Here is a 70,613-nt window from a genome sequence, read left to right as displayed (position 1 = left end):
GAACACAGGACAAATGAGACAACTGAAGAAAATGGACAATCATCTATCCCAGGAAACAGAGTGAAATGGCATATGGGTATATATTATCTAAAAATTTTTATGTCTTCCTAAATGTTTGTTTCTACTTTTCTCTAAAGATTTAACACTATTGGTCTTCTAATAGTCCTAGTTCAATTAAAATTTAAAGCTGACTTTGGAATTGGAGAATGGCTCTCTCCTTCTTTAAACTCAAGCATGTTGTTAAAAGGAAAATGCAAAATCCCTGTATCATGCCAGAAGAAAAGAGCCATCTTCTGCTATGGGACAGGACAAAAGCCAAATTAATTAAGGGACTATTCTATTACTAATCTCAACTCTTTGATTCTATTCTGATTCTTTAAACTTTTCTTAAAGTATGAATTTTATATCAAAATTTACAAGATTAACATATATAGATATATACATTTTAAACTTTGTTAAGATATGAATGGTCATATAGAGTAATAACAATTCTAGAAAAAAAAGGCTTCAATTAGCTGCATATATATGTCTTTGTGTTCGAGTCTCTTATCAGTTTTCTTCAGGAAATCACGGCCAGGTCTAACATCAACTGAAGTCTCCAGAAAGAAGATGGGGCCCCACAACAACAACAATTCCACGTGGACAATAATAATATCACTAAGCTGACAAACATCAACTACAGATCAGCTTTGAACTACAAGGTGCTCAGAGCAATTTTGAGATGACTAGCTGAGATGATCCAGTTTCAAAGACTACTTGAATAAGGACTTGAGATAAACCCTGAACTTTGGCATTATACACAGACTGGATAATAATGAATGATATAGTTACCTTTCCTAGAATTTGACAATTAACCTAAAATTTTTCTTTCAGGATAAAGATAACTTCGCCCATACCCAGCAGGAAGCAATTTTAAGAATACGACCGATGCCCACATTCCCAAAGAGGTGGTGTGGGGCAGGTGTTTTTTTGGCCTTTTTAATAGGTTTTGGGTCTGGGATAATTTTCATTGTTTAGGGGATTGGTTACAAGTTGTTGTCAAGGGTTAGGAAAAAGGCTAAGCAAAGGAGATTAGATTTAAGGTTCTTGTTTAAAAGAAAGAAAGAGAGAGAAAGGGAGAGAGAGAGAGGAGGGGGGAGGGAGGGAGGGAGGGAGAAAGGAAGGAAGGAAGGAAGGAAGGAAGGAAGGAAGGAAGGAAGGAAGGAAGAAAGAAAAAGACAATTACTAGTTTTAAATACTTTACATTGGATTGGATTGTTTTATATTGTATACAAATTTGAAATTGATATTGTTAGAAAATGCTATATGTATGTTTCTACTTGTATTTATACCATTCATTTAACAATGTAATGCAATTTTCTGATCCTTGAATGTTACTGTTACCAACTATTAGGATATAAGGAAATGAAAGTTAGTAGTTAGACATTACAATAGAACTTGTAGTCATATCAGATATGTTTTAAAAATTGAGCAGATATATTTTAGACAGGTCATCTTCAAACCCTTCAGAAATCTACAGAATATGGCATTTAAAATGTTTTAATAACTTAGAAATTTTTCTTTTTTGAGACATGTCGGCTCCTGGCAGTACCAATCTACTTCAGAGAAAAAATGGGCGTTGAAGAAACTGCATATGGAGTTAACTTTCATTGTGGCAAAAGTTAGCCACTGGACAACAAAGTATCCTCAAATCAACAGGACAAAATGGACAGACAGAACACGAAACAAAGGACTACTGATTCTTGCCAAAACAAGTGTGGTTATAGCTTTATCAAAAGGCATCTTCTGAGGCCAGGACAATATGGCCCCATCCCTGAAGTGGCCTTCATAATCCAGAAAAGTACAGTGCCCTTTTCTTCAAAGGCAGCTTAACAGGCAGAGGGCCGATGGCTTCTGATGTGCAATGGAACAGCAGTTGAAAGCTCACGCCTCTCAATAGTAGACTGGCATTTAATAGAGGGATGTGGAGAAGAATGGGATGCTGAGATGAAGCCATATATACACAGCCAAGAAGAATGGACAGCTGAATTAAAAAACCATCAACAGTTTCCAGAATTTAAAATCCTAAATCATGACAGGACACTAGTGGAATTCAGGTGTTTCTGGTACATGGACTGCTCTCACCCAATGTGTGGTCGAACTGTTGGCCTTGTGTACATCCTACTTCACAAATGAGTCGGTTAGATACGCTAAGCCTGTAGGCTGAAGATGATGTCCCAACACTTCGGAGAAACCTCAGGTGACTGTCCAGGTAGCTGGCTGTTTCTGTCAACTCACAAATTTTTTGGAAGTTGCATGCACTTCCTGTTTTTATTTTTGTTAGCTAATATTATTTCCTTCTTGGGTCTCTGAGGGAGTTGAAGATTAGTTAGTTATAGTTGAAGATTAGTTAGTTATACTGAAGAATAATTAGGATAGAAAGTGAATTAGATACATTTTGGATTTACCAAAATAGGATAGATAATGGAATTATTTCCCTGATTTGTCAAATACAAATGGACTAGATATTGTTTAGGTATTTATTACTTGTATATATTGTATATAGTTATTGTACTTTTGTATATAGTTTTTCTTTTGTTAGCTATAACCTTTTGCTTTTTTTCTTTTTATTAAAATAGAAAAGAGGAAATTTGGTGGTATTTTATTTGTACTGAAATGTGATTTTAATTGTATGTTAATAAATAAAGTTGCCTGGGGGTCAGAGCTATTAGAGCCATAGCAAGAGTGTGGTGGTGTTGGTGGTGGCGGTGGTGGCACACGCCTTTAATCCCAGCACTTGGTAGAAGAGCTAGGTAGATCTCTCTGTGTTCAGGGATACAGCCAGCATTGGAGACATATGCCTTTAAGACCTGGAGGGCGGTACTTACAGGCAGTGACGAGGCAGTCACGTGTTTGGGTTTACAACCAATGAGAAGGCAGAACAAAAAGACTATGAAAAGACATACACACAGGAAGTAGCTCTCTTTCGGGAAGCTAGGAGCACGCAGGAGGAAGGGTAAGATTTTAGCTCTGAGCTCTGACCTCTCGGCTTTCTCTTTCACATTGGTTCTGTGTTTCTTATTTAATAAGATGATTGGTTACATCTATAGTACCCTAATAAAGTTTGCCTGAGAATCAGAGGGCAGAGCCAGTCACTAGATTAGACATAGATGCCAGGCAGTGGTGGCACACTCACACCTTTAATCCTAGCACTCAGGAGGCAGAGATCCACCTGGATCTCTGTGAGTTCAAGGCCACCCTGGACTACATGAGATTGACTTAGTCTAGGAGAGAAACAGAGTCAGGCAGTGGTGGCACACACCTTTAATCCCAGTGCTTAAGATCTCATGCCTTTGCTTGGGAAGCACACACGCCTTTAATCCTGGGAAGTAATATGGCAGGACAGAGAAAGGTATATATGGCACGAGGAGACAGAAACTAGAGGCTCTTTTTGGGTGAGGACTCAGAGGCTTTCAGAATCAGCTTAGGAGTTGGTGAGGTGAGGTTGGCTGTGGCTTGCTCTGCTTCTCTGATCTTTCAGCTTTTACCCCAATATCTGGCTCAGGGTTTTCTATTAATAAGACCGTTTAAGATTCAAACAGCATTCTTTTTTTTTTTTTTTTGGTTCTTTGAGTCAGGGTTCCTCTGTGTAACTTTTGGAGCCTGTCCTGGAACTCGCTCTGTAGACCACGAACTCACAGAGATCCACCTGCCTCTGCCTCCCAAGTGTTAGGATTAAAGGAGTGCACCATCATTGCCTGTCGTAAGCCTAGCCTTTAATGGCTAAATCATCTCTCCAGCCCCTCTCTACTATTCTTAAATGTTAGTTTAAAATGTTATAATTTGTATTTTCATTGTAATTTATAAATAGCTATAGTTTTAAAGATTTATTTTATTTTTATTTGTGTGTGTGTGTGTTCTCCTGGAGCTGTAGTTACAGGCAGTTTTAGAGTCATGAGCCACAGAAAGTGTGTGCTGGCAACTGAACCCTGGCTGTCTGCAAGAATAGCAGCCACTGTTAACCACTGAGCCACCTCTCCAGCCCCATAAATGCCTGTACTCATGTGTAATGTATGATTTATGTATGATACTTTTCTTAGTCAGTGTTCTATTCCTGTGAAGAGACACCATGATAATGGCAATTCTTATAAAGGAAAGCATTTAATTGGGGCTTGTTTACGGTTCCAGAGGTTTAGTCCACTATAACCATGGCAAGAAGAACGGTGGCGTGCGGGCAGACACGGTAGTTGAGGGTTCTACATCTGGATCCTAAGACAGTAGAAGAGGGACACTGGGCCTCTCAAGCTCAAGCTTTTGAAAACTCAAAGCTCCCTCCCACCCACCTCCCAGTGACACACTTCCTCCAACAAGGCCACACCTCCTAATCCTTTCAAATAGTACCACTCCCTAGTGACCAAGCATTCAAATCTACGAAGCCATGGGGCCCAACCCTATTGAAACCACCACACTACTTAATGTAGGATTTATGTATTTGAAACAACTGATAGTTACTGGTTTTGAGGCAGGCACCTTCCTCGGAACTGAGAAAACAGTGCATAAGGATCACAAAGTCTCAGACTGCTGGTCATATGCAGGCAGCAGGCAGGAGCCAGAGTGCCTGGCCAGGAGGTGGGCTACTCTCTGTCCCTCCTCCACCAGCTAGACCCACAACCTCCTGTAACACCATCCGGGGACCAAGTCTTCATGCACTTGAGCCTGGGGAAGACATTTCACACCAACACATACAGTGGGTTGTCTTGGTGGAACAGGAAGACAGTGTGGACAGGAGAGGCATGCTGGCTGGCCTTCTGTGTGACTGGTGCTGACATTTGGTCTGTATGGGTCTGTGGATGTTGGGACTACAATAAGAAACTTGTGTATTAATTTCTTCTGTTCACATGTTCTATTTCACTATACAGTGTTAAAACTTTAAAAATTTCATTTTCTGGTCACTTCTCAGTAATTTAGTATTTAGTAAGTTTTCTTGGGGGTTCGGCTGTCTTAGTGTGCTCAGGTTGCTGTGGTCTGTGGGAAACTGTGTGATGGCTCCACCTTCTACTGGGCTGCAGTAAGATTAGCAGGTGTCCGGCTCCCTAACTCAGACTTTGGTAGGAAGCAGATGGTTCATTACGTGAGACCCCTGAGTGTGAGCATAAGCCTGTGGCGGCCAGAGCTGAGGCATCAGGTCTTTCATGGACCCAGCTGTGCTGCTTAGGAACAGCAGCAAGATTCCAGCATGGTCGCTGTTGATTTACATCAATGGCCGGCTCCTGCAGCCTCATCCCACACTTTGCATTATTCAGCAAACACTCTCTCCTCACATACCTCACAGTCCTGTCCTAATTCTTCCCTTGAAGGAAATTCTCAGCCTTAAAAAATAGATCAGCGTGTGGCCTGGGAGCAGGGCTCCCAGGGGTAGAGCGTGTGAGGATCTAAGTTCAATCCCCAACACGGAAATACAGGAAATCAACATCTGCACAATGTTATCACCAACTGTCTTACCCCAGTTTCTCCCAAGATTTACAACAGACCTTCTGGCCACATGCATCTGCTGGAGACAGCTGATGCTGCCCCACCCTTCATCCCCATTGGTGGAGGGAGTTATCTGAGAAAGGAGGGCACTTCCAGTAAGATCTCACTCCAGTGTCTCACCCGAAAGGAGGAACCTAACTTGGACTCTTAAAAGAAGGGTTGCTTTCTTTGGGTGCTGCCTCCAAAAGGAAGAGCATCATGCTCCCACTTTTCTATATTTGCTATTTTGGTATTCACCAGCACAAGTTTGAAAAACACCCTTGGGGACCAAAAAGGCATATGGACATCCTCCTGTGTGTTCCTGTTGACACCACTAATCTCCACGCCCAGCCCTTCCTGCAGACAGTTTCACTGGTTAACATTATTTCTACCACTCCTCCATTTCTGGGAGACATAATTTCTTCTCCAAATGTCCACCACCTCTCATCGTGGACTGAGTGCCCATGCAGTTCAAGGACTTTGGAGTCCCGTCAGTCAGTATTCCTCCCTGCTCACCCCTCCTTGTCCTGCGCCCCCCCCCCCACGCTTTTCTCTGTTGCTCTAGTTTCCCAGCTTAACTCTCATCTCTAACCTGAAGCCTGACCCTTCCACCAATCCCGAATCATTTCCTCTGGCACACACCTGTATAAATCCTCCTTTGCGGAGGTTTGAGACAAGGTCTCACTCTGTACCCCAGGATGGCCTGGAACTATGCAGCCCTGGCCGGCCTCAGACTCCCAGCAATCATCCTGTCTCAGCCTCCCGAGTACTGGGATTGCATACATGAATGATGTCCAGCTCAATTCTTCTTTCTTGGTGTAAATATTGGATTTGGTTTGATTTTAACCATTCTGTTTTGTTTGAAAACATAACTCAACCATGGGATTGGAGAGATAGCTCAGTGGTTAAGAGTAGGTACTGCTCCTTCAGAGGACCCGAGTTCAGTCCCCAGAACCCACGTTAGGTGACCTGTAACTCCAGCTCCAGGAGATTTGATGCCTCTTCTTTCCCCATGGGCACTGCATGCATGTGGGGCACACAACTCAGATTGCGAGGGCACACAAGTACATGCATGCGGAAATACACTCATGTACACACACACACACACACACACACACACACACACACCAAATAAATAAGAAAATAAGTACAATCTTTTTTAAAGTAACAGAACCAGGCTGGGAATCGGCCAGGGTTAGAGGACACGCACAGTGTGCACAAGGCCATAGGTTCAGTTCTGAGAACAGAAAAAACTGATGGGAACCTGTATAAAGGGAGGACGTGACTGCTCCAAGGTGTGGTTGAGGGGAAGGTTTTTATTGTGGATATGAGGGAGGGAACAGCCAGGGGCATCTGGAAGGGTCCAGAGCAGAGAGAGAAAGAAGTAGACTGGGCCTGGCCATGAGAGGAGAGAGAGGTGGGGGGGGGGGAGAGAGAGAGAGAGAGAGAGAGAGAGAGAGAGAGGGAACCGAGAGAGGAGGCCAAGAGCACACATGACTGGAATGGCGAATGGCGGGGTTACATAGGAATGAGAAGCTGGGGGAAGGGAAGCCATGAGCTGGAGGCGTCTGGGGTAGGGGTGGGGTGAGAAGAGCTGAGAGGAGCCACAGCTGAGTGAGCCTGGGGTCAGCATGGGCTGTGGCATGCCAACAGACACCGGGGACAGCCGTTTGTCCCGCGTTTATTTTGGACCCGACAGAACCCACTTGTGTTGTCTGTTACGCATCTCATCACACCGTTTTTACTAATTCCATTAGCCTGTCTTTGCCGTGGGCTCCAGCTTCAAATCTTTTCCACCCAGCACTAGAAGATGTTCTGAACTCGCTGGAAACACTGACACTTGTGAACTGAGCATCTGCACGTGCTGGTGAGTGAGGCCAGCAACATCAGACCCAGCAGTAGATGTTAGTATGTCCTGGCAGTGAATGTGTAGACATGGAGTGTGTGGGAGAGAGGCAGAGAATATTTCTCCCTCTGTAAGACTCAGTTTTCATCAAATTACTGCTTAAATTGCCTCTGTTCAGGTTCCCTGAAGACCAGTGCCTTCCTCTCTCCCCTCAGTCCCCACCCTGGGAAAAGCCTGACCTGACTCCTGCTTGTTCCAGGATCCTGACAAGAGCTCTCCTCCATCAGCCCGTGAGAACCACAAATGCCCCAACACCCCTGTCCCTGTCCCTGTCCTAGCTGATGCCGCTGCTGAGGTGTGGCTTCCTTGACTGAACAGACTTTGGTGACCTTGGCGCAGGAAGCCATCTTGGCCCATCCTCCCACCTTGTGATCCTCTGTGACCCATGTGCAGAGTATAACACTCGCTCCCCCGGGAGACCACAGTGTGATGCTTGTCTATAGAGAACATTTTGGAGGGCTTTAAAAAAATACTGAATTTTTCTATTTTTACCCAAGACAAAATTTAACTTACTTTATGTACTGTGATAAACAACATTTTACTGTATTTAGCTTCCTATTTATTTAGTGTGTGTGTGTGTGTGTGTGTGTGTGTGTGTGTGTGTGTGTAGATATATGAATATTTGTGTGTTGGCATGTGGAGGTCAGAGGTCAGAGTTCGGTGTCATTTCTCAGTTGCTCCTAACCTCATTCTCTTGAGACAAGGTCTGTCACAGAGACCTAGAGCTTTTGGACTGGCAGGCCACTGACCCTGGGGACCCGCCTGTCTCAGCCACTCCAGTGCTGGGACTGGAAGAGCACACTCTGTCTCTGTTGTTTATGTGGGTGTTGGGTCCCCCACTCAGGTCGTCATGCTGGTATGGCACATGTCTTACAAACTTAGCCATTTCCCAGGTCCAGGTTGGTCAGTTTCTACAGTGTCCTCCACACTGGCTAGTGAGGCAAGCTATGACATGTGACCCCAAAACACACACACACACACACACACACACACACACACACACACACACACACACGACAGATGAATATATGTAAAAATATTTAAAACATTAACATTCCTCCTACTTGGACCTTTTAGCACAAGTCTGAGATCTCAGTTATTCCCAGGATTAAGGCAGGAGGGTCACAAGTTCAAGGCTAACCTGGGCAACTTAGTGAACCCTGCCCCAAAGTAAAGAGGGGTCTGGGGCTGTAGCTTCATGGCAGATACTTGCCCAGCATGCATGAGGTCATAAGTCCAACCCAAGTGCTTTAATCTGCCCAGTGTGAACTCTGAATTCTTAGTATCAAGTCAAAGCTACCGGCCAAGCATTTATAATTAATAATTTGTCTCTGTGTTGGTTACTGGGGAGCCAGTGGTCCCACAAAAAACCTCCATCTACACCCAGCCTCTGCTTTGAGCTTCTCCCTTGAGGACTGGGCTGTGGGTAACCACAGGGACCCTCGCCTGAACTTCTGGAGGCTCCACTGAATCAGAAATGGTTCAGGGACTGAGCTGGAAATGCCCCTTGCATCAGGACTAGACCATGACTAACCTTCAGTTCCCTTTAGCTTGTCAGAGATTTTCCTAGGTGAAGAAGTGCAGATTCCACTGTCCAATCAAGAGCTGGCGTTCTGCCACATCATCAGTTACCAGGGAAGGCTGTTCCTGGAGATGGTCCTAACACCACAGCCTTCTCCAGCTACAGGAAATGTGAGAGACAGAGTCCACATGAAGCAGACTCAGTTAAATCACTTTTGACATCTACACCACAGAGCTGTGGGGCAGTAAGTGCCAGGTTAAAGGTCATCTTCCTTCATCTCCTTTGATCTCACAAGCTTCAAACACACAGTTGTCCCATCAGCCCTGTGTAGGAGAGGCGAACGCTCCCCAGGTGCTCAGACTGGTGAGTGAATGACAGAGCATCGCAGAGCTGACTCAGCACTGTGGCCGGATGAAAGTGATTCAGCTGCGACTGGATCAAGATTTAAAATACTAAAGAAAATGGGCCTTTTAAAAATAATATTTATTCTTTGAAAAAGTTACACGTGTCTACAATGTATTTTGATCCTAATTCACCACCCACTACCTCCTTCCAGCTTCCCTGGGACCCTCCAACATGCCTCCCTCCCAACTTCATTTTCTTTTTAAAAAAATGAACAGTCCACTGAGTCCAGTTAGCACTGTCCACATGCATGTGGGTGTGGGACCATGCACGAGGGGACATGAACTACCAACCAACAGCCACCCTGCCCTCACAAAACAGCTATCTCTTCATTTGTTTGGTTCTTGGTTTGAGACAGGCTCTTACCATGTAGACCAGGCTAGCCTCTAACTCACAGAGACCCAGCTGCCTCTGCCTCCCAAGTGCTGGGGTTGGAGGCTTGGACCACCAAACCAGGCTGAGTGTCCTCTTAATGAAGAGAATAGCAAGTTTCAGAAGGGGACCTTCTTACTGGATCTCTAACCAGCAACTGATGATGCTGGTTTCCTCTGCTGCTGATTGGCTACTCACACTGACTTTACCCAATCAGCACCAGAGAAGTGAATGCCCTGGTTCTTACTATCCTGGCAATGGGTAAAGAGAGGACATAGTTTCTACTATGTGAATTTGTCTTCTCCTCCTGTTCTGGTCTCTCATCTCTTCCAGTATGGTGTGTCTGTGGCTCCCCAGAGGCCCCTGTGTGGCAGCTGTGGTCCTGACGCTGATGGTGCTGAGTCCTCCCGTGGCGTTGGTCAGGGACCCTCGACGTAAGTGCACACCTCAGGGGCTGAGCTGCTGGGGTGGGGGAGGAGGGGGTCGAATTCTCACTGTCCAGGTCAAGTCACTTGAATCTGCTGATATTTTCTGTGACCACCCACAGTCCTCACATGAAATCCAAACTGTTTTCCCAAATAGGAGGCTGGCTGGCTGTGCTCTGAGATCTGTGTGAGGGGCCCCGATGTCAGCCATTGCTTTTCAGTTTCTTCCAGTAACATCTCCAGCCTTGTGACATATTCCCTCAGGGCCTCCAGAGGATTGATAATCATGATGTTAAATTAACCTCTTGCACAGGGCTTGTGCTGAGCTATGCCAGACAACAAGGTTTCTCTTTAAAAACAGAACTGCATGTGTGTATTTTATTCTATTTTGTATGTGTGTTTCTGTTGTTTTAACTACAAAAACAGTCAAACATTGAAGTAATCAAAAGGTTTCTCTGAAAACATCATGAAGTCATGGGAACAGGGTGGGCATCCCAGGGAGAATCCATGTGCGTCCGTCCTCTGCAGGCTGTGAGGCCGCTGCCTGGGCACCTGGGCGGCTGAGCCCAGGGCTCTGACTTTTTCTCTCCCTGTGTCTGTGCAGCCTGTTCCGGTGTGGGAGCTCTGTGGGGTGGTGGGTGAGCTCCCTTTCTCCTTGGGAGCACACAGCAGCTGAGGCAGCCTTAGAGCAGATGGGCTGTGTGAGCCGTTCCCAAGTGTGTGAGGCCTCTTCTAAGAGCCTGGGGTGGGTTAGAACCAATTTTGGTTTTGTTTCACACACCTGTACTTAATTTTTCTCCCACATTCTCTGTCTGGGACCATGGAAGAGGATTGAATCTCATCACCCCTCCCCTCAGGTCAGATCTGACAAATGAATTTGGCATTGAATTTAAAAAGATCTGGTTTGTGAATTCTGTGGATCTGTAACTCAGATAAGAGACTGTGGGTCAGTGTTAGGATCATGGTTTTAATTTCTGGAAACCAAAAGCCTATAGGAAAAATCCAAAATCTACATCATGCACAGAATAATTGAAGTCTGGGGTCTGTATGTGGGATATAAAAGACAGGGTTATTAGCTCTGCTGAAAGTGTGACCCTGGAATTCCAGAGCCATCTAACCCCTCTGCGCTTTAACTGATGTAAAATGGGAAGAGATGGTCTTTTTCATAGAGCTGTTTAGGGATTGGGAGGGATGTCCTGTAGAGCACTGGGGCCTGCTGCCACACTGTGTGCTTCTTCTCTGTGTTATCATCTCACTCATCAAAGGACACACAGAAGCTTCCAGACTGCCTCTCACCTCATTGTCACACTCCACAGACCAGGCTCCTGCCCTTGCATCATCATCCTTCTTACAAACTATTCTGATGGCTTCCAAAACTGTTGTTTTTCCTCCATTTTGTCTTTTTATATAAATCAGATTCATTCTCCTATCGTCAATAAAGTCTCAAAACACAGAGATCAGTGATTCCATCTCTGAAACTCTCAGCAGTATCTCTCTTAAAGTCATGAGTAGTGATGGCTGACACAAATGTTTTCCCACAAAGTAGACTGAACTTCTTCATCTTTCTGTGCATTCGGTGAGGTGATAAAGCCTGGTGCTCGCATGCACTTGAGTTACTTTTAACAGATCTCCCGTTCATTGTCTGAGTTAGATTAAATATGAAAATGAGAAAGTATACAACTATACATCTCTATAGAAACTACAGAAGCTCACATGACTGACTGACACCCTCTCCTGTCCCTGGGGTCACACTGGGCATCTGATTTTAAAAAGATCTGGTTTGTGAATTCTCTGGTTCTGTCATTCAGATAAGAGACTGTGGGTCAGATTTATGACAGTGGTTTTCATTTCTGGACACTTCTCCAGCAGTTTCCTATTAGTAACAATCTAAAACCTCCCGCCAACCCCAAGGCTCCTGAGTGCGGCTCCTCTTGATCCCACAGTCTCGTCTCTCAGCTGCCGCCCTCACCCCTGTGCCCTGTGGCTCATGAACTCAGTGTTGGCACGAGGTGTCACCTCAGCTGAGATGCCCCCTCCCCTGACACTGGCAGTCACACCCTCCTCCTCTGGCTCTCATCTGTGACATCTTCATTGTCACTCCCCAGAGTGCCTCTCTGTCCCCTGTCACTCAAGTCTCCCGTCAGTGCAGCTCCACCCCTCGCCTGCTTGTTCCTCAGTCTCACAGTTTTAAGCTCCAAAGGAGGGGGAGGGGGAGCAGGGGGGCATCTGTTTTCCCTCTCTGGATTCCCTGGGTGTGCAGGGTCCAGGCTGAGGGAGACTTCCTGTGTTCTGTGTGAACAGGATGGTAGTAGGAGTGGTGTCTTTTGAACTGGTGAGTGCTGCACCATGTGGGCAGGCATGGGATCAGAGGGGGCAGGTGTGGGATCAGAGGGGGCAGGTGTGGGATCAGAGGGGGGCAGGTGTGGGATCAGAGGGGGCAGGTGTGGGATCAGAGGGGGCAGGTGTGGGATCAGAGGGGGCAGGTGTGGGATCAGGGGGGCAAACCCCCTGCTCCCTCTGCCTCTGGAAAACAAGAGATACAGCTGTTGGGTGCTGATCTTCGGGGAGGTGACCTGAATATGGACACCACGCCTGTTCCTCTGGTTCATGACAGGATTGTTGTGTTCTCAAGTTTATACCCAAATGGGACATTTTTCCCTTGGAGCCCTGGGACCAGCAGTAGCATCCAGCCCTAACTGAGCAGGGGACACTTGCCTTGACCAAGAGTGTGTGACAGGGAAGCCCACAGGCTGTAACCTACACAGGAACCACAGGCAACTGGGGAATGCTAGGGTGTGAGAAATAATCTTCCCCAGGAGGAGCACACCACTCGGTTATCCAATGCTGAAGGGTCAGCCCTGAAAACATACATGCAAGTAACATTCAGAGACTGAGAAAGGTTTGTTGTGTATCTAGGAATGTATATGTGTATACATATATGTACATAGTAACAGTTAATGACAAAAGAGGCCTGGAATTTGAAAGAGAGCAAGGGGGGCATGTAGGAAGTCCGGGGAAAGGAAAGGGGCAAATGATGTAATTATACAACAATCTCAAAAAATAAAAGAGTCCCACTGGCTGTGTAAATCACACTTAAGGGCAGGCCCTGGGCCCAGCAGGAGAAGTTCCAACAGACAGTGAACTCAATGGTATTCTTGGAGGTCCTTCCTTCCTTCCTTCCTTCCTTCCTTCCTTCCTTCCTTCCTTCCTTCCTTCCTTCTTTCCTTCCTTCCTTCCTTCCTTTCTTTTTTTCACCGTAAAGATATTTTGCTTACATATTATGGTTTCATATTTTGTGGTTTTTATGTTCTTTCTGTGTGTCTGAATTTGTGTGTTTATGTTTCTTATGTTTTTTTGTTTGGCTTGTGTGTGTGTGTGTGTGTGTGTGTGTGTTGTTCTATTCTAATTTTTTTCCTTTGTCTTAGTTGCCTATTTGTTTTCTAGGGGAAAGAAAGAACGTGGATTTGGGTTGGTAGAGAGGTGGGGAAGACCCGTGGGGAGTTGAGGGAGGGGAAACTGTGATCAGAATATATTGTATGAAAAAGTCTATTTTCAATAATAATAATAATAATAATAATAATAATAATAATAATAATACCCTGGGAGATAAAATGTCCAATCAACCTCTGCATCCACTCAGGATCTGGAGGTCATAGGTCAGGGCTAAGGACAAGTGTGGGCACCTCCTCTCCTGTTAAGGCTGGGTGAGGTAAACTAGATAAGCCATGTTTGGTTGGTGTCCATGGGATTTCACCCTCTTCTGAAGAGAAACTGGATGAAGAGTGAGTGGGGGGGGTGGGGGGAGGGACTGGGAGGAGAGGAGGGAAGGGAAAGGAGGTGGTGATGTAAATGAAGAAAGGAAGGAGAAGAGTGGTGCCAGGCGGTGATGACACACGCCTGAGGCAGAGCCAGGCAGATCTCTGAGTTCAAGGCCAGCCTGGTCTACAGAGTGAGTTCCAGGACAGCCAGGGATGCATAGAGAAACCCTGTCTCAAAAACAAAAACAAAACCTCTCAAATAAAAAACAGAAAGGAAGGAAGGAAAAAAAGAAGGAAAGAAGGAAAGAGTGAGCGGGAGGGGAGGGTATGGAGGAAGGACTGTCCTGCCTCTCCTAGGAATGGGGCGATTTTCCCAGAATTCCTCCGTCTCTCCTTGTTTACACCCTTGTCAACCTGTCCTGCCTGGGCCCACTCAGTGGGATGTGGTGACATTGAGGAAGGAAGAGAGAGTTTGGGTCTGATCATTTAGGGCAGCTGAAGAGGGTCTGGGACTCAGGCATCCTGTCTCTAGAGAAGAAAGTAATTCCTGTCTCCACAGCTCGGTACTTGCAACAAGGTAAATGTGAGTGTCATTTCTACAATGGGACGCAGAGCGTGCGGTATCTGGAGAGACACATCTACAACCGGGAGGAGTTCATGCGCTTCGACAGCGACGTGGGCGAGTACCGCGAGGTGACCGAGCTGGGGCAGGGCATCGCCGAGTACTACAACAGCCAGAAGGATTACCTGGAGCAGACACGGGCCTCGGTGGACAATTACTGCAGACACAACTACGGGGTTTTCGATAGCTTCATTGTGCAGCGGAGAGGTGAGGGGCAGGGTAGGACCAGGGTGAGGGAGGGGACTGTGAGGGAGCAGCAGGAGGGCGTGCATGCGTGCATGCATGTTCAGGAATCTGTGTGCGGGAGCCGGCAGAGGCTGCTGGGTTCCCCGGAGCCAGAGCCTCAGGTGGTTTTAAGCAGCCTGACTCCGGCCTGGGAACAGAGCTGAGTCCTCAGCGGGAGCTGCAGAACTGTTAGCTCAGATCACCTCTCCAGCCCTGAGGAGAAAGTCAGGACCAGCTCAGATCACCTCTCCAGGTCTGAGGAGAAAGTCAGGACCGCCCAGGACAAGAGAAGGGGGTGGACACTGTGTTCATGATACATTAATCTAGCTTAAGTAGGAGAGTTAGGAGAAGGGGGTGGACACAGGGAGGTAACAATGCACCCCAGAGTGCCGGCTTCTCAAAGACAGAGTCACACAGAGGAGACCTTGGCTATGGGCTCCCACAGGAAGCACAGGCAAGTGTGTGTGGTGTGTGTGTGTGTGTGTGTGTGTGTGTGTGTGTGTGTGTGTGTGTGTGCGCGCGCGCGCACCTGTGCAGGGTTACCTTGGCATCAGCCTTATACAGTGTTTGACTCTCAGGTGACATCTCGAATTTTCTCTGAGAAACTTACTTTTCTCTCCCCTCTAATTTGATGAGAGACACAGGAGGAGGCCCTGCAGGTGCCTTGGATGGAGTGAACTCAGGAGCGACTACTGTTTCATGAAGGACTGACCCTGTGTTCCTTCCCTGTAGTGGGTGTGGAGTGAGATTCCCAGGAAACTGCAGGTCACAGCTGGGGACAGAGAGGCCATGAGCAATTGCTCCTTTGTTAGCTGGAGGCTTCAGACAGACCCCAGAGTGAGGGACCCCTCTCCTCTCATGTCCCTGGTTTCCTGGACTTCCCCTCCTGCCTCAGGTGAAAGAAAGTGTGCTGTGCTCACAAAAGCAGCTCACTGAGAATGAAGTGTCAGACCAAACTGTGTGAGGAGAGTCAGGGGCGGGGGGGGGGGGGGGGGGGGGGAGCATGACCTGTGAAAGGAAGATTCCAGAAAGAACTGGACCTCTGCAGGGCTGGGGACTCATGAGGGCTTCATGTGGGGAGGTTAAAATGTTGCAGATCCAGGGCCTAATTATGATTAATCTTGTCTCTGCCATGACATCCTTGACTACTGAGTGAAACCTTATAGGATGTGTGGAATTTTCAGACACATAGTTTCCCTGCTCAAAAGCCAAACTGTCATCACTGAGTACCTGAGGCTCATGGCCACGGGTCCCCACGTTGCTGTGACCCACCCACCTGATACTTTATTCATCAACTCCTTTGTTCTGTTACTATGGAAACATCACAGAGCAATCATCATGTGGGAGCATGGAATTTGGGGTCATCCTACTCTGTATTCTTGGGCCATGATCACACATACTTGGCTCTAGAATCAACTGTCCCTTGTCCCCTCTGAGGTGACACTGTGTCCCACACTGACCGATTACAAGGCACCTCTGGCTTTTCTGAGGCTTCTTAGGTCTAAATCCCCTGATGTTGTTTGTCTGTTTCCTTATTTACATCTTTTACTTCATGGGATGATCCACCTTTAATTCATCATTTCCTCGTTTAATATGCTAACATTACTGTCTTGATGAAGCTGATGTGTTTTCAGGTCCCATGTTCTTTCTCTGTGTCACGTGACGGTGTTTGCCTCATGTCCCCTTGTTAGATCTGCTCTCCTGTCTGGTGTGGAGAGGCTGTGGTTCCAGGACCCCAGGACACCTGACATCCAGACACTCAAGTCCCTTCTATAAAATGAGCCAGTGTTGCCATGTGACCTGTGTAGGCGGAAGTTTCTGTCCCATTAGCAACTCCCAAATACCCAGCAGCTGCTTCCCAAATAATTGACTCGGAGGCTTAATATTAATTACACACTGTTTGGCCTATGGCTCAGGCTCATTACTGACTAGCTCTTACACTTAAATTAACCCATAATTCTCATCTATGTTTAGTCACAGGGCTTGGTGCCTTTTTCTCAGTTCTGCCTTGTCATCTTGCTTGCTCTGCCTCTGGATGGCGACTCCTGACTTCGTCATTCCTCTTCCCAGAATTCTCCTAGTCTGGTCTCCCTGCCTATACTTCCTGTCTGGCTACTGGCCAATCTGCATTTTATTAAACCAACTTTAATAACAAATTTTTATAGTGTACAAGAGCATTATCCCACAGCAGACCTGTGTACCTGCTCCTGGATACTTAACCATGTCTGGGTTACTCAGGATGTCACTGGCTGCCCAGACAAAGTTCTAAATTTGACAAACTGAGGTTCTGTCCCCTTAGATGACTTCAGCTTGTGTCAAGTTGACATAAAACTATCCAGAACCGTGTGTGGTGTTGAAAACCCCATTTACAAAGCTCGAAGTGGGGAGAGTTTCTTCACACAGCTTGAGAAGATTGTGGAGAAATGAACTGAAAATAAGAAAAGAAAAGGAAGGCTTCTTTAAACCAGTTTTAGAGGAGGGGGAGATTCACAACAACAGCCATGAGAATGGCTGGTACACTGTGCTGTCCAGACAAACACAATAAGAAAACCGCCCGGCTTCTTCAGGTCAGCTAGGATTCTCCCCAGTTGCCTTCTGCAGCTCGTCCACTGCTCTGCATGGGTCAGGGTGCAGACTGCAGCACAGCCCACAACCCTGCAGCTCACAACTGACCGACCGACCCCTGCTGAGGTGACTGTGCATCCCCGGTAACACATTAAGAGAACATTGACCCAAGATATGGCAAAGCTGATTTATCTAGAGTATGGCAAAAACAGACGAGAAAAGACTTCTCAGTAAGTCTCTCCCCCAACACACACACAGAACTGTCGCCATCTATAGACAAAAAGAGACAGAATCCAGGGACAGGCGGGTATAATTTCCCTGTTGGGGAATTTACCACAGCTGGGAGATGAGCCTTCCTCTCCCTGCCAGGACGTTCACCTCCCCCTGGTGATTCCTCCAGGGAGGGGGCTGACAGCTGAAGTGTGAAAACAGACCCTAAGTCCTGGGACAACTGTGTTAGAATCTTAGTCCTGCCTGGACTTCACCTGGGTGGATGGAGCAGACAGACAGATAACCTGGGAGGACACTCCGCCCTCGTGACTTATTCTCACCTCCCTTTCTCCTCTAGCTGAGCCCAAGGTGACTGTGTACCCGACAAAGACGCGGCCCCTGGACCACCACAACCTCCTGGTCTGCTCTGTGAGCGGCTTCTACCCCGGACACATTGAAGTCAGATGGTTCCGGAACGGCCAGGAGGAGAAGACTGGGGTCGTGTCCACCGGCCTGATCCGGAATGGAGACTGGACCTTCCAGATCCTGGTGATGCTGGAGACGGTTCCTCAGAGTGGAGAGGTTTACACCTGCCAGGTGGAGCATCCCAGCCTGACCAGCCCTGTCACAGTGGAGTGGAGTGAGTGGGAAGCTCCTGACTTGTGAATCCCCGCCCACCAGGGAGGGGGCGTGGCTTACCCCTGCCTGTCAGCTCTCTGACCCTGAGAATCCCCGCCCACCAGGGAGGGGGCGTGGCTTACCCCTGCCTGTCAGCTTTCTCTGCCCACACTGTTTCCACTGGTCTGTGCTGTCCTCTCCTTCAGCGCGGCTCACAGGGGCAGGTGTGTGATGCTTCAACAAGCACCGTTGCCCCCTGGGAAGCACTTGTGCCACCACACACTCTTCTGAGCCTTCCAGTGACTTCACAGGTCCAAGACCTGGTTGGCCTGGGCTGCAGCCTCTGCCTCTGGCTGGGTTGTTTCGACTGCTGCTCCTGGTGACAAGCAGCAGCCCAGGGTCATGGCTGACCTCAGGGACGTCCAGTCCCAGCTCTGCCTTTGCTTAGGTCTGCCACCCTCAGGACTGTGGGGTCTCAGAGCTCAGAGGCTTCCTGTCAGCTCAGGCGGCCATATTAAGTCTCTTCATGCCGTGAACCTCTGATGTTGGATTGCTGTCAGACATCACCAAGAGTGTTCAATTCCAGCTCTTCTAGAACAAGCTTCTTCCTTGATCTCAAAGATCTCAGAATCCTAGAAGGAAACGGGATTTGGCCTGAAAACCTCTAAACATGGCCTCCGTTCTCAGGGGCACAGTCCACATCTGCACAGAACAAGATGCTGAGTGGAGTCGGGGGCTTTGTGCTGGGTCTGCTCTTCCTCGGGCTGGGGCTGTTCATCTACTTCAGGAACCAGAAAGGTAAGGAGCCTGGTGAGGGTCAAGACTTCACAGCATTTCAGGGAAGAGCCATGGCTCTGTTCTCGGGATGTCACTGGCCCTGTGACCCCAGGTTTCAGTGGACTCTGAACCCAACAGTCTGGAGTTGAGCCCTCTCCCTGTCCACACTCCCCTCTGCCCTGGCTGCTGTGGGCTGTGATGCCAGAAGAATCTCGGGTAGCAGCTCGTAGTCTGGGGACATGTGTTTGGGGACAGATCTGCCTCCATGCACTTATGTGTCTATTTTGTTCTCTTTTCTAGGACAGTCTGGACTTCAGCCGACAGGTAACACCCTTCAGTCTTCCCTCAGACAGATCTGCTTTCCCTACAGTGTGGGCTGGGGTGTGATGGACCCCAGACAGAAACACTGGGGAAGGTGTAGATCCCAGGGTCCGGCCAGCGGTGCGCACTGAGCCTCGTTCCCGCACTTACTGAAGGCCTGTGCTCTGAAGCAGCGCTGACTTGGGGCTTGAGAAGTTCCTCTGCTCACGTCACGCTGTCAGGAGAGGCCTGGGGTGGGGAGAGAAGCCACTGCAGGGTTAGGTCTGGAAAGGCCACTGTCCCCTGTGCTCTGCAGGACTCCTGAGCTGAGGAGAGGTGACAAGGCTGAAGGAAGAAGTCCCCTGTCTCCATGGCATGAAAACGTGTCCTGTCTGGTTTGCATTCCTCCATTGACACTGCTTTCCCAGGACCCGGCTCCTCCTGACTCTCGACCCTGCAGACCTGTGCTCCCTGATGGTCTGCTCAGCCCCGGCCTGGGCCTGCAGCCCCAGGACAGAAGTTCTCTCACCTCCCTTGTCCCACTCTCTTTTGTCCCCCACCCTTTGTCTGGAGCTTCTGAGCCAGATGATGTCATGATGCTTTCTCACATTTTTCTCAAATAAACAAAGAATGGAAATCACCTGCCTCATTGACTTTCAAGAAGAAATAGCAACGAGAAAGGAATGACCTCTGTAAGACACTGTTTGTGCAGGATGAACATGGTAGATTGTATATAAGAAATAAAAATTCAGTGTTATACACTACTTGTTAATTAGAATATATTTCCGAATTGGATTGAATTTGAAAAGACAATATATGATCAGATCACACACAGCTGTTCAAGCACACAAGGAGGGAATCTGTGAGACTATGTCAGAGGAGGGAGATGCTGCTGTGGTCCTTGTCACCGTGTGGGTGAGAACACAGTCAGGGCGATGCTCTGAATCCCCCGAGCTCCGTCCTTGCTCTATGGAGCAGCTGGGTGGGAAGAGAAATGTGCTTGCATTGATTGAGAATCTGGGCGGTTCTGCTGTGGGGTTCCACCTGATGAGGCAGTCTCCAGACTCAGATTTTCCTCTGTTCTCCACACACAGAGACACACATTAAAAAAAAAAAAGTGAACCATTAAGTGTAACAATGAATTCAACTACAATGAAACTAAGAAACCAAGCAAAATGATGGCTTTCAAAAGTGTATATGCTGGTCAGTTATTTACTGAGGAAAACATGTTTCCTAGAGAAAACAAACCTGTGAGGATCCGGGACATGGCTTAGTGGATGAAAGCACAGGCTGTGTGATCCAAGTGACCTGATTTCACTCCTAGAGCCCACACAAAGGTTAGAGGAACAATTTTTCAAAGTTCTCCTCCTAGAGTGATGGACACACATTTTTAAAAGGAAATTTTTAAATTAAATGGAAAAAGGAAAAAAAGTGGTTCAAAGACTGATTTTATAGGATGCTAAAACATACATATCTATTTTCTTTCCTCATGTTTTTGCTCATGTGTGAACATGCATGTGAAAGCTGGAGACTCACACTTGTGTCTTCCTGAGTTACTCTCCACCTTCTTTTTGAGACACAGTCTCTCAGTGGACCGAGAGATCTCTGGTTAATCCCTCTGTCTCTGCCTCCCAGACAATGGGATTCCAGGTCACATCACCCAAGGCCTGGCTCTTTATGTGGGTGTTGGGACCCTGAGGTCAGGTCCTCACACTTGTACTTACAGATGGAGTCGTGACTCCTGCTGTACGCATCCATTTCAATAAATACATTTGATATCCATTTTCTGTTGATTAATGTGCAGTCAGAATCAGAACCCCGACTCCTGAGACTGATGTAAGAACAAGAAGAGGTTGAAGTGAATAGAAGAATCTATCTCCAGCTCAGTCCTGTCAGTAAAATAAATCTCTGATGAATAAAATTAAAACAAAAATGAACACACAACAACATGTTATTGGGTCCATCACCATCACCCATTACTACCATCACTGTAAACACATGCGAGGATAAAAATCCCCTCTGAACCTCGAAGCTTTGGTGGGCAGGGGTATAATATGTTCAGAAAATGCTTTGACAATGTCTTAAAAAGTTGTGCATCTTAGCCTAGTGATGATGGCACACACCCTTAATCCCGGCACTTGGGAGGCAGAGGCAGGCAGATCTCTGTAGTTTGAGGCCGGACTGGTCTACAGAGTAAGTTCCAGGACAGTCAGGGCAACACAGGGAAACCCTGTCTTCAAAAACAAAACAAAAACAACAACAAAAGTCCCTCCATTTCCATATAACTCAGCAATACCACCTCTTAGAACTTGTCACCCTTAGAACTTGTCTAAGAAAAAGCAAAACAATGCCCCCCCCCCGCCCCCAGGAAGGTAGTGGCAAAGATATTTGGAAAAATATTAGCTTCTGTAGCCACACCACAGAGACAACCTAGATTCCCACCATCTGGTAACCGGGAACCACAGCCACCTTCAGGATGCTGCCAACAGTCCTGTGAGTCAAACATAGGAAGAGGAATAAACTTGAGAAAGGTGTGAAGTGAAGGAAACCAGACACATAGACCGCAGGTCACGTGTGACCCGCTGAGGCACAACAGAGCTGTGCTCCTGGTCTCAGGCCCTCACTGTGAGACTCCCAGGTAACAGGACAGTGAACTGTACTGGGGTGGGTTTCCACAGCTCCCACCCAACCTACCACCTGACCCTGGCTCTGTCAACTTCTGCGCATGCTCAGAGATTGAGCCTCTCTCTTTTGGAGCCCAGTAGCCAATCTTAAAAAGAAGGCGGGTTCCAGCCTCCAGTGCCCCCTTCAATCCCCCACACAGCACCAGGTCAGGCTCAGCACTGCTCTGGGACCACACTGAGCCTGAAGAGAGATGTTCAGGAAGACCTGTGGCCATTTTTGCTGTGAGTCCCAGAGAAGGAAAACAGAGGCATGTTTTTCCCAGAGTAGCAAGAGAGACACGACCTTGTGCCTTGTGGCAGCACTGAGATCACATGCTGAAAACACAGAGATCTTCCCCGTGCTGGCTCAGCAGACCCCAGAGAGCCACATCCAGACTCCTCACCGTCGGCTGACTGTCCTCGCCCAGTGTCTCCCTCCTCCCTGCTGTTATCCTGACCCTGGCAAGGCTGCCTGCAGCCACACACTTGCCTGACACAGTCTCTCCTGCCCTGTATTCCAGCATCCAGTCCCAGGGTGGCTCTGGTCTCTCTGTCCCGTGCTGTGTGTCCCACAGTCACCCACCCGCAGTAGCTGATCTGCAGGTTATTGATTCCAAGGCAGCCAGAGAAAGCTTCTTGCTTGGAATCCTCTATGGAGCGCTACAGGAATGCTGACATTTAATTCATGTGAGAACAGTCCTATGGGTTCAGAGTCTGTAGCAAAGGTCTGTGCAGACCGATCCAGGTTCCCAGAAACCACCTCAACTGCCCCTTCCTCGGGAAATCAGCCTCTGCTCTGCCTCCTCACATCAGCAGAAGTGGAGACTGTCTCTGCTTTGCCCTCAGTGGAGTGGAGCCCAGACCACCCACGGTTTGGGGGAATTTGTAGCACTGTTTTACCTGAACGATCAGTATTTTAAATTAATACTGAAGGAAATAAAGAGATGTACAATTTTAAACAGCTTGCTTTTGACATTCTTAATTTATAGAAACAATGTACAGGTTTCAGGTACAGTGTGGGTCAGTCCAGTCCTCCTATAAAGAGATGTGGGGGCTGACTCAGTGGTTAAGCACACTGACTGCTGTTCCAGAGTGTCCTAGTTCAATTCACAGCTCCCACAAAATGGCTCACTACTGACTGAAACTCCAAATCCATGACTCTGGTGTCGTCTTCTGGCTTCTCTGGGCACTGCATGCATATGGTGTAGACATCACAGACATACATGCAGGCGGAATGTTCATATACATAAAATACTCAAATCCTAAAATAAAGGTATATCATTTATAAATTATCAGAATAATATGAATGAGTTTTGACAGCATCCCTTTTAGCTGTAATCTACTGTGTGCCTGTCATATGATTTTTTTTCTGCCATTGTTATTATATAATTATTAGGAAAACTCACCTTAGCTTCCCTTGATCAGTACCTGTCACAGTGGCCTTGTTTCTAGGTCGTGGTTTCTTTGTTGGCCACAGTAGTCTCACCTTCTTCTTGGTGCAATTAAGAACTTCCCCATAATACTGGATGTGGGGGTCTCTGCAAACACCTCACCAGCAGAGTAATGACCCCTGTGAGACAAGAAGGAAATCCTGTTCAACATGACTCGGGAGCTCCTGTTGTCAAACTTCTAGAGTTTGACACTGAGCAGTTTATTTTAGGCATGTTTACGTACAGTACAATTAGGAAAAATGTCTCCTGGTGTAACACAATTCCTAGTTAACAATAAAGCTTAAGGCAAAATTGCATTGAAACCCTTTCCAAAGTGCATGTTACTTCCTCCATGAAGATGGGTTCCACAGACAGACTACATGTGTCATCTTCAGGACCAGCGGAAGTCATGGTGTGGACTCAGTCATACAGAGAGAGTGGGGGGTCACCAGGCTAGCAGCCACCCATTCCCAGCCTTCTGGGTGGTAACAGATAACACAGCACTCCCCTAGAAGAGACAATTGTTTGTCTTTAACATTCCTGGGTTCTCTAGCGCTTATCTGTGAGTGTTTATATGATTTTTTAAAGAAAACAGAGTGACTTTAATAGAGGTCAGGGTTGAATGCATTACCTCTACAGCTATTCTAATTAATATAGGCAAGCATAAGAGAATTATAAAAATAGCTAACAGAGGACCAAGAAAGGGAGACGCCATCTTAATCATGATGGCTATTCAAAGGTCACTTGAGAAATTTCGTTTATCTCTTTATGCAAATCATTAATTTGATCATCAATAGTATGAGAAAAATATGACACATTAAAGAAATACATGCAGGGAATTGTTGACAGCCAAGATAATATGTGAACAACAAATAATCTACAGTAGCTGTATTTTTTATAAAACTGTGGTCCTCCATTCACGCATCTCTTGATTAATCTATGCTAATACTTTTGCTGTACCATTAGTAGTTTTACTAATCATGTAGACCATCTTTGAGACCTCCCTCTGTAGTCCAGAAACCATTCCTGGGATGAGCAGTAAAGAGCAGCTGTGGTTGCAAACATGTAGATGCAAAGAATTGTTACAGTTTCAGGAGAGCTCTTGATTCCATTGATCAATTGCAAAGGTTTACTGAGCAAGATGGTGTAACACTGTCTATTCCATATAGCTCTTTGTAACCCACAGGAAGCGGGGTATAAGTAGCATTTTCACACACACACACACACACACACACACACACACACACACAATTCCATCTAAATGCAGTTGATTACCAAAGGGAAAGGTGTGATTAGAGGTGGAATTCCAGTAAGGAGAGATGTAAGTACATTCACAGCATAAACAATGTAATTAAAAACAACGCACCACTGACAGGAATATGGAGAGAAGCCTAGTGAATATGGGTGTAGGTGGATACCATACTGTCCCCGTTATTTGTGTATAGTGCTTATGAGTGACTCCATGCCACACAAATTTCTTTTTTAAGAGGCCAGGGATAGAAGTCTCTTCTGATACATTAAAGATCGTTCCTGTTCACTGCCATGCTCCAAATGAAGCCAGGTGTTATTTTCCAAACCACTGGCAAAAGATAGCTGTAATCTAGGTACAATAATATCAATTTTTGTAGAAATGAGTTATGGGGTCTTCCTTTTCCTCGTGGTCCATTGGCCACCAGACCACGAGGACAAAGGGAGAAGAAGTAAGTGTCAAACAGAGTTCAGACACTTGAGAATACAATGGAAAGAGCCTTCTGGGAGACAGCTTCAGTCTTTATCAAACAGCTCAACTTTATTCCAGAGTGAGGGGACTGTATAAAATGGGGACAGCAGCCACAGCATCACCTAATTTGCGTTTGGCAGCATGGTCCTATCATACAGCTGGAGCACAATACCTAATTATCATATGGTTGGGCAGCAGGCGGAGAGCATCTGCAGGGATCTGTGCCAAAGGTCACACCTAAGATGAGTCAGGCATCCAGGCTTAGGAACAGTGTAGCTAGAGTTTTCCTGCCTTGCCCACAGTCAGGACAAATCTTTGTCACCCGCCAGTCCCACAGCCGCTCAGACCCAACCAAGTAAACACAGAGACTTATATTGCTTACAAACTGTATGGCCGTGGCAGGCTTCTTGCTAACTGTTGTTATAACTTAAATTAATCCATTTCCATAAATCTATACCTTGCCACGTGCTGCTTGTCCTGGCAGCGGCTGGCAGTGACTCCTTCTGCCTTCCTGTTCTTTCTTTTTTCCTCTCTGTTAATCCTGCCTATACTTCCTGCCTAGCCATGGGCCAATCAGTGTTTTATTTATTGACCAATCAGAGCAACACATTTGCCATACAGAGCATCCCACAGCTTCCAAATGAGGTCAGGCGTCCAGACCTAGAGCCACTACCCAGAGAGGGTAGAGAGGGAGCCCTGCTGCAAAGGGAGTCTTCCATAGGACACCAAGCTCAGAGATCTGTCTGGACACAGTGAACTGCAACCTTAATCAGTGGGGTCTTCCAACAATGCATCAGATATTCCTTTTGTCATCTTTATACAACTATAATTTCCACTATCAGAGCTTTCTAAAGAGTTTAGTTATGATAAAAAAAAATCTGTAATATTGTATCATACTGATCAATTAGATTAGTCCAACCAACATAACCCCCATTCATGTGGTTAAATATTTGTACACCATCTTTTGTTCACACAACTTGTGCTAAAGGATAAAAACAACCCTTAGCCTGGCAAAACAGCACCACACTGTCTCCTGTTACAGGTGTTCCATTTATCCCGCAGACAAGGCACTTGGTAGTCTCTGGGATGCTGTCCTTGTGGGATGCATCAAAGTGGAAGCCGTCTGGGACTGTGCTCATTTTCAGGAAAGACACAGACAGTCCTAACCTCATCCTGGTGTTAAAAGAACATCAAGCCCTTTCTACTGGTTAGTTTCTAGAGTTTTACATCTGACCTGTCACGTTTCAACAGGAATGGATTTATTTTTATTTACTTTTTACATGGTGTCCCCTCAATTCTAGGATAGCAGAGGATTCTTTCCAACTGCTTCAAGAAAAATAGAATTTATTTTCCCCAAATGGTGAGATCCCATTTCTGTCCTGATCTGATGTAGTTGAGCTTAATCTGCAGTATACCAAGACACAGAACCAGAGCAACAGATCACAGTTAGGAACTCTGTGAACACCACTGGGTCACATCAGGATGTCTGTGTGAAGCTTCAGGTGTCATTACACATGATAAATGCAATTGTGTTCTTCCCAGAATTGGATACTGGAGGAGATGTGGGAAGGAAGGAAAATTCCAATCATTAAAGCAAGGTGTCCAATTGTTATAGGTACCCATGAATTCAAGTGACTAAAGCCATTCTGATACAAAAAAATCTTCAGAAGGTGACTGTGAAGCAGTGTGATGTCATAGCTGAATTGGTGAGATCTGGAATCATGGGAAACTCTTGAATCTAGAGTATATTGTTTGCGAGCTTTGTGTCCTTGCATGAGGTTAGTCAGGATCACTTGATCTCTCCATCAGTGTTGGTGACAATAGTACTTTCCCTACCGTGACAACAGAATTAACTAAAAATAAGGTGGAGAAAAGGCCCTGGGGACCCAGCTTATCTCTGTCCCCTTGATGCTCTCGGTCTGTCCTCATAGCTCATCTCTTTCCTTTATCTCACTCCCGACCCACAGAAGGGTATGGGGTTGGGAAATTTTCTTCTATGATTTTTTTGAAAATATCTTCTGTGCCTCTGGCCTGGGCTTCTTCTCCTTTCTCTTTCAATAATATTCATAGATTTGGACTTTTTCTGGAGTCCCAGATTCCCTTGAGGTTCCATGCCTGGATTTTCATTGTTGTTTGGTTGGTTGTTTAAGATTTAACATTTTGCTTCACTGGGGTATTCTTTTCTTCTACCTTGTCTTCAGTGCCTGAGAATCTCTCTTCCATGCCCTGTACTCTGTTGGTGAGGCCTTCCTCTAAGGTTTTTGTTTGACATCCTAAATTTTTAATTTCCAGTTTTATTTCATTTTGGGTTTTCTTTAGTGACTCTAATTCTTTATTAAATTCTGCTCTTATATCTTGAATTGTTTTCATTATTACACTCAACTGTTTGTGTTCTCACAGACTTTGTTAAGCGGTTGATTCATATCTCTTCAAGATCCTTGAATATATTCTCAGTTGCTATTTTGAGGTCCTTGTCTTGTACCTCAGCTACATTGCATTTCTCAGGTCTACTGCAAAAAGGTTATTGGCTTCTGGAGGAGGCATATTGGTTTGGCTGTTCATGTGACAGTAGGTGACTTCAATACCCCACTCTTGCCAATAGACAGGTCATCCAGACAAAAGCAAACAGAGAAATCTGGAGTTAAAGAACATCATAAACCAAATGGACATAGCAGAGATCTACAGAACATTCTATCCAAACACAAAAGAATATGCCTCTTCTTAGCAGCTCATGGAACTCTCTCCAAAACTGACCAGATACAAAAAGCAATCACAACAGATATAAGAAAATGGAAACAATACCCTGCAACCTATCTGATCAACAGCAGAAAGTGTACAAACGCATGGAAACTGAACAACTCACTACTAAGTGAGAAGTGGGGCAAGACAGGAATCAAGAATAAACAAAAACTTCTTAGAACTGGATAGAAATGGAAACTCAACACATCCCAGACCACTGGGCACAGGACGGCAGTTCTGAGGCAAGTTCAGAGCCCTTAGTGCCTACATCAGAAAATAGCAGAGAGCTCACATTAGTAACCTAGTGAGTTGCCTGAGAGCTCCAGAGCAACAAGAAAAAAATAACAGAAAGAATAGACAGCAAGAAAAAACAAACAAGCCTAGGGTACCGGTTGACTAAAGTGACCCTGAGGCCCTGGGCTGGTGGGCGTCACCACAAGGAACAAATATGTGATGGAGAGGTGGGAAAGATATAAAAACAGAGCGGTGTGCACTAGGGAGAGAGGTGGAACTGGGGGCTTGACGGCGGTGACAGGAGAGGGGGGCTGAGGTCGACATGCTGTCAGTGCCCAGTAGGGTTGGCGGAATGGTGCGCAGCAGCCTGGAGCTAATGCAGACACAGACTCAGCCCCTGAACCTGCTGCCTAGCCTTGGAAACCCCGGAGCTCTGGGCAGTGATGGAGGCCCGAGACGAGGAAAGGTTCACTTTCTGGATCAGACCCCCTGAGGGACCATCATGGTCCTCGATACCACAGGAGGCCACGTTGGTGTCAGAATCCATGCCGCTGCCCCAGACCTCGATGAAGCCTGAGATCCATGTGGACATACGCAGTCTGTGCCACTGCCCGGTGCTGATGAAGGATATGGGATCTCACTGTGATCCCTGAGATTGCGTTATTCACCGGAAAAATCTGTTTCTAGTTGTGGTGTGGCTCATCCTCAGCACACATCTTAAATCCAAGAGCTTCCTGCCTGAATATTGTAAACAGCATTCAATAAAGTCAACCATTAGTCAGGAGGCAGAGCAAGCAACCAGTTCACAGGAAGTGGACATAAGATTATTAAGAAAAACCATAGAGAGTAAGAGGGAGTCAGGAGAATGGATAGAGAAATGCACAGGAAGTAGAAGGGAGGGACATTGAGTTGGGAGAGAGTTGTTGAGACTGAGGAGAGAGAGATGTCTGGGACATTGGCTGGAAGAGGAATGTCAGCTGGGTGCTTTCTCTGCCTCTCTGGGCTAGCAGGCTTTCACCCCAGCATCTGGGTCCAGAGTCTTTATTGGTAAAAATCAAATGATTGAGATTTAGTTAAAAACAGCATTTGGTGCTCTAACGTGTAGCATGACCTCACCCACAGAGAAATCATGCCAGCTGGGGACAAAGAGAGAAGTTAACATATGCGGCATTACACCAGAGAAGTCCTCAAAGAAAGAGTTAAGTAGTATTAAAAGGAAAATCTTTCCCATGTTAAGGATGGGGACTATCATAATTAGAGTGTTACAACCCTGTGTAGTGCTACATTAGATGGCTTGAAAATAGAATCAGAATGAAAAGATAAATGACTTAACTGAGATTGACACAATTCTGACTATAATCACTATCAGTCTGGTAATTCGTATTTTATCCTTATTAGTCATAGTGGGGTTTTGTGCGAAATATGAAAAGTGGATTGATAAAATACAAGCCTTAGAAAGACATAAATGAAAACAAAAATACTCAGACACAGACAGAGGAATTTAGATAAGAATCTACCATGCCTCCTCATGAAGAAACTGAAGAGGAGTGGCCCAAGGTGTTTCTCAATGGCAAAGGTTTACCTTCTCTGTTCCTTGATGATCTGTATTCTTTATTATACTGCCAGCCTTTGCCATGTCTTCTGCATGCTCCAGAAAGCCAGGGTCTTCTGTTTGGATTATCTCTAAAACAAGACATTGTCTCTAGGGAACACCTTGCCTCCAATCTCTTTTCAAATGACCTTGTTTACCACAATTAAAACATCTGATATTTTGATTTTTCTTGAAACTTTTACAAATTACTTCTATCAGAGTAGCATCATAAACTACTGATATTGAAATCTAATATAAGCCTATTTCTAATCCATTCATCTGTTGGTGCTGATCTTGTCTTTAAAGGCCTAAACACCCTTTTGCATTCAGAATTAGCATTTTCAAAAGCCAAAGATTCAATTAATACTTGCCTGACTTCTGGATCTGATACTATTCTATTTACAGCTGAAGTCAATCTTTGCAAAAAATCAAGGAAGGCTTCTTTGGGGCCCTGTATAACTTTAGTAAATGACTCAGACTTCCTTTCTGATTCTTCAACCTTATCCTAAGCATTTAAAGCTGTTAAAGGACGTAGTGCCAAGACATCATCATCAAATTCAAACTGTCTTTGCAACTCAGCACACTGACCTTCACCAAGAAACTGATCTTGGGAAATAGTAATATCTCCAGCCCTATTCCGTTGTTCTATGGCCCTAGCTTCCTCTTTCCACCATGTTTGCCATTGTAACTGAGGACCAGCTTCCAATATTGCTGTTGCCAAATCTTTCCAGTCTTGGGGGATAATTCTGTTCTGAGTTGTCCTTGAATTTAACATCTGTTTCACATAAGGTTAAGGCATACAATACTTAAATCTCCTCAAATCTAACATTTCTGTAGGATTCCATTTAACTTCTTCATAACCTTGAAGCTGCCTGTCATCTCCTGGGAGTTCTTCTATAGTAGTGGGATAAACTAAAGTTGGTTTTCTAACAACCTTGGACCCCCATCTTCAGGCTCATCATACATTGGCATGGTAGATTCTTGTCTAAATTCCTCTGTGCCTGAGTATTTTCCTTACTTTCATTTGTAAGTCTTTTTAAAGCTTGTATATTATCAATCCACTTTTCATATTTGGCACAAAAATGACTACTATGACCACTAAGGATCAAATATGAATTATAAGACGGATAATAATTATAATCAGTATTATGTTAATGTCAGTTAAGTCATTTGTCTTTTCATTTTCTGCTTCTATTTTCAAGCCATTTAAAGAAGCATTGTACAGGGTCCTGCATTATGATACTTCCCATCTTTAACATGGGAAAGATTTTTCCTTTTACTATTACTTAGCTCTTTCCTTGAAGACTTCCCAGGTGTCTTACCAAATCGGCTGACCTCTCAGTTTGTCTGCCACTGGCATGATTTCTCTGTCCTGTGGGTCATGCCCCATGTTGGGTGCAAAATGTTGTTTTTAACTAAATTTTGATTGTTCTATTTGATCAACAATAACTCAGGAGCCAGATGCTGGAGTGAAAACCTGCTAGCTCTTATGAAGAGGCCTGACTTAACATTAGTGCAGCCATGACAGGCTGCAAACTAACAATATTAGAAGTAGGCCTCACCCATACAATAACCAGGAAAAGCCACTAACTGTACCCTGTGGGGAACCAATCAGAACTGAGACAAACAAGTATTAAATGCTCTAGAACATTAAGGAAAGCTTACATAATCTATATACAGGTTGACAATTTCCTTGCAGCGACACCAGTACCAATCACTGTTTGACAAAAACTTTTGTGCCCCACTCCTGCCCAATCAGGAGTTCAACCTCTATCTGAATCCAGAATCCCCCTACCCACCCCATCCTTTACTGCTTAAAAACCCTGTCTCAACTGAGCTTGGGGCTCTCCCTGATCCAACTGCTAGGTTGGAACAGATGGAGAACCCAAGCTCAAGCTTGCAATAAAAGCTCTTTGCTTTTGCATACAAACTCAGACTCCTGCTGATCTCTGGGGTGCTCATGATGTGGGCATTAACACTGAGAGGCACAGAAATCACCAAGCTGCTCCTTCCTCCACCATCGTCCCAGAAAGAGAGTTTTCTCCTATGCCATCTCAAACAAAACTCCAACCAGAGGTCCCTCTCTTTTACTTCCTATACTTCTCTCTGTCCTTCGTTGTGGGGAAAGGGCTATGGAGCCAGGTGCTAGTAAAGCTGGCCCCCAGGGAAAGTGTAAAGAGAGTGGAACTCAAATTGCTTACAAAAAATATGATTGGAGCTTCAGGTCAAGAAATATGATGTCAGTACATGATTCCTCATAGACAACACTGTAAATACTGTAGACTAGGTGTGTGATTGGGTAACCTTTAAGCTGATCAGCCCAATGGGGCATTTACCCCCACCCCCATCTTGTTTTCTTTATGCTTTAAACAGGAGCTTGTTTTTAAATAAATGAGTCCTTGCCTGACTTGGCTCCCTGCTGCATCTGATTGTCTCCCAGAAAAAGGGAGGTTGGGGAACGGGTGAGCAGCACACTTACCTTTCCTCGGTTTCAGGTCTCCCTTCTTGGGGGACCTATGTTTCCGGTGGGATAGGACCCCACACTTCATCCTGACTCCTTCTTATTCTCTGTTTTTTTTTTCCTGTCAACTGGTTGCTTGCTCCACCTCTTGACCTATGGTTCATTTTATCTAATCCTGTTTACAATATTCAAGCAGAAAGTTCTTGGATTAAAGGTGTGTGCTAGGGCTTAGCCACACCACAGCTAGAAGTAAGTTTTATAGTAAATAATGCAATCTTGGGATTCATAGAATAATTAAATATTGATATATGAAACATTGATATATGAAAGAAATATAAATAGAGTCACTGTGATGGCTGTTCTTGGTTGTCAGCTTGACGATATCTGGAATGAACTACAGTCCAGAAATGCAGGGCACACTTGTGAGAGATTTTCTGCTTGGTTTGAAGTGGGTGAATCCACTTCTAGTCCAGATCTTTGAGGCAGGAAGACACATTCCTTTAATCAGATCATGAGTCCTGAAGAGCTTTAATATGGGTCACACCTTCTGCTGGGGTTCTATATTAGGACAGAGAGGAAGGAGCATTCGGTCCTTTGCCTGCTTGCCCTCACCTTGGTATCACATCAATTCCTTCAATGGTATGGGAGCCTACTTCTTCAGGATTCCGGCATCTATAGAAGACCAGCTGAGACATCCAGTCATGTGGGATTTAGCAACTATCAGAAACTTGGACTTTTCATTCACAGCTAGCCAATGTTGGATTCACTGGACTGCAGCCTATAAGTCATTCTAATAAATCCCATACATACATACATACATACATACATACATACATACATACACACACACACATACACACACACACACACACACACACACACACACACGAGTAGGGGGAGATTCATTCCATAAGTTATGTGACCCCTAGAGAATCCTGACTAATAGAGTTACCAAATAATAGGAGAGACACCACCCCAACTAGATGTCTTACTCCACTAAGTAAAATTTCCTGTGCCAGGAGGTTACCTCTTGTTGAGTTGTTTGGAGAAGGGGCCCCATGAAAACCCCAAACACCATTGGTTACTGTCAAGGCTGTTGGATGGTCTCTATAACCTGATGGTAAGTCTCTGTTATTGAAGAGAACACTTATATATGTGATTGAACATGGAGAAGTTGACTTGATGCCTAAATGGAAGCTTCAGCTCTCCTGACTAGAGTTCATGGTACTGAAAGATACTCTGCTTGCTACCAGAGAATAAAGTATCTCCCTACCACAATCCCTGTGACCTACAATGGTGAACCTCCCTGCATGATATACTCTTGCAATTGTGGCACAAATGTTATGAGAGTTACCAACTACTTTCTGCTTGAGTTTAAGGCACATTCCATGAGATGGAGTCCATAACTGACAGTACTAATGTAACCAAGAACCTGAGACTAGATAGGTCTCAGGCCAAAACCTAATACTACTATTCTGCTAAAAGAACATAGCAGAAAAACAACTGCTAATGACATATCGCTATACCCATAGATGAGTACCTTGCTCAGCACCCAGCATAAAGCTTCTTGCAGTAGATGGGAACTAATACAGAGACTCACAGTGGGCAATGTGCAGAGAGTGAGAGACTTTGAAGCACTCTGTCCTAAATGGAATGTCTTTAATGCTTTCTCCTCAAGACTCAAGATCTAAGTCAGAAAGATCCTAAGAGCCAGAGGTGATATATTTCCCCCAGGAAACAGTGTCTGCAGACACAAAGGAACTGATGCATATATGTACCAGGTTTTCTTTTAGGCCACCAACCAGCTCCCAAATCATGACATGGAGATAGTATTAGTTATGAATTCTTGGCCTTATCTTATGCTGGTTTCTTGCTAGCTTGTATAATTTAACTGTTTCTCTTCCTCTATGTTTTGCCTTGGATTGTTTTTAAACTTTATTTCCTTCTGTACGTCCTACTCCATCTAGCTGGCTGGCAGGTTCCTGGCTGGTTGGCTCCAGAAATCTTCCTCTTCTTCTTCCTCATTCTCTGTCTTCTTTCATTCTCTCTCAAGCCTAGATTTCTCCTATTTATTCTCTTTGCCTGTCAGCCCCACCTACCTCTCCTGCTTAGCTGTTGACCACTCAGCTTTCTATTAGACAAATCAGGTGCCTTAGGCAGGCAAGGTAAACCAGCAACACATCTTTACATAATTAAACACATGACCATACTCAAATGTAACACATCTTTACATTGTTAATAAAGGCAGCAGAAATAAATGTAACACACCTTCACGTAGTTAAAAGAATATTCCACAACACACGTATAAACTCAGACTGGCATCATGCATAAGAACTGTACAGGTTCCAGCCAGCCGGGTCCCAGCACTGGGAGGATAAAGAGGACACAGGGTCCTGCCCCTCTCTAAGGAGTTAACTGCAATTGTTTTGTCACTGGGTCCCTCAACCACACCTCAGGGAAGGCCCCGTGCCCAGGAGTCGCTGACCAGAACAAAGTGAACTCAATGTGATTTTGCAGACTTTTTTTTTTTTCTCATTTGCTTTGTTTGGACATTTTTATCTATCTGTCTTCTCCTTGTTTGTCTTGATTTTCATTTGTGGGTGGGTGGGCATGTCTGTTTCTTGGTTTTTGTTTTGAGACTGAAAGAGAGAGAAAAAAGTTGGGTGAGGAGGGAGGTGAGAAGGAACTAGAAGGAATTGAGGGAAGGGAAAACATGATCAAAATATACTGTATGAAGAAAATTCTTTTTTTTTTTATTTTAAAAGAAAGCCCTCGGTATAGCTCCGAGTACAAAGTCAGGTGCCCCAAAACTTGGTCAATTAATTCCAGTGATTTTCACTGTAGGGTTTTTCACTGCAGGGTAGCAAATTCTGCCCTGAGAAATATCCAGACAGATAAATATTCAGAACAGAGTGAATTAATGTTGGGCTTCCTATACTGAACTGTCACTCAAAGTAATCTTAATCTAAGTCATAGTGTTTATATTAATATGATGTGTAATAGTTATGCAAATGAGGTGCATATTTCACAAATAGTATGATTGTGTTTATATACTGTAATTCACACTTTATGTTTAGTGTATCTTCCTAAACACTTTATAATGCATCCATGAGCAAGACTTCTTCTGTCCTTTCTTAGGATAAACTAGGAGGGGGATAAGTAATAGAGGGATTTCCTCAGCAAATGGGGAAGTCACTAGAGGAACCACAGTAGGGACAGGACTCCTACAGGCTCAGTTGTCCTGAGGCAGAGTGATAATGACAAGGCTGAGCAGCCTCAGAAGAGGTGGCTCCGCATGGTGTCCATTCAGGTGCTGCAGATGCAAACCGACCAAAACTTTACAACCCTGAGCTGAAGCCGTCTGCTTAACAAAGGAAACTGGAAATTTCAGAAAGACATTCATACTGAACCTCTGTCTAACAACTGATGATGATGCCACCCTCTGCTGCTGATTGGCTCTTCAGCACTGAAGGTACCCAGCCCAGCACCAATGGGTGGAGTCGAACACAGTCCTCAGTCAGCCAGGCTGGCCTGCTTCTCTGACTACCATCCTCTCCTCTCCTCTACCATGATGGGTCTGTGGCTCCCCAGAGGCCCCTGTGTGGCAGCTGTGGTCCTGATGCTGATGGTGCTGAGCCGTCCTGTGGCTTTGGTCAGGGACCCCCAATGTAAGTGCACACCTCAGGGGCTGAGCTGCTGTGGGTGGGGAAGGCAGGGAGTTAGCTTAATTTTGTCTACACTAGGTCTTTTAAAACTTGCCATTTCTTCTTTGACCACTTCTTTTAATCACACACATCTTAAATTATTTCCGTATGAAAGGATCTTGCTCCTCTGAGACCTGTGAATGGCATCACACATGGGTTCTATCCCCATCTTTCTCCATGACACTCCTCCAGCCTGACATCATATTCCCTAGGGTCTAGAAAAGATGAAGAAATCAGAGTGTTAAAATGATGACCTGTCCAGAACCTCTCTAAAGTATTAAGATAGAAACAGGGAATATTTCTCTAAGATTTTATGAGCAAATTAAGAAGAATTGGGAGGCTCTATCCTTGAAGACTGTGTTGTGCCCTCACTGGGATCTGTGGCATTAGTTTATCTGGCTAATATCCCAGGAGGGGTCAAGGGCATCCTCTCTTCTCCCTGAACCCCAGTATTCATGAGCCCTGCACCCCTGTGATGGGGGTGCTGTTGTAGGAAGTAGTCAGTGTTCCCTCTCTACTATGGGAGGGACCCTGGAGCCGACCCTGGAACATAATGCTTGTGTCGTCCTCCTAGACAAGGAGCATCCATGGTGTGCTCTTCAGTGTCTTGAAGACTTAACAGTTCCTCTGACAACCCAGCACAGAATGGCGTCCTCTGTAGCTCAGAACCAGCCCACACCATTTCTCCAGCACCAGCCGCCTTCCTGCCTGAGTGTAAAACAGAGGATTCAACTGGTTTTAGATATGAAATTCTATTTTCATATGTCGACAGTGGTCAGAATCAACAGTTTCATATGGTTCAATCTGTGCACCCTGAGCAAGGGTGCAGGCAGCCTGAAGGCTGCTAACATCTCCCAGGTTAGAAGCCAATCAGCAAATTAAGGCCACTGGTCTGCCAGGGTTCCCCCAAATCTTGTACATTCCTTCATCTTGCTGTCTGTTCTCGATCATTCATGTTGAGTTGCTGGTATTTAGAATTCCTCTCTGGCCTTTCCCAGTGCCATGATGCAAAAACCCAAGATGTATATATTATGTATGTACACATGTGTGCGTGTGTGCGTGCGTGCGTGCGTGTGTGTGTGTGCGTGTGTGTGTGTGTGTGTGTGTGTGTGTGTGTGTACACGTGTGCATGCACGCACATATGTGCTTAGGCTGATTTCTGTAGTTCTAGAGTTTAGGAAATATAGTATTCAAGGGCTCACAGCTACTGTGTGCATATTTGCTTCATGATCCCATGCAGGGAAGCAGGACACAAAAATGGGGGGGGGGGAGTGAGAGGAGAGGGGAGGGGAAAGGAGAGGGAGAGGGAGAGGGGGAGGGAGAGAGAGAGAGAGAGAGAGAGAGAGAGAGAGAGAGAGAGAGAGAGAGAGAGAGAGCTGCTTTCACAGGCCACATTGACAGTTATCCAAATCCCACGACGAAGTCCTTACCCCTTTCATTACAATAAGACCCCATGACACAGTCACTTCTTAAATGTTCTACTTCTCGTCTCTGTTGCAAGGGGATGGTGTTTCCAACACTAGAGGACATTCACACACCAGAGCACCAGGACTCCAAACCCGAGTCCTTCTTTCCTGCAGAATATGAGGGAGTGGTCCCTTGGGGTATCAGGAGCCTCCCCCATGGCTTATCTGGCCCCAGCCCACCAAGCAGCTTCCCTATTTAGTCCAGTGGTCAACCTCTCACGTGGATATACTTGGCTTTGCCTTGTGGGGACTCTGTGGTGACCTTAGTCCTGTGGTCCCCAGGTGGCGCCTGGGTGAGCTCTCTGTGGTGGCCCAGCCCTTGCAACAAAACCTGGGTCACGCTTCACGTGAATCTGGGTGGAAACCCCCACAGCCGACAGCCTTTGCTCTCAGTGCACCTGCAGCGTTAGCAGCACATTGGTGCCTCCACCGTTAGCAGCGGTGGCCTCTGGAGTGGCTGCTAAGCCACACCTGGGCGTCCTTGTGCTGTGGCCTGGGAGGGCAGGGGGCCCTGTGCTGGGAGAAAGTGAAGCATCATCAAGTGTCCCTTCCTCATCAGTCAGGGTTTCTAAGTAAAACACAAGGCGAGAAGCTCAGTCTGAAAACCTGAATTCAGACAGCAAACAAGTGCTCAGCTGGGCACCCCATTTCCTTATTTGCTGTGTCCTGCACCCTTGTGCGGGGCAAACGGCTGCAGAAGGCTGTCATGTGGAGAGAATGAAAGCAGGCTTATGCTGCTAACCACAGGATGACGGAGAACAGCAATTGCATGCACATGTGTTCTAACTCTCTCTCATTCAGGAAGGCCCTCGGGGACTTGTGGATAGTAAGATCAGCTTTGTCTGCTCTGGAATTCACTCCTCGGTGTCAGATTCCTTCTGGGCAAAGAGAGTTTTGTGGTGCAGGTCTCTGCTGATGGTCTGGCTCACAACTGTCTGTAACTCCAGATCCAGGAGACTGCACGCACACCCTATCCTGGCTTCTGTGGGCATTGCACACAAGTAGTGCACGTACACACAAGCAGCATGCACACACATGCACATGGATACAAATAAGCACGTACAATTCGGAGGAAAATAAGCTTATCTGAGGGCCCGAGAGACGGTTAGTGGGTCAATGGGCTTGCCATCAAGCCTGGCAACCTGAGTCAGAACTCATGCAGAGAACTGAAGTTGTACACATGTGCCATGGAGCGCACACACATACACACACACACACACACACACACACACACACACACACACTAAATAAGATGCAATAAAAAACAAACAGAAAATTTATTAAAATATGCTATCAGTGTATCTTTCTGGGATACATTGTGTTGATATGACACATAAATATTTAAGATCTATTTTTACTACTTTTAATTATGTGTGTGTGTGCACGTGTGAGTGTACACGTGTGTGTGTACACATGTGTGAAGGTGCTCACAGAGTTTAGAAAAGGACATTGGATCCCCTGGAGCTGGATTTACAGGCAGTTATGAGCCACCTGATATAGATTTGGGGAACCAAACCTAGGTCCCCTGTAATAGCAGCGAGTGATCTTAACTCTCGAGTTATCAGTGTATGTACAGTGGCTGGTAATCGTGCTAAGCACCCCACCTTCCCAAGCGCCAGCCGTTTATGTGTTGAATTCCTCACTCTTTAGCCATGTGGATGTGCACTGTGGGTTTGCTTTAACTCGGCAATAGCCCCACTGTGCCGTAGAAAAGCAGGAACAACCTCTGACCCCCTTTTGTCCCCTTTCAACTTTGTCACCTACCTTCCTCTGCCATCCCCGGGCTCCAGCGACCACTGAAGTGTGATCCTAATTAGTCTTATCAATAAAAACCAGGGGTCAGATATCGGGCTGAAAGCTGAAAGATCGGAGAAGCAAAGGAGCAGCTACTAGAGACTTCTTACCTCTGCGAATCCTCAGACCAGAAGGGGGGCCAAGACCCTGTCTCCATCCACCTTATAGTCCTGTCTCCACCTCCTGAGTGCTGGGACTAAAGGTGTGGGCCACCACTGCCTGGCCTCTGTGGTTAAGTAGTGGCTAGGTCTGCACTCTGATCTCCAGGCAAACTTTATTTGTTAGAACACAAACCAATTATTCCACAACAGACCCCCACACACACTTTGTTCCTCATCCAGGTCAACTTTTCAGTTCACAGGCGAGTGGGAATATGTCCCATTTGTCTTTCTGAATCTCGCTTTTCTGAATCTCGAATTTCATTTAGCATAATAGCTTCCTGTTGCATCCAGGTTGCTCCAAGTGATGGGACCTCATTCTCTTCACAACTGAGTAGGATCCCACTGTGTACACACACTTCCTTTATCCGTCCATCCATGGGTAGGCGTCGCTGCTGACTGCACACTTCACTATGGGGAGTAGCACTGCCGTGAACAGACTCAGATTTCTTTTGGGACACAAAGATTTCATCTTTGGGTATTTAGTTTTATGAGGGATCTCCAGTGTTCACTGTGATGTCTGTATTAATATTCATCTCTGACAGTGTGGGATTTCCCCTTTCTCTCTATCCTCACCAGCACTTGTTAATTTTTGCTGAGCCACCCTACCTGCTGGGACAATATTCCACTGTGGTTCTGGTTTGCACTTCCTTCGTGGTTGGTGAGACTATTCCTCAAATGCTTGTTGGCCACTTGCACCCTATGTCTTGTTCTGAGAGGTGTCTTTTTAGGTCCCTTCCCTGTGTTTTAATTGGCATTTTTGGTTTTCCGGTGATCACATTTAAAAAGATTGTTTTATGGGCAGTGGTGGTACACACCTTTAATCCCAGCACACAGGAGGCACAGGCAGATGGATCTCTGTGGTTCAAGGACAACCTGGTCTATAAATTGACTTCCAGGTTAGCCAGAGCTACACAGAGAAACCTAACTTGAAAAAAAAATGTTTTATGTATATGGGAGATTTAACTGCATGTATGCGTGTGCACCATGAGAATGCAGTTCCCACAGAGGCTAGATAACGGCATCAAATCTTCAGGAACTGGAGTTACAGACAGTTGTGGGCCACCATGTGGGTGCTGGGAATCAAACCCAGTCCTCGGTAAGAGCAGCGAATGTTCCTAACCGATGAGCCACCTCTCCAGCCCTGGTCTTTAAAGGTCTCTTTCAACAAGTTCATTATTGCTGCAGAAAATGCTGCTGCTGTCTTTTGTGTGCTGCAAATTCACTGAATTTATCAGTGAACAGCTTTTTGGTGGCTTGTTTAGGTTTTCCTGTGTATTAAAATCATGGTGCTTGCGAACATGGATAACTCCCTTCCGATTTGGAGATTTCTGATTTTTATTGTTTAATAGCCCTTGCAAAGGCTTCCAGTAATGCACTGAACAAGGGCAGTGAGTGTAGATGGCCTATGTCTTACCAGATCCAGGAGGAAATGATGTTAGCTCCACCCACTCTGAAATTGACTGTGGATATATATATATATATATATATATATATATATATATATATATATATAGTCATTGTCATTTTGATGTATGTTTCTTCTATACCTAACTTTTTTTGAGTTTTGCTTATCATAAACAGCATGAATTTTATCAAAAACTTTCCTTATGTCTACAGAAATGACATGTTGTTTTAAACCTTCATTCATGTTGATGTGTTATTTCACATTTATTTATGTATATCAGACCATCCTTGCATCTGGAAGATGAAGCATACTTGGACATGGCCTACGGATTTTTTGATGTGCTGTTGAATTTGATTTGCTAGAGTTTTATTGGCACCTTTGTTTATAAAGGCTATGACAAAGGGTTGACAAAGAGCTATCCATTTCAGTTTTTAGATGAGTGTAACTACAATGGGAATTAGTTCTTAAAATGTTCCGTGAATCTGGCAGCACCATCAAGACCTAGAGTCTCCTTCCTGATCGGCCTATTTTGCTGTTATGTCTCTTCTTGATTCAGTTACTGTGGGCTGTGTTTGTTCAGGGACTTACCCTCTGCTCCAGGCTTGCCCGATGTCTCTCAACCCTTGTATTACACAGCTAACAGATAATGCCCTTTCTTAATCTCTAATTATATTGCCTTGGGCTTTCTCTTTTTTGCTTCTTGGTCAGAATAGCTCGTGGTTTGTCAGTTTTGATAATCCCTTTAACAGCTCTCTGCTTCGCCAATTGCTTGTGCCACATATTTTTGCTTTACTTTTTAAATTTACGATCTGTATCAAGTCTGGGTTATTGGAAGAGGCAGACAGGCAGAAGAAGAAAACAGGTCATGACCATGGTCACAGTACATGCTACACTTGATTATTGATGTCTGTATGAAACCCACCACTTTGTACAATGAGCATACTCTGGTGTATAACTCTAAAACAACAACAAAAAACTACCCAAACTTCCCAACCTAACAGCTTTTGCTGATACCCACAGGTAATATGTCGTGTGGTTATCTTTGCTTCTTTCTGGAAAGTTCTTTATTTTCCTTCTTAGTTTCTTCAATTATGTGTTGGCCTTTCAGGGGCATGTTGTATAATCCATCCCTGTTTGTATTGTTTCCACTTTGCTAATTGTTTTTTAATTGTAGTTTGACTTTATCATGGTCGGGGATGATGCATGAGCTGATTTTGATGCAAAATTTATTGAGCCTTAGTTTATGATTCAACATGTGCTCTGTCCTGGGGAATGTGCACTTTGCTAGGACAGCTGTGTGCTCTGCTGCCATTGGATGGGATGTTCTGTGACTGTACCTTAGGTCCGTTTGCTGTGCCTTGTAGTTTAACTCAGCAGTTTCCTTGATGATTCTTTGGTCATTGAGAGTAGGGTATTGACAACCCTATTTATTACTGTATTAGAGTCTATTTCTTTCTTTAGACCTATTAATATTTGATTTATAAACTGTGGTGTTCCCATGTCAGGTGCATGATGTATGTCTATTTATAACTATTTAGTCATTTTGTTAAGTTTATCATTGTATCAATATGCAGCCACCTTCTTTGTCTCCTTCACTCTTTAAAATATAAAGTCTGCTTAACCTGGTAGAAGTATTGTTACTTTGTCTCACTTTTAGTTTCCATTTGTGTGATGTATCTTTCCCCAGCCTTCATTTCTAGCCTCTATATGTGTTCATGAATGTGATGAGTTTCTTGTAAACAGTATATACTTGAGTATTTTTTTATCCTTTCAGCCAGTTTATATCAGTTGATTGGTGAATTTAATTTATTTGTATTCAAGGTTATTTTTTATTACATTTTCCTTCCAGCCTGCCTGCCTGTCTGCCTTCCTTCCTTTTTTCCTTTCTTCCTTCTTCCTTTCTTCTTCTCCCCTCCTCTTTTTTTTTTCTTTCTTTTTTCCTTTTTTGCATGCCACAGCATATATGGAGGTCAGAGGACAGCTTGCAGGGTAAATTCTTTCCTTTCACCATGTGGAAACTGGGGATTAAAGTCAGGTCATCAGGCTTGCCAGCAGGTGCTGTTACTCACTGTTACTTGATGTTACTCACTGTTACTCTGTTACTGAGGCACCTTCCCCACCCAATACTTAAGGTTCTCATCGTGAGGTATGAATTCCCTCTGCAATTTTCATTGTGTTATTCGTGTTTTCTATTTCTGTTTCTTTCCAGCTCTCTCAATATTTAGTTTTGTGGCTGTGATTTTCTCTCATTCAGAGCTTTTATTCTCTTTCATGTACATGTCCTACTTGATTGTATGTATTCACATGTATTCATTGTAGACGAATTTATAAAAAGTCTTATTAAATAAGAAACACAGCCAAATACAGAGGTACAAGCCACAGAGATCAGAGCAATAGCCACCAACTAATCTTAGCTTACCACCTCACCATAGCTTCCCAAGAGAATCAGCTTCTTCCTGTCTAACCTGTGCCTTTATTGCTGTCTGTTCTGCCTTCTCATTGGCTCTAAGCCCAGCCACATCACTTCCTCATCACTGCCTGTCTATACAGACCTCCAGGTCTCTCTGGTTGGTACTGGGATTAAAGGTGTGTGTCACCATCGCTGACCTCTGTTTATGGCTCGCTATGGCCTCTGATCTCCAGGCAAACTTGATTTATTAACATACAAATAAAATATCACCACACTTCATAACGTCAGTTATCATCCTTTTGTTTCTAATGTCAGACTCACTCTAGTATGTCTTATAAAGTTGGTCCAGCAATAGTAAACTCCCTCAGTTTCTAATTATTTGATAAATAGTTTATTCTCCTTCAGAGTTCAAGGACAGTTTTTCTGTGTGTAATAGTCTTAGACTACAGGGAGTTTTTTCCCTTCAATATTTTTTCCTATTCTCTTCAGGCCTATAAGGTTTCTTCTAAGATGTCTGATATAAATCTAATGGGCATTCACTTTATGTAAACTGGTATCTGTTGTTTTAGGATTAGTTCTCTCTGTCTGTCTCTCTGTGTGTGTCTCTCTATCTCTGTCTCTTTCTCTGATTTGGTCTCTGTCTCCATCTCCCCTACCACCACCTTGTGTGTGTGTGTGTGTGTGTGTGTGTGTGTGTGTGTGTGTATGTGTGTGTGCGCGTGCGTGCGTGTGTGTTCTTTGTCCCACTGTATTCCCTCCTCCTGGTGACTCAGCCCCATCTTTGAGAATGCTGTTGTAGTCTGTGTTTTCAGTACTTCCAACAATCTTATTTGAGTGTGATATGCCTTGGTTAAGGATTACTTTAGTGAGAGCTAGTTGGGATTCTTTGAGCTTCTTGTATTTGAATGTATCTTGTAATTGTGTCATTATTTTGAATTCTTCAGACATTTCATACACTTCTTCAAGTTGATGTCTGCTTATAGGGAATTGTAATTTTAGAGGTGTTGCATTTCCTTTAATGGTTCTTGTGCTTGTGCTCTCTTCCTCTCTTCCTCTCTCTCTCTCTCTCTCTCTCTCTCTCTCTCTCTCTCTTCCTCTCTCTCTCTCTCTCTCTCTCTCTCTCTCTCTCTCTCTCTCGTGCATTTGCAGCTAGTGTAACATTTGCTTCTTCCAGTGTTATTGGGTTTTGTAATAATCATTTTTTTTCATTTAGATAGGTGTGGTAGTTTGGATGTAATTGGCCCCCATAAACTCATAGGAAGTGGCACTATTAGGAGGTGTGGCTTTGTTGGAGGAAGTGTGTCACTGTGGGGGTGGGCTTTGAGGTCTCCTATGCTTAAGCCACACTCAGTGAGACAGAACACTTCCCATTGTCTTTTGGTCAAGTTGTAGGATTCTCAGCTCCAGCACCATGTCTGCCTGCACACTGCTATGTCCCATCATGATGATAATGGACTGAACCTCTGAACTGCAAACCACCCAGTTAAATGTTTTTCTTTATGAGTTGCCATGGTCATGGTGTCTCTTCACAGCAATAGAAACCCTAAGACAATAAACTATAGAAAGTCAGTGGACTGGATGTTTGGAGCTTAGTTATAGTAGAACTCAAAAGTGTACTTGGTGTGATGTCTTCATCTTTGGTTAAGCATCATCTGCATGCACTGTGCTGGCTAATTTCATGTCAACTTGACACAGGCTAGGGTTATCTGAGAGGAGGGAACCTCAACTGAGAAAATGCCTCCATAAAATCGGCCTGTAGGCAAGTCTGTAGAGTATTTCCTTAATTAGTGATTGACTGGGAAGGGCCCAGCCCATTGTGAGTGATGCCATCCCTGGGCTGGTGGTCCTAGATTCTATAGGAAAGCAGACTGAGCAAGCCATGAGGAGCAAATCAGTAAACAGCTCCCCTCCAAGGCCTCTGCATCAGCTCCTGCCTCGTGGTTCCTGCCCTGCTTGAGTTCCTGTCCTGATTTCCTGCAGAGATGAACAGTGATGTGGAAGCCAAAGAAACCCTTTCCTTCCCAGGTTGCTTTGGTCATGGTTTTCCATCACAGCAATAGAAACCTTCAGTGATTCATAAAGGTTTGCAACTTTACAGCAGATGTTGGAATCCAGTGGTGTGTGTGTGAGTCTACTCAGGAGTCCAGCCCTCAGGACAGTGTTGGTGTAGGACATGAAGAACACTGACTTAAAGTCTCTCAAAACAAGTACAAGCAACACAAAGGGATATGACACCAGCAGTCCGGTATACCCTCAAGACATAGAAGAGGACTCTCAGGATGGATGTAGGAGACAACTGGGTGTTAAGGTTGAGTGGTTATAGCTGTAGAGCTATGAATGGTATTTCCCTCAGTCTGAGAACTGAACACAGTTGGTCTCATGATTCTGGGGACCATGGCATCAGTAATCACAGGCTCAAGGCTGTGGGACAAGCACAGGACTTTGTGCCTTGTTATGTGGCTGCAGTTGGTACTGGGGTTTGTGGCACTCTCAGCAACACTGGTAGAGTTATCTACTCAGATGGTCTCTGTAGGTCTGAAGGGACAAGCAAACTGTTATCAGGAATTTGGGCACCAGAAGCTGTGACCTAGTGTCCTAAGGTGTGGAGACCTTTCCTGAATAAACTAGGCCATACGAAGACAATGTTCAGGCTTGTGGCATGGTTATCCACACTCCGGAAAGGTAGAAAAAAAACGCAGTACTGCAGAGACCTGGACTTTTCTGCCATCCTGGAACTGTAGGATATGGGTATAAATGTCTGTGGAAGCTGGGCAGTGGTATTGTATGCCTTTAATCCCAGCACTCAGGAGGCAGAGGCAGGCAGATCTCTTTGAGTTCAAGGCCAGCCTGGTCTACAGAGCAAGTACATCCAGGACTACACAGAGAAACCCTGTTTCAAAAAAACAAAAACAAAAAAAGATAAGGAATGTCTGTGGATTACCTAGGGAGCCTGTGGTGACCCATGGAAAGCTGTGGTAAGGACAGGGCTCCTGGCACTGTCAGCTACAGGACATGAATGAGTCTGTCCTCAGGCCTTGGGACAACTTGAATGATGCCAAGGGTTTTTGTAGCAGAGGCCACATTCCCAAGGCCAGTTAAGACTGGATGAATCTGAGATCAGAGCTGCTGGGAGTCACGTGCCTGCAGCTGTAGGAGGAAACAGGGATTCGCCAGCTCTTGCTGGACACATGGGAATACAGTCAGCACTTAGCACCAGTTGCCACACCCCAGACTTTGTGGGATGGAGGGGAGGCATTTCCTGGCCCTGAAAGAGCAAGCAGGATGGGATGTGAGTTTGTTACCATGGCAGCAACTGGTCCTGTGGGATGTTGGAGGGGCTACTACCAGATGAGGTGCATACCAACCCAAGGCTTCTACTGGCCAGGATGGGGGGGGGGGCTGGCTGTCAGCCTCTGCAAAGACACCTTCTGCCGTGACTGGGCACTGGCATGGGTTCTTGGGACCGTGTGGACCAAAGCAAATCTCTTCTCTAGAGCTAAACAGTCACTAGTAGGCCACCCAGCTTCCCAAACTGTCACGTGTGAAAGGACTGACACTCTCCTGCTGTGAAGGCCGTGGTCTGCGTCTATGACAAGGTGTGGTGGTCCTTTCCCGCTCACCTTTCCCTACAGTGGGGTTCCCCAGCTGTGGTCTGGAGGTGCAATGTCCCCCACAGTGCTTATGTTTGAACACTCAGTCTCCTGCGGTAGCGTTGTTTTTAAAGGTTGTGGAACCTTTAGGAGGTGGAGCATTGTGGGAGGAGGTATGTCACTGGGGAGTGGGCCTTGCAGCTTTATAGCTGGACCACTCCTGATATCTCTCTGCTTCCTGACCGCACAGGCAATGTGACGAGCTGTACGGTGCTCCTGTCTGGTGCTCCTACCTCCTGTTGTTCCCTCCTGCTCCTCCCTGCTGCTCCTCCCTCCTGCTCCTCCTCCTGCTCCTCCCTCCTGCTCCTCCCTCCTGCTCCTCCTCCTGCTCCTCCCTCCTGTTCCTGCCTCCTGCTCCTCCTCCTGCTCCTCCCTCCTGCTCCTCCCTCCTGCTCCTCCCTCCTGCTCCTCCTCCTGCTCCTCCCTCCTGCTCCTCCCTCCTGCTCCTCCTCCTGCTCCTTCCTCCTGCTCCTCCCTCCTGTTCCTGCCTCCTGCTCCTCTCTCCTGCTCCTCCCTCCTGCTCCTCTCTCCTGCTCCTCCCTCCTGCTCCTCCCTCCTGCTCCTCTCTCCTGCTCCTCCCTCCTGCTCCTCCCTCCTGCTCCTCCCTCCTGCTCCTCCCTCCTGCTCCTCCTCCTGCTCCTTCCTCCTGCTCCTCCCTCCTGTTCCTGCCTCCTGCTCCTCTCTCCTGCTCCTCCCTCCTGCTCCTCCCTCCTGCTCCTCCTCCTGCTCCTTCCTCCTGCTCCTCCCTCCTGTTCCTGCCTCCTGCTCCTCTCTCCTGCTCCTCCCTCCTGCTCCTCTCTCCTGCTCCTCCCTCCTGCTCCTCCCTCCTGCTCCTCCCTCCTGCTCCTCCCTCCTGCTCCTCTCTCCTGCTCCTCCCTCCTGCTCCTCCCTCTTGCTCCTCCCTCCTGCTCCTCCTCCTGCTCCTCTCTCCTGCTCCTCCCTCCTGCTCCTCCCTCCTGTTCCTCCCTCCTGCTCCTCTCTCCTGCTCCTCCCTCCTGCTCCTCTCTCCTGCTCCTCCCTCTTGCTCCTCTCTCCTGCTCCTCCCTCCTGTTCCTCCCTCCTGCTCCTCCCTCCTGCTCCTGCCTCCTGCTCCTCCCTCTTGTTCCTGCCTCCTGCTCCTCCCTCCTGCTCCTCCCTCTTGTTCCTCCCTCCTGCTCCTCCCTCCTGCTCCTCCCTCCTGTTCCTCCCTCCTGCTCCTCTCTCCTGCTCCTCCCTCCTGCTCCTCTCTCCTGCTCCTCCCTCCTGCTCCTCCCTCCTGCTCCTCCTCCTGCTCCTCCCTCTTGCTCCTCTCTCCTGTTCCTCCCTCCTGCTCCTCCCTCCTGCTCCTCCCTCCTGCTCCTGCCTCCTGCTCCTCCCTCCTGCTCCTGCCTCCTGCTCTTGCCTCCTGCTCCTCCCTCCTGCTCCTCCCTCTTGTTCCTCCCTCCTGCTCCTCCCTCCTGCTCCTGCCTCCTGTTCCTGCCTCATGCTCCTCCCTCCTGCTCCTCCCTCCTGCTCCTGCCTCCTGCTCCTCCCTCCTGCTCCTCCTCCTGTTCCTCCCTCCTGCTCCTCCTCCTTGCTCCTCCCTCCTGTTCCTCCCTCCTGCTCCTGCCTCCTGTTCCTGTCTCATGCTCCTCCCTCCTGCTCCTCCCTCCTGCTCCTGCCTCCTGCTCTTGCCTCCTGCTCCTCCCTCCTGCTCCTCTCTCCTGTTCCTCCCTCCTGCTCCTCCTCCTTGCTCCTCCCTCCTGCTCCTGCCTCCTGCTCCTCTCTCCTGCTCCTCCCTCCTGCTCCTCCCTCTTGTTCCTGCCTCCTGCTCCTCCCCCCTGCTCCTCCCTCTTGTTCCTGCCTCCTGCTCCTCCCTCCTGCTCCTCTCTCCTGCTCCTCCCTCCTGCTCCTCCCTCCTGCTCCTGCCTCCTGTTCCTGTCTCCTGCTCCTCCTCCTGCTCCTCCTCCTGCTCCTCCTCCTTGCTCCTCCCTCCTGTTCCTGCCTCCTGTTCCTGTCTCCTGCTCCTCCCTCCTTGCTCCTCCCTCCTGCTCCTCCTCCTGCTCCTCTCTCCTGCTCCTCCCTCCTGCTCCTCTCTCCTGCTCCTCCCTCCTGCTCCTCTCTCCTGCTCCTCCCTCCTGCTCCTCCCTCCTGCTCCTGCCTCCTGTTCCTGTCTCCTGCTCCTCCTCCTGCTCCTCCTCCTGCTCCTCCTCCTTGCTCCTCCCTCCTGTTCCTGCCTCCTGTTCCTGTCTCCTGCTCCTCCCTCCTTGCTCCTCCCTCCTGCTCCTCCTCCTGCTCCTCTCTCCTGCTCCTCCCTCCTGCTCCTCCCTCCTGCTCCTCTCTCCTGCTCCTCCCTCTTGTTCCTCCCTCCTGCTCCTCCTCCTGTTCCTCCCTCCTGCTCCTCCTCCTTGCTCCTCCCTCCTGCTCCTGCCTCCTGCTCCTCCCTCCTGCTCCTCCCTCCTGCTCCTCCCTCCTGCTCCTCCCTCCTGCTCCTGCCTCCTGCTCCTCTCTCCTGCTCCTCCCTCCTGCTCCTCCCTCCTGCTCCTGCCTCCTGTTCCTGTCTCCTGCTCCTCCCTCCTGCTCCTGCCTCCTGCTCCTTCCTCCTGCTCCTCCCTCCTGCTCCTGCCTCCTGCTCCTGCCTCCTGCCTCCTGCCTCCTGTTCCTGTCTCATGCTCCTATCTCATGCTCCTGTCTGGTGCTCCCACCTTGTGCTCCCACCCCTGCACTTTCCCCACTGTGACAGACTGGACCTTTTATCCTTTTATCCTGGGCAGGCGTCTCCATGACGGGTAAGGTGACCTGCCGACGTCCCACACAACCTAAGTCAGAAGCTCATTTTTTAGTAAAAGGGGGACCTGTAGGGCCCTAGCCCCGTTTTGGGTAGCTGTTGCCTTGCTTGCTGACCTTGACCTTGATATCCTCCCTATGCTAATTCCCTGTTGGGTTCCACCCTCCTGAATGCTTAAGGGAAGTTCCTTGTCTGTGTATCCTGCATAATGGGCCTTAACAGTTTAGATGCAAGATTGTAAAATATCTTAGCAAACTTCTGCCCTCTGGGGTTCTCCCATTGTGCTGTAAGCCTGTATTTAAGACCTCCTCTCCTTCAATAAATGGCATTCGACATAAAATTAAAAAATAAATTATAAAAAAAAGAAAAAAGTTAAGCCTAAAACAAGTAACAAAAATAAAAAATAAAATAAAAATTTAAAAAATTAAGAAATTAAAATTAAAATTAAAAATAAACTAAGGACTCCACTAGGTTGTTTCAAACCAGATATTTAGTTATAGCAGAGAAGCAGCTAATACCCACCTCCAAACAAGGACCTGAGGCTGACATTTGTTCTTTTCTCTAGTAAGATTGAACTCATGGGCTTGGGGTGCTTGGTAAGTTCTCTGCCACTGGGATGCACCATCCTTATATTTTCATCTTTTTTTAACGTTTTGAAACAGAGTATTGCAAAGTTGTTATGGTTAGCACCAAACTCATCACAAAGATCAGGTAGTCCTTGAATTGCCATCCTCCTGTCTCAGCCTCCCAAGCAGCTAAGACTAAAGTGGTACCACCATGCTGCTTGTGATTCACTTTGTTATTTTGCTTTTGTTTTTTTCTCCTGAGTTACCATGGCAACTCTCTGTTTCGTTGGAGTACCCGTCACTGATTGGCTGATGTTCAGAGTTCTCCCTTTGTCTTCCCGGTTCCTCTCTGAGCTAGAATCAAGCCCGGTGTTCTGCCATCTTGGCTGGTATCCCCCCAGGGAGTTTTACATGAGGTGTGTAGGTTGTGATACACCATGACATCACTGCCAGATTCCCATCCCAGCCTAACTCTTTCTCACACTGCCATGGACGTGCAACGTGGAGAAGCCATTTGACTCCACTGTGCGTTTGTTATGAGTGACAGCGGTGGTACTCGCCGCACGGGGGTGTTTGGGCAGCAGGAACTCTGCCCGCCCGTCACACTGCGTTCACCCCTGTGCCAGCTGGTACCATCCCACCATTGGCCCCACAGATGCTTCCTCTACAACAGCAGATCCACCGCGACCCCCTACAGTTTCCTTTTGCTCGGGAAGCCACGTCTTCGAAGCGATTGGGATCCCATGACCCCTGCAGCCTGATCGCTGAGCGCCTCTGACCCTCACGTTCTCAGCCCCATGTCCTCAGTTTCCTTGAAGTTCATCGACTCTTTCCGACTTTTCACAAGGGTGTTTGTCGCCACACCCGCTTCCTTCCCCTTATCCACCCTCATTCTTCTAGATGACATCCACTTACCCTTCTGAGAAGCCGCTCCTTAGTGTCCTGTGCCGGGTCTCTAGTGTCTGCCCCGTTATCCTCTGTGAATAGACGCGCCTGTTTGGATTCCCTCGTCCTTGGATAATTTCATCCCTTACTTCCGCAATTTCAAGCTCCAAGAGTGGAAAGGAGAGATTGAATTTCCCCTCTCAGGGGCAGCAAGGCCTGCCTGACACAGGATCAGCACACAGGGGTGTTTTATAGACTGACTGTTCTAGATGGGTCCTGTTTAAGGTGAGGGTGAAGACCTGTGGGCATGAGAAGGGGCAGCAGGTAGTGGATGGAGCAGGATCAGAAGGGTTTCCCTGTCCTGCATGGTTTTTGTGCTGGTTAGTTTTAACTGTCAACTTGACATAACTGGAATCAAATCACCCGGGAAGATCGTCTTAGTGAGGAATTATCTATATCAGGATGGCCTGGGGGCATGTCTGTAAGGGACTGTCTTGATTGTTAGTTGATGTGGGTAGGCTCAGCCCACTGTGGGTGGCTCCATTCCCTAGGCAGGGTCCTTGAAGGGTATTAGAGAGGAGGAAGCTAGATGAGAGACGTGAGGATCCATGTGTTTATTCTCTCTCTGTTCCTGACTGTGGACACGATGCTGTAAGTTCTTGTGTTGAGTTGCTGGCAGTCACAGACTGTACTCTGAAATTATCATACAAAGCTCTTGCTCCCCTAAGTTGTCTTTGTCAGGAGGCGAGTTCCTTGCAGGTGTCATAGCTCCCTTCGCTGACCCCCAGTTTGGGGCGTTCCGAGTCTCCTCCCAGACAGCCTGTGATGGAGAATGTCCCTGTCCCCACAGCACGTTTTCTGCTGCAGCTGAAGGCTGAGTGCCATTACCTCAACGGGAGGGAGCGTGTGAGGAGTGTGACCAGATTCATCTACAACCAGGAAGAGTTTGCCCGCTTTGACAGTGACGTTGGGAAGTTCCTGGCAGTGACTGAGCTGGGGCGGCCCATAGCTGAGGACTTGAATAGCCAGAAGGACGTCCTGGACAACTATCGGGCCTCAGTGGACAGGTGCAGAAATAACTATGCGCTTGTTGAGTGGTTCCTGTTGGAGTTAAAAGGTAAACATTGGGCTGGAGGTGCATAGGTGAAAGTGTGTGTGTGTGTGTGTGTGTGTGTGTGTGTGTGTGTGTGAAACTCTGAGGCACTTGTGATCTTCTTGAGGATTCTTGTTGGTAAAAAGGTCCTCCAGGGGAAGCAGAGAGCTCAGTGGTTCACAGCAAGTACTGTTCTTACAGTTCTCAGTACCCACGTCTGCGGCTCACAGAAGCCTGTAACTCCAGCCCCAGGGGATCTGAGTCCCTCTACTGGCCCCCATGAGTGTTGCACACACACACACACACACACACATGAAAATGCATGCACACACAGAAACACACACACACACACACACACACACACACACACACACACGGAAACACATGCACATGCACTTATGCATGCACATAATTAAAAATAAAAACAAATTATTTTTTAAAGTTCCTCCTTTTGTTTGTTTTCTTTCTTAGCATATGTATTTTACATCATTAAAATGGTTAGACAGTCTGAAAAGATGGCTCAGTGGTTAAGGGCACTTGCTGCTCTTCCAGAGGAGCCAAGTTCAATTTCCAGCACCCACGTAGTGTAGGTCACTCATAAATACATGTGACTCCAGCTCCAGGGCTTACACCCTCTTCTGGCCTCCACAGGTACTGGCACACATGTCACACACACACACACACACACACACACACAAATAAATGAAAATAAATCTCTTTTAATTTTATTTTTTTAAGATTTATTTATTTATTATGTATACAGTGTTCTGCCTGCATGTATGACTGCAGACCAGCAGAGGGCACCAGATCTCATTACAGATAGTTGTGAGTCACCATGTGGTTGCTGGGAACTGAACTCAGGACCTCTGGAAGAGCAGCCAGTGCTCTTAACCTCTGAGCCATCTCTCCAGCCCAATAAATCTCTTTTGTAATGATTGGGAAGCTGGTTTTTAAGGTATAATTTTGTTCTTAATGTACCGTGTTGCTGTTTTATATAGTATGGCTAACAATGAAGTGGTGGCAGATTCCTTCTTCAGGTGAGGTGATTTAGCGCACACTCTCTGTTAGACTGTTGTTTTCTGTGCTGCCAAATAGTTCAGAAAAAAACAGACACAAATGTGCAAGAGAGAGAGATTCATGGTGGGGAGCAGTGATGGGAAAATAGTAGGATGGGGATGAACAGAATATATTATGTACCTGTGTGAAATTGTGTAAGGACAAGTTTAATTAATCATGTAAAACATGTAACTACACTTATAAAACAGAATGCCTCTCTTCCATTTGAAATGCCCTTTTCTTTAAGTTCTGTGTGTTTCTATAACTTGGTTCACATTGTGGGGGGGGGGGGAGTCCATTCCTGTTCTAAGTGTGATAGTTTAAAAGAAAATGACCCCCAACGGGAATGACACTATTAGGAGGTGTGGCTTTGTTGGAGGAAGTGTGTCACTGTGGGGTGGGCTTTGAGGTCTCTTTTGCTCAAGCTTCACTCAGTGCTACAACACTTCCTGTTGCCTGCGAGATGTAGAACTCTCAGCTACTCCTCCAGCACCACGTCTGCTTGCACACTGCCATGCTCCCCACCATGATGATAATGGACTGAACCTCTGAACTGTAAGTGAGCCACCCCAATTAAATGTTTTACTTTATAAGAGTTGCCGTGGCCACTGTGGCTCTTCATGGCAATAGAGACCCTAAGTAAAACATTAAGCTTCGCCCATTGTCCACTACCCTGAATTCCAGTATTTTCCTCAATGATTTCCAGAATCTCCCATCCACATTTTAACCAGGCCTGATGCTGCTTAGCTTCTTGAAAATATGTTATTTTATTTTTAATTACATGCATATGTGTGTGCATGTGAGTGCAGTGCTCACAGAGGCCAGAAGAGGGCGCTGGATCCCCTAGAGCTAGAGTTACAAGTGGTTGTGGGCCCCCAGAAAAGAACTTGGGTCCTCTACAAGAGCAGCAAGTGCTTTTAACTGCTGAGCCACCTCCCCAGCCCCCTTGCTTAGCTTCGGAGGTGAGATTGGGCCTATTCAGGGCTGTGTGGCCATAGACTGTTTATGAAATTTCTCTGCTGACACTTCACGGACATTTGCTTTGGTAATTTCCCCAGTTTAGGGTTTATATTTTTATTTTTCATTGCTTTCTTTGAAGACATTTTTATTCATGAGAATTTCTGAAAAAATGTTAGTGTGTGCCAATCAGTCCTAGAAGTGTCATTTCTCGGGATTGAGAGGAAACATTTCCCCAGGTTCCTCCTTTAAAATAAATGCCCCACAGAGGCTGGTGTGTGAAGGACTGTCCCAAGACCAAGCCCCGGTAACAGTGAGCCCCAGACCCTGGCTGGGCCTCAAGTGTCAGCTCAGAAAGGGACACAGTCATACAATGACAGCAATTCTGATTTCAGGTAAGTCTGTTTTGCAAAAGAGAGTGTCATGTCGTGTGTCTGTGTGTGTGTGTGTGTGTGTGTGAGAGAGAGAGAGAGAGAGAGAGAGAGAGAGAGAGACAGACAGACAGACAGACAGACAGACAGAGACAGAGCAGAGAGACAGAGACCGAGAGGCAGAGACAGTGAAACAGAGAGAGACAGAGAGAGAAGAGAATGCCGTGTCACGTGTGTGGGGATCACAAGACAGCTTACAGGACCGAGTCTCTCCCTCCACCACGTGGGTCCTGGGAGTTGAACTCAGGTCACCGGTCTTGGCAGCAATCACTTTTACCTCATGAGCCATCTCGCTGGCCCTAAATGTAAAGACTTTTTAGATTTTTATTTCTTCCCAAACCCGGAGAATCACCTCTCTCTGCGCCTGTTTCCCAGGGTAGAACCATTCCTGAGCTATTTGGGGGTGTACGTGCCTTGAGGTGCTGTTCCCACAATCCGGCCACACTGCTTTCAGTTGAAAAACTGAAAAGATTTCAGTTCAATAATGAATTATTTTTTCAAACTATAAAATAAAACCTTAGAGTTCCTCAGATCTAACGGGCCGCTGCAATCAGGATCAACGTCACGGGAAAGTTTGGGAATCCTGCCTGGACTTGACCTGGGTGGATGGAGCAGACAGACAGACAACCTGGGAGGACACTCCGCCCTCGTGACTTATTCTCACCTCCCTTTCTCCTCTAGCTGAGCCCCAGGTGACTGTGTACCCGACAAAGACGCGGCCCCTGGACCACCACAACCTCCTGGTCTGCTCTGTGAGCGGCTTCTACCCCGGACACATTGAAGTCAGATGGTTCCGGAACGGCCAGGAGGAGAAGACTGGGGTCGTGTCCACCGGCCTGATCCGGAATGGAGACTGGACCTTCCAGATCCTGGTGATGCTGGAGACGGTTCCTCAGAGTGGAGAGGTTTACACCTGCCAGGTGGAGCATCCCAGCCTGACCAGCCCTGCCACAGTGAAGTGGAGTGAGTGGGAAGCTCCTGACCCTGAGAACCCCTGCCCATGGGGAAGGGGACGTGGTTTACCCCACTGAGAATCCCCGCCCACCAGGTAGGGGGCGTGGCTTATTCCACAGGGAATGATGCATAAACTTTCCAAGTTACCGGCCTTTATTCCTTACCTAGTTCAATGTCTACACTCACTATACTGCTGATTAAGAAGGGAGCCACGTGGAAATGTTCCCAAACAGAAAGTCATTGAAAAATAAAATAATTAGAAAGATTGAGTGAAAGTTCCGAGTGCCTCCTGCTAAACGTGTCAATGAAGACAAATATCGCCAGCACAGCACACAGCAGGAGCGAGGTTCTCTGGCAAGAAAATGTACCTCTAAGGTTTAGGCCATGACCCCAGAAAGGAACTGAAACTAGATGCACCTCCTCAGGACAGCAGCTATCAAGAGTAAAGTGGAGCTGCTGGCCCAGGCTTTACTGGCCATCCTACTCTCAGCACTCGGGAGGCAGAGGCAGGCAGATCTCTGAGTTCAAGGCCAGCCTGGTCTACAGAGCAAATTCCAGGAAGGCCAGGGCTGCACAGAGAAACCCTGTCCTGAAAAACATCAACAACACAGTCAGTGAATGATGCATTTCACCAACTTCAGTTCTCTACAGTGCAGAGGACTCTTAAGTGTGATGTATGTCCTCCACAACAGGCTGCTTTCTCCAGAGCTCCAGGTGATATTGGACCAAGTTACTCATGAACCCCAGGCAGCCGCCCCAGTTCATGTCATCCCACAAGTGCAAGAGAAGGTGGGCTCCACACCTGAAGATGTTTGATGTGCAGATGAGTCCAGCAGGGGACGAAGTGCAGATGAATCTGTAGCAGGATAGAGACAAAGGCCGCTCTGGGTCTGGGTCACGATGTACATGGTTCCTCTTGGTCTGGTTCCACTCTGACCCTGTGTCTGTGGCTGGTGCCCTCAGAAAATGCCTGCAGGCACCACAGTTGGCTTCTCGGTCTGATATGCTCCTTCTCTGTTGGTTGTAGAGACCACTCGTGGGTACCATGTTGTTGGCCAGCATGTGTAATATGCAGCACTACCCAGCCACCGGCTGCTGTGGCTGTGCTAACAGAAATGCTGTCACGAGTTCCATTGTGAGGGCTAGTGTGGATTATAAAGCAGCAGCAGATATCTGCCTTCCCATCCGTGGCTGCAGCTGCAGTCTTCCACCCAGGCGGCTTTGTGTGGCTCTGGAATGTCTTTCCAGGAGTGGCCAGCTCTGGCTCCCCTACAGCTCTCACTATCAGGGCCCCAATGAGGGGTGCTGACTTTGAGATAAAACCCACACCTGGCTTCCCTCCTCAGGGGCGCAGTCCACGTCTGCACGGAGCAAGACGCTGAGTGGAGTTGTGGTCGGTGTGCTGGGTCTGCTGTCCCTTGCAGGGGGGCTGTTCATCTGCTTCAGGAACCGACAGGTAAAGAGCCTGGTGGTGGTCCATAGTCTCCGTAGCACTTCAGGGGAGAGCGGTTGTTGGTTATGCTGTGGTGCTGTTCCTGGTCGGCAGCCATGCCAGCGGAAGAGAGCGCTGATTGGAAGAATCACAGCCATGGTTACCTTTTTAGAGTTTTATTGGGAGAGAAGCGGGGGAGAGAAAGGGAGGGAGAGAGGGAGGACAGAGAGAGAGGGGCAGATGGAAGGAAGGAGCGGAAAGGAAAGAGAGGGACACACAGAGGGCCCACCCGCTTTTTAGGCTGGGACACTGTCACAGACTGATGACGTAATTAAGCACCGAATCCTTACAGAGGCTTTGCTGAGGTTAGTTATCAGGGCGTCAGTAGAACCTCTGTGAAGATGGCCATCCCCTAGGTGACCTCAAACTCTAAGCAGCTTCTGAACGCAACAGTCTACGGCTGCTAGGGTGCAACCTGAGGAACAGTGACTTGCAGGTAAGAGAAAGAGTAAGCAGCCTGGAAGAACAGGCTGAGAAGCGCAGAGAAGGAAGAGCTGCTGGGCACTGCCAGGGTCCGGCCAGCGGTTCGCACTGAGCCTTGTTCCTGCACTTACTGAAGGCCTGTGCTCTGAAGCAGCGTTGACTTGGGGCTTGAGAAGTTCCTCTGCTCACGTCACGCTGTCAGGAGAGGCCTGGGGTGGTGAGAGAAGCCACTGCAGGGTTAGGTCTGGAAAGGCCACTGTCCCCTGTGCTCTGCAGGACTCCTGAGCTGAGGAGAGGTGACAAGGCTGAAGGAAGGAGCTCCCCTGTCTCCATGGCATGAAAGCGTGTCCTGTCTGGTTCGCATTCCTCCACTGACACTGCTTCCCCAGGACCCGGCTCCTCCTGACTCTGGACCCTGCAGACCTGTGCTCCCTGATGGTCTGCTCAGCCCCTGCCTGGGCCTGCAGCCCCAGGACAGAAGGCCTCTCCTCTTCCCTGTCCTGCCCCCGTGGATTCCCCTGCCCTTTGTCTGGTGCATCTGAGCCCATCCTGTGACACTGTCCCTTATCACGTTTTTTCCTCAAATAAGCATGCAGTTTTAAGGACAAGATGTAGAAAACAGAAAGGAAAGATTACATCACCACAACATAGCTTTCATTTAGTTACAAGTATGTGAGGTAATGCACATGCTGAATTCTGAATTCAGACATTCCGAGTGTGTGTGTGTGTGTGTGTGTGTGTGTGTGTGTGTGTGTAAATCAAACACAATGTTCTACATTGTAATTACATATATATCCCTGACTGACCTGTAAACTAGGTTGGCCTCGAACTCACAGACAGCCACTTGCCTGTCTCCTGAGGGCTGGGATTAAACGAGTGTGCCACCACACCCAGCTGGCTTAAGCTTTTAATTTAAAAAATTCAAAGACAGTTCCTACACATTCAAAACAAACGTGGAGATTGAAACAAGTGTGATAATAAAGTATGCAACAGGACTCAGGCTGTCAAAGTAACCAGACCTTCCTGCCCCTTGTCTAAGACACAGCACGTGGCACGTGGCACGTGGCTCGTCAGAGACTGACAGACGTCATAATGACAGCTAGAAATGAGTTTACAGTGAGCCTGAGGGCTGGTTCACACGATGGACGTCCGCCCCTCTGTGGACCTTCACGGAGCAAGACGCTTGCTGCAGGTCACAGGAATGAGAAGCAGGAATTGAGTGGACTATAGCAAAAGCTAACACCTGGAAGACGCAGGGCTTTTCCCGAGGAAAAAGCCGAGCCTCAGGGAGTCTTGGTGTTACTCGGCTTTGTAAACATATCAGCTGTTTTCTGCTATGGATTTCATGTGTGCTTTTATAGTTTTCCCAATGGACTCTTTTTCCTAAGAACTACTCAACAGTGTGGATTGAGGCATTTGGATGACAGCCTCAGGCAAGGCTTCCTTCCTCCAGGCCTTTTGTCTCTCCTTTCTTAGCATTAGAGTCAGAAATCTCCTTTAGCTACATCCAAGGCCAGAGCTAGCTCCCGACAAGAGCATTTTATCTGAGACGCCTGTCAACACCCAAAGACCAATGGCAGACAGAATAGAGTCCCCTGAGTTAAAGTAAATATCCATTGGAAGACACCATCCAGGTCAGGCGGACCTCAGACCCTCCTTTCTTACACAGCCTTAGCAGAACTTCCCTTTTGACATTTAGAACAAAAGGGTTTTTGCACACCAGGTACATCAAGCTGTGACACAGCTGCCTAGATGTCCCCACCCTGCCAGTAACGACACCGCCGAGTTACCAAGACAGTTACAGCCCTGAAGAAATATAAGCAGTTTTATTTTACTCATGATTTATACTAACATTATAGACTCCTAACATTTTACCCAACCACTTCTAGGAATGTAGTTTGAGCACATAAATTCCTTTTTTCTGATATATTAACTGATTTTAGCTTAGTTGACCTCCTCCTTTACCACTTCCTTTTTGGGTTGTAAAAGAAAGCCTGAGAGTCACTGCCTGAGGAAAACTTTTCTTCCTTGATGACCTTGTAAGAATTCAAGCCTGGTGACCTCGCCTTAGTCAGAGCACTGCTATTGCATGGGTGTATAACTGTAAACCTCAGAGACTTGGGGGAGAACTAGATTGTAAGAGAACTAGGCTGGAGGAGAACTAGATTGGAGAACTAGAAGACAGAAATAGAAGGATGAAATGGAAGGTGAGGAGGAGCCAGATGGGGGAGAACTAGGTGGGTAAGAACAAGATGAGAGAGACGAGATGGGGCAGAACTAAGATGAAGGTTTAAGATGGCACTTAGAGGGAACAGCAGAAAGATGCAGGGAGAATCAGGCAAGAAAGGAGCTAAGTAGGAGAGCAGAGTAGAAGCCATGTAGAGGGAGAACTCACTCAGAAAAATAAAGTGAATGGATTAAAGAGTTTCATGTACGTAGATTCATTCAGTATCATCAAAGATATCAGCTGGTTGTAGATTCTTCCACGGACCGTGGGAGAGGGCTATCGAGGGGCTGAGGGGTGATGTCATTCTGTATACTGTGACTATATGTTGTTCTGATTGGTAGATAAATAAAGCTGTTTGGCCAATGGTGAGGCAGAATAAGGTTAGGTGGGACATTCTAACTAGAAAGAGAAAAAGGCAGAGCTGGGAGATGCTGCTAGCGGCCACCAGGAGAAGCAAGATGGAAAGATACTGGCAAGCCACAAGCCACGTGGCAAAGTATAGATTTATAGACATGGTTAATTTAAGATATAAGAGCTAGCTAGCAAGAATCCTGCCATTGCCATAGATTAAAAATAATATAAGCCTGTGTGTGTTTGTTTGGGTCTGAGCGGCTGCGGACCAGGTGGGACACAGGAAAACTTTCAGCTACAAGGGGCTGGACCCCAATAGTCCTTGTTAGACACTAAGCTTGGTTCCAATCAGAGCTGAAGAGTTAGTTTGAAAAGTAAACTCAAGAAGCGAACCATCCGCTCAGAAGACCGTTTCAGTGCAGCGATTTCAGTGCAGCGATTGCAGTGCAGTGATTGCAGCGCAGCGATTTCAGCGCAGCGATTTCAGTGCAGCGATTGCAGTGCAGCGATTGCAGTGCAGCGATTGCAGTGCAGCGATTGCAGTGCAGCGATTGCAGTGCAGCGATTGCAGTGCAGTGATCAGTGCAGTGATTGCAGTGCAGCGATTTCAGCGCAGCGATTGCAGCGCAGCGATTGCAGCGCAGTGATTTCAGCGCAGCGATTGCAGCGCAGCGATTGCAGTGCAGTGATTGCAGTGATTTCAGTGCAGCGATTGCAGTGCAGCGATTGCAGTGCAGCGATTGCAGTGCAGCGATTGCAGTGCAGTGATTGCAGTGCAGCGATTTCAGCGCAGTGATGTCAGTGCAGCGATTGCTGCAGGAGAATTTACACGCCACCACCGAGGACTCATGCTAGTGCAAACTCAAGGTCTCTGTCATGCACATTTTAAGCTTTATTATGTATTATTTGCATAAAGTGTATTTTCTGGGTGTGATATTGGTTGCATTTGACAACATCGGCACCTTGATCTTTCCCCCAATAATTTTCTTATCTAATGAAACCTCACTGCTTACATGTGGAGTTTAAATATAACTTAATGAGTCCCCAGATTGCTAAATAGAGGTAAGAAATAGACACAAACCAGCAAATAAAATAAATAAGTAAAGTCTTACTCTGGTTTTCTGGAGCATTTTTCTGTTTGCAGAGTGATTTAGAGAAAACATCTTGAGTATATTCAGTCGTACTGTCTCACTGTCTATCCCTTCAAGTGTTTACCTGTACCCATTTCCCCAGTGATGATTTATAGTTCTCCAAACAAAAGTCTTCCTAGTGTGCTGTTAGTGCTGGCTGAATATCTGGCCTTTTTAGTATCATCTTCTTGACTTTGTTTTCATTTGTTTCTGGAAGAATTTTTTTTTTTTTTACAATGGCTTTGTACCCTACATTTTTAATTTTCTTATTAATACTATGCATTTGTCTGTTATATTTTTACTTCCTGAGTGTGGTGGTATTCTAATTGTACTGAAATGTGATTTTGATTGTATGTTAATAAATAAAGTTGCCCGGGGGTCAGAGCTATTAGAGCCATAGACAGAGTGTGGCGGTGGTGGCACACGCCTTTAATCCCATAGATCTCTGTGTGTTCAGGGATACAGCCAGCATTGGAGACATATGCCTTTAAGACCTAGGGGGCTGTACATTCAGACAGTGATGAGGCAGTCACGTGTTTGGGTTTACAACCAATGAGAAGGCAGAATGACTGGAAAAGCGACTTACAGACAGGAAATAACTCTCTTTCGAGAAGCTGGGACACAGAGGAGGAAGGGTGAGATTTTAGCTCTGAGCTCTGACCTCTTGGCTTTCTCTTTTACATTGTTTCTGTGTTTCTTATTTAATAAGACGGTTGGTTACATCTACACCTGAGTATCTGGTTATATGAAAAAGGAAACGATTATATTTTGTAGTCTTTGAAATCCTAATACCTCTTTGTTGATTTATTTTACCATTTTTTCACTACCCAACACCGTAATATACTAGATACCACACGGGGAGTTTCAATGCTCTGTTCCATGTCTGATGTGCAAAGCAAGACAGCTGTCCTTCCCAGGTCAAATAAATTGCTTTTCATTACAGGTTTCTTAAGAAATCAATTCTTTCAAAAAAACAAAAACAAAAACAAAACAACTTTAATGTTAAATTCTACCACAGTCCATTTTCTGAGTCTAACCAGGTGATCAAAGGCTTTTCTCCATCTTTCAATTAATGTGAATTGCATCAACTGATTCTCAAATGTTGAAACACTCTAGCCTTCCTGAACAAATTCTCATATTGTCACTTGATTGAAGCCTCTAACATTCTCTCAATAATAGTTCAGTGCCTCCTTTCCACATCTGATCTTTCTGCTCTTGACAGTGGATGTAACACTTTTATGTTTCTGCCCTGACATTTACCACAGTAATGGCTGGAAACTGGAGTTGTCAAAAAATAAACTCCATCTTCCATCAGCTGCTTTTGTCTGGGTGCTTGTTATAGAAACAGAAATGAACTGAATGGATCAGACCAGAAAGCAGAGTCTGTGAGGCTGGAACAAGGGAGAGGCAGACAGAATGAAACCTTCAACAGCCCTACCCTAGTGACCTACTTCTGTGGCCAGACTCACCTGGTCCACTTCCCAAAATGTCACCGTCATCCAGAGAACAGTTTTCAAAACATAAGACTATTGAGATTCAAGCTACAGCATCCCACCCCTGGCCCTCAGGTCTCCTGGCCATCTCCTAATACAAAGGACTCTGCAGCAGGGGTCACTGACGGGTAGTTGCGGTCTGTAACATGCGTGGATCTTTTCAGTTTGCCCCCACAGCTGTCCCCCTCTCTCTCTCCCTCGTTATCCAAGGCCTGGCCCTCAGATTTGAGATTTATTTTCCTGAAGATATGGATAAAAGCCATCTCAAGAGCCAAATATCGATTCTGAATTTCTCCTTTTAAAAAATCTATTTGGGGAGTTTATACATAAGTATACTATATTTGTATATTTACATCATTTCCATCCTTCCCTCTCTTCTCCAGCTCTTCCTATGATCCCTCAACAACTTCCTCCCACTTCTAGAATTCAAGACTTCTTCACACACACACACACACACACACACACACACATGCAAATGTACACAGCATGTGCACATAGATATATACTGAGTCCAGTTAGTGTTGTCCTTATTTGCATGCTGAATCTCTTAAAACTTTCTTTGAGGATTTTACATGTGTATAAAATGGGAGGGGGTCACATTCACCTTCATGTCCCCCTCCAGCTCCCCACAGACTTCCCCCCACGTTCATCCTGAGTACAGCAGCCCTGCTCTGGGGTTTGTCAGATGAGGAAATGTCTTCAGGTAATAGCATCCGCAGATACCTAAAACCCTGGTGAACCTGGGATTTCTGACTGACCCCTGAGCTTGTAAAAGGTACTCAACACACAGACTTAGAGGGAACACACATGTTCCTCGGACTCCTCCTCCCCGCCAAGAACTTGCTCAGACACAAAAAACACTTCACAACTCATCCAGGATGTTTATTTGTAGAAAAAAAATACACTTTGGGGAAACAGCAAGCCACAAGTAGATAGAAGATACCTCCATGCAGTGCTCAGAAAGTTCCACAGAAGAGGAAGAACCCCGTGATATTCATCACAGGAATTACGTAGTGACTATAAATGATGGAAAATAGAAAACAGCTACAGGAAGGAGGCAGAGTGCCCCAGACAGACATTAGACCAGAGAGCCATTCTCCAGGCTTAAGGCTGGAAGCTGCAGAGGTGTGTCTCCCCACGGAGGTGAACAACTGAGAAAAGGGACCTCAGCCACTTCACAGCGAGTTTCTTCACTGAGCGTCTGTTGAAGGCATCGCCTGTGGGGGGACACACATGGTTACCAGAGAGTTCAGGACAAGTACCCGGAGCCCCTCACTTCCTCCCTCATCCCTCTTGATCATTTGACTCTGGGAAAGTCCTTAAATGTTGACTTGGGTTCCCAACAGGAACTGCAAACTCTATTTTGCACAAAGGTCAACATGCCTCGCCTCCCCCTGGATCCCTTTAGAAGCGTCTCTCAGACTAAAAGGTCAGTGCTACTCATTTTCCAGTTCATGCCATGGATCCAAAGGCTTCAGACTCTGGAGCCGAGGCTGCTGCATGCTCAGAAGTAGCTGAGCCCAGAGGCTAGCCTCCCCAAGTCACCAGGATGCACCATTCTCCTGTGAGTCAATGGCCTTGGGAGCTGAAGAAAATTTCTAAGACTCAAGATGTGGTCCAGGAGCAGCCATGGAAGGGATCACAGATCCTGAAGGTTTGGATACCAGCCAATGCTAAGGGCTTGATCTGCTCCAACAAAAGGGATTAAGAGGCACCGTTTTCCCCACCCTTTCCTTAAAGGCACCACACACCCTTGCCTCTGCCTTCTCTCCTCAGACACACGCACATCTGTCAGCCTCTGGCCACGTCTAGCCTACCTCCAGGCATCTCACAGGGCTCCTTGGCGGCGTTCTGCAGCATTGCGTCTTTGCATACCCTTGATGATGAAGACAACCCCAGCAATGATGCCCACTAGACCCACAAACAGCCCGAGAGCACACACCAAGTTCTCTTTAGTTTCTGGGAGGGGGGTTTGCTCTTCGAACTCTGGGGAAAAATAAAACAAGGGAGCTGTCAGTTACTGTGGTGGGGGTAGCGTTGGTGACTGATGTAATAAAGAAAGTGAGTTCTGGGGCTGGGGAGGTGGCTCCGCATTTAAGAGAACTGGCTGCTCTTGCACAGGACCTGGGTTTCATCCCCAGCATCCATATGGCAGCTCACAACTCTCCATAGCTCCAGTTGCAGGGGATCTGACATCCTTTTCTGACCTCTAGGGGAACCAGGCACTTACATGGTGCATAGACACACACAGAGGCAAAGCACTCATACACATACATTTTTCTCTCAAAAGTGGAGGATCCTGGTTAGGGAGAGAACAGAGGTGTATAAACTGCAATCAGTGTTATGAAACACTGTAAACTCTGTTAGTTTTGGGTTCTGGACATTGAATTTGAGGCGCCGCACATGTGAGGCAAGCGTGCTACCACTGAGCTGTGTTCCCATCCCTACGCTATGGATGCTAAGGGTCCAGAATGCAGCATCAGTGCAGGAAGTCTTAGAGTGAACTAAGGGATGAGCCGTACCCCAGTGCTTGAGCAGAGGCTCTTCCAAACCCCAGTGCTCCACCCTGCAGTCATAGACATCTGTGGTGGATGGCAGGAAGGTCAGATAGTGGAATTTTCGGAAGAGGTGGTCCTCCCTGGGTAGAAACACTGTCTCTGATACACCCGTGATGACAGGCTTTCCATTCCGAAGCCAGGTGACATTGACCACTGGAGGGGAGAACTTGTCGACGAAGCAGATGAGGATGTTGGGCTCCCCCAGGCTCACGGGACTGTTGGGGAGCACAGTCACCTCTGGGGCCACTGCAGGGGACATAACATAAATCAGCTTTTCGTTCTCTCCGTGAGTTCCTCTCCTCCCCATGCTGGCCTGTGGCACAGTTGTGTTTCAGGACAGCTGTGCCCTGAGGAGTCATGTTATCCAATATCCAGCTCTGACCTTTTGGAGTCAGTATCGAGGTGTGCGATACCCACCCACCAACCCACCCACACCCACCCCAGTTCCTAGCTTCCCCAGTGTAGACAGACTCAGGGCAACGATTGCGTGAGTGATCGTGGATGGATAAGCCAAAACTAAAACAGCAAAAAAGGCCTAAATTTCTAAAATCCCCAGGGCCTGGGGCCTGGGAATTGGGTTTGCTGCACCGAGCAAGCTTAGGTCTCAGGAGGGAAAGTCAGAACACCCTGAGGCAGATTTCCAAGGCATCTATTTTAAAGCTATGAGTTCCCACATCTGGGAGGAGGTGATACAGAGGAAGAGTGAGTACCATTGACATCTGGAGTGTGGTTGGAACGTTTTATCATGATGTCCAGGTTGGCTCTGTCCACAGCTATATTGGCCAATGCACCTTGAGCTTCAAAGCTGGCAAACTGTCCAAACTCTTTAAGTCTCCAGATGGTCTCTGAATTTTTGGTATCCACATGGAAAATCTCATCACCATCAAAGTCAAACATAAACTCCCCGTTTTGGTCTGGGGAAAGAAAGAACTCCGCCTGGATGATTGTGTGTTCCTCTGAAAAGAAAGGAAAGGAAGTTAGCGAGGGAAATGGGAGAGGGAGATGAAAAACCCCCATGTGTTTGGGTTGGAGGTGATGGGTTGGGGCTGGACGAGTCGGTTAGCAGAGGACGGAGTGTGGGTTAGGAGACGGGTCTGGGTGATGGACATTCGTGCTGAGCAAAGTGGGAGGTGAGAAAGAGAGAGCTGTGTCAGAGAGGGAAATGGATGACGGATGCAAGACACAGCCTTGGACACAGCCTTCTTTGTTAACCCCCCAGGTCAAATTAGTGTTGTCCCTATGTGCATATGAGGTCACCCACTGAAGCATGAGCCACCTACCAGTGGCCACCCCCCAACACACACACACACACACACACACACACACACCAAAAAAGAAGTAACTCTCCATCAGTCGACATCATCTGTAAACAGCTCCTCAACCAAGGGCAGGGCCTCAAGAGTCCCTCCCCCGTCAGCGCTGGATTGTTTAACTGGCTTATGCAGGTAACCACAGCCACTGCAAGTTTATTCATGTATGTGACAGCCATGTCATGTCTGACAGACAGTCTCTCACAGCAGCCCTCACCATCCTCCGGCCCTTCGATTCTTTCTGTCCCCTCTTCTATAATGTCCCCTGAGCCTTGAGGGAGAGGCAAGTTGATTCAGAAAACAGGTTTGAGTGGGGGTGTTTAAAGACTTCATGACTTTGGAATCTAGTGGCATTGCGTAAGAAAGGAACTTTCCTGGTGCTGTGGTGCGGGTGTAACCTTAGGTCAGCACACCAGCGTGTCTCTTTCTCCTGATGCTGCACTCTCTGGAGTTGTTTGAAAGGATGGATTAGGAACTCTGGAACCCAACACAGTTGTGACATCGGATCCCTCTGCATACCCTGTGATCAGAGCAGATCTCTATCTACTCACAGCTCTGTGTGAGTCCCGTTCTACCAGGATAGGTTTGAGACAAGAACTTTCTTAGCACCTCATCAGGCCTCTAACAAACACTGCTGACATTGTGTGGACAGAAACTGATTTAAACACCAAGGACTAGACCCTTAGAGACATAAGTGGCGCCTGAGGTGCCTAGAGGTTGAGACAGAGACCTTGCAATATTGTGGACCACTTACACTCACTCCAAGGCTTCCTCTGTGAGTAGGGGTATAGCTTTGAAACTTGACCTGTATGTAAACACTGCTTAGACTGTGACTGAGCCTTTTTGGGGACTCAGTCTATTATGACTGACAAGGAGAATAAACAGCAGCAAGGGGGATGAGGAGACCATTGCTTCTCTGTTGTCTTTAGGAGTAATTTTAATGTCTGACCAAGGGATTTACTTTTCAGTTGCCTTGATGCACAAACATATATTCTGGATGCCCCCACAGGAAGAGTAGCTGCCTTTCTAAGTCCTTGGGCAACAGAGGCCCATACTCGCTGTGGCGTGGCTGGAGCTGAGTTTCCACTTACCTCCTTTCCTCCTGTAGCCATCTACAGGGTCCCTCTGGATGCAGAGCCCTTCTCACACAATGTCCACATCAGCACCAAACACTGGCTTTGGAGACGTTGACAGAGTCTAGTCCGTCATCTCCACTTAACTCGTGTTTCTGCTCTCTGGTAAACAGAGCCCAGTGGCGGTGACCCTGGATGCCATAACGTCTGCTGTGTCACGCAGAGGGATGGGTGTCCCACCCCTGCCCCAAGAGTCAGTGAATTAAACACACTTCATATCAGTGTGCCTGCTGCCCCTGCCGCTCCTCCTGGGTGGATTTGGGGGTGGGGGCCTGATGACTTTCTTTCTAATGATCTTCAACACAGTGTCTGTGGCTGAGCTACAACAGGGTTCACATGGCAACAATGAACTGCCATGTACTCAGCCAAGAACAGCACTCAGGGCTCCTCATATATTTTTTCAATTAATCTTCACAACATTGTGTGGGACTTCTAATTATATCACTAAAAAAATTAAAACCCAGATATATGATTTGTTGGTGCCTTTGGAAAACTACTTCCCTATAGCCCCCAAAGTCTGGCCTCTGGTGAAATGGTGGTCCTCAGCAACACAGGCCTCTATTTGTCTTGCTCAACTAACTCTGACATACTTCACTTGGAAGGAAGAATTTCCCCAAAACTATAACTGCTTTGTAACCCTCAGATTCAAACTTACAGGCGCTTGTCATTCTTACTTCTCAGTCCAAAGACTGTCTTACAAATGCCCACTGTACATGTCTTACAGATGCCCACTGCACATGTCTTACAAATGCCCACTGCACATGTCTTACAGATGCTCACTGCACATTTCTCCAAACCCTCATGGTCTCCCGTCCTTTAGCACTTACCTTTGATAGCCCATGACTTCTGGGGTCCCATCAGGACAACCATGAAGAAAAGTCTTAACACCATGGCTCCGGTTGTGGCCATTTTCTTCTTGGGTGTTTGGTGGGGTCAGAAGAGATCACAGACTGAGGCAGAGTTAACAAGAACAAAAAGGGATCGAAATCCAATCACTTTAGTTTTAGCCAATCAGAAAAGTTGTTCAGGCTGACACATTTGTTGCTAGGGAAAGGACTCTAACAAACAGGTTCTATGCAACCCACTATTTAATATCATATTCTCTACTTATCGTTTCAAGAAATTATTCTCTTCAAGAAGAAATTTCTCCATTTATTCAAAGAACAGAGTCTTTAGACAAACTGAACAACAAAAAGAAAACTTCAAGAGTTTGGGAATGTTGGTCAAACACAAACTCTTCTGTCCCAATCTAAATTCTGTCTGAAACACATTAGTGACGATAGAATAGATTTTTAAAAATCACTAATGTGAAAATGCAGATTGTAGCTCTGGGTATGACATCTGGGAAGGCTGCTTTTATGGGACACTGAATCATCGATAGAGAAATTGAACAACTGGGCCATGGAGAATGCCTGGATTCTGGTGAAGGAACGTCACTCAAGGGTCCCCTGTTGCTGGCTGCATCTCCATTTCCAGTGTCCTGAACCCCAACACGGTCAGCTCAGGCCGAGATCCCAGGACCATTGGCATCCACTGTATTCTGAGAACATCGGGAAATAAACTGAGTCCCAGGACTCCAAAGACTAGAGAGAGCTGGGACGCCATATCTGGAAAGTGGGCAGCGATCACTAGAAGCCAGGGGCTGTACCGGGTGCTTCCTCCAATTTCTGTCATGGCCTGGATCTCTAGCCAGAATGCAACCTGAGGATGGAGCCTCGTTTGTGTGTTCAGGTCACTTTTAAAGAATAGCTTGGGCACAGCTTATTCCACTGGGAACGGTAAAGCAGTGTCTTACCACCCTGCGTCAACGGGCCGTGGAAGTTCTCCTGTCTTATAAGGATTGAAGTCCTGAGCCAAATGTGTGTTCTGAGACTCTCCATAGAGGCTGCTGAAAGTTAAGAGATGTCACATCTCTTGTTTCTGAAAACATCATCTAATACACAGAAAAATGTTTAGTTACACACAGAAAGGTCTAAAATCCTGTGAAAAGCCACCGGGCAGCCAGGCTGCCCATCTAGTGCTGAATTAGTTGTTTAATGTCAGTCAGATGGAGACTGCTCAGGGTTGATCTTCTACACTGTTGTGTGAGGTCCTGTCTACCTGAACAAAGACCCCCACAGACCAGGAGGGCAGCCATCCTCTGACTGCCGATGGTCTGATTATGCCAGGGGCTTTGGACATCTGATATTAACCCCAGGTCACTAAGAGGAGACCAACAGTGCAGTTCTGTCCACAGAGAGTTAGGTATCCATCTCCTGGAGGCAGGAGCGTCCCGTGGGATCATTCCAGATGAGAGGTTGATGCTACAGTTCAATGATGTAGGCTGACTACCTTTCTCAGAGCCAAATCCAAACACAATTTTTGCCTCTGTCTTTTGCTAGCTTCTGTAATGCCATATTCTTGGCAAGTGCATACTAAGTTTAAAGCCCTTCCAAATACATGGTGCTACTTAGCAGCATATGATGCCTCCTGGTTCCTGTCTGCTGATTGGTTCTGTCATGAGATTATTAAACTAGACTTCAGACGATGACTTTCAGTTCCCCTTCTCTGTGACGGGAGGAAGTTTCTATTTGAGCACTGTTTGTGGTTTCCTGTTCTCTCAACTCTAGCTTCCCATGTGTCTGAGGGGATTTCTGAAGCCGCCTGAATGACATTTCCTTGGTGACATTAAACTGTGATGAGCCACCAGTCATAGTTCCTTAAAAAAACAGAATCAAATCAAATATATTATAAGAAGCACACCCACAGGCTGGCAGAGCATTGGTCAGGGTGGACTTTTAAAGTGGTCAGAGGCCTCTGGGAAGTCCTGTTGATGTCAGTTCCGACAGAGCCATAGGACACAAGGAACGGCGTGAGGATGTCACATGTCTGCTGCTCATGCCCAAGCTTGCCCACTGCATGATGCAAGTCCAGCACACTCTCTACCACCCAGACCACAAAGCTTGGGCCCACCCTCAAAAATGTGTGTTCAGAAAATAGGGGGCAGGAAAACTCATATTGTCACACGTTCCCTGAGAGCCAAACAGGGCCTCGGAGGCAAAGGGGAATCGGATAAAGATTACTGGATGTGTGTGAATATAATTGTCATCTAGCTACAGACCTGGCTGTCATCTGTCTTGACTCTCCCACTTAATTCTCCCACAGGTCCCAGCATAAGAGTGCTTCCACACTGGACCCAGGTCAGTTCT

The 70,613-nt window shown here is 46.7% G+C and overlaps 3 protein-coding genes across 4 annotated transcripts; 2 read left to right on the top strand and 1 right to left on the bottom strand.

The window, feature by feature from the left end:
• Positions 1-9,942: 9,942 nt before the first annotated feature.
• Positions 9,943-58,018, top strand: LOC114705818 (H-2 class II histocompatibility antigen, I-E beta chain). Of its 2 annotated transcripts, none has more exons than XM_037199499.1 (6): positions 9,943-10,126; positions 14,435-14,704; positions 17,856-18,137; positions 18,803-18,913; positions 19,193-19,216; positions 57,500-58,018. In XM_037199499.1, exons 1-6 carry the CDS (start codon positions 10,027-10,029, stop codon positions 57,511-57,513), a joined length of 801 nt encoding a protein of 266 aa, XP_037055394.1. In that variant the 5' UTR covers positions 9,943-10,026; the 3' UTR covers positions 57,514-58,018. The 2 variants fall into 2 exon arrangements, with proteins under 2 accessions (XP_037055394.1, XP_028743767.1); XM_028887934.2 differs by lacking the exon at positions 57,500-58,018 and adding an exon at positions 19,509-19,832.
• On the top strand, positions 35,560-58,018 carry LOC114705842 (H-2 class II histocompatibility antigen, E-D beta chain-like). The gene is made up of 5 exons (XM_037199500.1): positions 35,560-35,698; positions 51,668-51,934; positions 55,036-55,317; positions 56,655-56,764; positions 57,500-58,018. Exons 1-5 carry the CDS (start codon positions 35,599-35,601, stop codon positions 57,506-57,508), a joined length of 768 nt encoding a protein of 255 aa, XP_037055395.1. The 5' UTR covers positions 35,560-35,598; the 3' UTR covers positions 57,509-58,018.
• Positions 58,019-63,280: 5,262 nt separating this feature from the next.
• LOC114705896 (H-2 class II histocompatibility antigen, E-K alpha chain) lies at positions 63,281-68,396 on the bottom strand. The gene is made up of 5 exons (XM_028888056.2): positions 68,253-68,396; positions 65,693-65,938; positions 64,947-65,228; positions 64,242-64,410; positions 63,281-63,641 (listed from the first exon to the last, which is right to left on the bottom strand). The coding sequence occupies exons 1-4, from the start codon at positions 68,332-68,334 to the stop codon at positions 64,253-64,255; spliced, it is 768 nt and encodes a 255-aa protein (XP_028743889.1). The 5' UTR covers positions 68,335-68,396; the 3' UTR covers positions 63,281-63,641; positions 64,242-64,252.
• Between the last annotated feature and the right edge of the window lie 2,217 nt (positions 68,397-70,613).

Source organism: Peromyscus leucopus, chromosome 16_21, assembly GCF_004664715.2.
Source record: "Peromyscus leucopus breed LL Stock chromosome 16_21, UCI_PerLeu_2.1, whole genome shotgun sequence".
Lineage (NCBI taxonomy): Eukaryota > Metazoa > Chordata > Mammalia > Rodentia > Cricetidae > Peromyscus > Peromyscus leucopus.
Note: the sequence above shows the minus strand (reverse complement) of the source record. Positions and strands in the feature narration are given on the sequence as shown.

Coding starts and splice junctions, on each gene's coding strand:
- LOC114705842 (XM_037199500.1), top strand. CDS start 35,599: ATGATGGGTCTGTGGCTCCCCAGAGGCCCCTGTGTGGCAGCTGTGGTC. Junction 51,935..55,035: donor GTTCCTGTTGGAGTTAAAAG/GTAAACATTGGG, acceptor TTTCTCCTCTAG/CTGAGCCCCAGGTGACTGTG. Junction 55,318..56,654: donor CCCTGCCACAGTGAAGTGGA/GTGAGTGGGAAG, acceptor TTCCCTCCTCAG/GGGCGCAGTCCACGTCTGCA.
- LOC114705896 (XM_028888056.2), bottom strand. CDS start 68,334: ATGGCCACAACCGGAGCCATGGTGTTAAGACTTTTCTTCATGGTTGTC. Junction 65,939..68,252: donor GAAGTCATGGGCTATCAAAG/GTAAGTGCTAAA, acceptor CTTTCTTTTCAG/AGGAACACACAATCATCCAG. Junction 65,229..65,692: donor CCACACTCCAGATGTCAATG/GTACTCACTCTT, acceptor TGTCCCCTGCAG/TGGCCCCAGAGGTGACTGTG.
- LOC114705818 (XM_037199499.1), top strand. CDS start 10,027: ATGGTGTGTCTGTGGCTCCCCAGAGGCCCCTGTGTGGCAGCTGTGGTC. Junction 10,127..14,434: donor GTTGGTCAGGGACCCTCGAC/GTAAGTGCACAC, acceptor CTGTCTCCACAG/CTCGGTACTTGCAACAAGGT. Junction 18,914..19,192: donor CTACTTCAGGAACCAGAAAG/GTAAGGAGCCTG, acceptor TCTCTTTTCTAG/GACAGTCTGGACTTCAGCCG.